Source organism: Haplochromis burtoni, unplaced genomic scaffold (genome assembly GCF_018398535.1).
Source record: "Haplochromis burtoni strain Fernald_Lab_line unplaced genomic scaffold, NCSU_Asbu1 Contig_18, whole genome shotgun sequence".
NCBI classification, from domain to species: Eukaryota; Metazoa; Chordata; class Actinopteri; order Cichliformes; family Cichlidae; genus Haplochromis; species Haplochromis burtoni.
The window spans coordinates 103,626-175,342 of NW_024582379.1; the positions used below are offsets into that span (position 1 = coordinate 103,626).

Here is a 71,717-nt window from a genome sequence, read left to right on the forward strand (position 1 = left end):
TGACCTGTTGTAGTGTATATAATGTACAAGACAGATTGTTAAAAAAGTGCAGCTTTCTCTAAAAAACCGTCATGGCAGAGGGAATACTGTTGGAATTTGAAGAACATCTTGGTATGAATCATGATTACAGCCCAAACTGATTGAAACCATGTGATAACAAAACAATGGTGAGTACTGAATGGGAGCGAAGCAGCCTGGGGTAATGCTGCTGAATTCAAATTCTGATGCAGTGTCTGCTTCTTCTCTCTCTATTTACAACCTTAAGCAGCAGCTAAAATTTCGAGCGCCTATAACACACACGCACACAGAAATATTTCCATTAGAGCACATGAATGAAATATGACATCATCCCTGCTCACCACATAATCTTCAAGGTTAATTAATATTCATTTTTCACTTCAGCACTGATCGCTGAATGGGAAAGCAGGTGCTCTCTGTTCCTCATCTGGTGCATTTCCCCCATTTTCATACAGACAGTTTGCAACGTGTTTGCAGGCATAAGTGCTTTTTTTTTGTGATGATGATTCTCTGGCTCCCATGACATTTTATGCCCTATTACCAAAAGCAGTCTTTCATTTTTAATCTGGACGGTTGTGATTTGATTTAACCACCTTTCGTTTCTGTTTTCTGGTCTTTGTCTCTGTTGCATCCTCTTCTTGCTCCTGTAGCGATCAGCGCCCCCCACCACAAAGGTTACATTGCACACGTTATGCAACCACAAAGAAACACTATAAATGAATAGAGATCTTTGCCAGGGTCCATTAGAAGCTCTGAAATTCATCTTAGAAGCGGTCCTGTTGAATTATTCATCATTAATGAAGGCTGACAACATTATCGAACGCCAAAAAATTTGATAAATGAATTAAAAAATTTTTTTGTATTTTTGTTCGGACACAGCTGAAATACCAATATCAAAATATGCTAAAGGGCATGTCGGCATTATTAGACAGAGTGTCCCTGGATCAAGGCACAGAGAGCTTCCATCCCTATCCACAAAGCAATTCTCCTGTTAGACGTGTTAAAATTATTTGCTTGGTGAAAGTGCTAAAAACTGCTGTTCATCATATTGCTAGTCATAGCCCCAGAGACTCATATACCCAATCTTACTATGCAGTTTTCAGTATAACTATTTTCATGCAAATTGTACAGGGTACAATTTTAGACTCATTTGTTCCAGTTTTGTTAAACTTGGCCTGTGGCTGCTTTGAGTGACAGACCCAAACCAGATGCTAGCTGTTTACTAGGTGTTAGCTCAAGTCCCTGAACTGGCCCTCTTGACTCTGTTAGTGGGTTAAAATAATAATAATAATAATAATATGCTCATGCAGATAATTGTCCTGACATACTGTCCAAGGAGTATGTGCTCTGGCATAGAGAGGCACCTTGGAGGGGGGTTGACATAGTTAATATAAGTGTTAGCTTAGCAAAACATGCAAAATATACTCAATGTTGATGTGAAAAACCAAGACGATCAATTCAAGAGTTTCCACAAAGTAAGGGGGTTACGTCACAGTGATTACATATCCATCTATGTACTGTTTATCTTTCTATCTCGGTTAGGAACTCAGGCTACTGCATGTTCCTTTGTGTTCATTTGCAAGTTTTGCTAGTCAGTCATTATAAAGCTAACTTCAATCAGTCATATATTTGCACAGTGGTTAGCACTGTTGCCGCACAGCAAGAAGGTCCTGAGTTCAATTCCACCATCAGGCCGGGGTCTTTCTGTGTGGAGTTTGCATGTTCTCCCCGTGTTTGCGTGGGTTCTCTCCAGGTACTCCGGCTTCCTCCCACCGTCCAAAGACATGCAACTTGTGGGGATAGGTTAATTGGATAATCCAAATTGCCACTAGGTGTGAATGGTTGTCTGTCCCTATGTGTTAGCCCTGCGACAGACTGGCGACCTGTCCAGGTAGTGTACCCGGCCTCTCACCCTATGACAGCTGGGATAGGCTCCAGCGCCCCCCGCGACCCTGAAAAGGATAAGCGGAAATGAATGGATGGATATTTGTAATTGTTCCATGAGAAATGAATAGACTAACTTTTAAAGCCCTTTACAACTTGATTATAATGTTCAATAGAATTTAATGTGCCATCGTTATTATGGCTTCTTATGACCACAAAAGAAATGCCAACCTTCACCAAAGTTGAGAGCTTTAAATAACAATAAAATCAGGCATAGCTTTAGAGCTCCCAAAGCTTAAAACATGCCTTGAAAGCATTTTATGCAATATACTCATTGCACACAATGGTATTGCTGTCTTTTCTTTTTCTATCTCAAATGTTGGTCTAGAGAAACTGTTAAATAGTTGCACTTGTAATATCTTGCCATGACATCATATCCTTCCCTTGTTAACAAAGCACCATTTATACTGGCAGAATAAAACAATCTGCTCTTTTACTGTGTGCAGTGACTGAATTATTACTGTTCATTAAACTCAATTACACGCAGAAATTTGGGCAATGTAGAAATGTCATCATTCCTGAAAAATCTTGTCTCACTTAGAACAGCTGGCACATTCATAGCATTATTGGACTGAAAATTAAAACTACCAAACAAGGCCATTCAGTTGCCAGGACGCATCACGTTGGTTTTAGATCATCATAGCTCAAGTTTGGCCTGGTTCCCGTTGTAGTATCCATGGTGATACACAGATAATGTGTCAAGGAGACGTTTATTCTTAAGGTCATCCCCATCAACTACGATCCCTTTCCTTGCTCGGATGAGTCACTGCTAGTGTTAACATTGCAGCAGTTCACCTAAAATAATATAACTATAGTAATCAAATAAAATTATTTAATATTTTATTGTAACAATCTAAACCGGATATATCTGCATGTATATCTCATAGCAAGTTATTGGGGTTCCAAAACCAAATATATGTAGCAAAATGTACATAACATCGTCTGATAGGACATAACACAAATAGGAAGTTAGAATGATGATTATTCACTACTAAATCGTGGAGAAAATAACATAAATAAAAACAATAATATATAAAAATATTTGCTTGGTAAGAATGATACAAACATCTACTAACACAGACAACTAAATTATTTATAATGCAGAAGGAATTGCGGAGATAATGAAGATTAGTATTTATTAGGTGTCTTATTTATTGGGTTTGACAAATACTTACGTGTCAAAAGTGCTAATAATGTGACGTGACTAATTTGAAGCAATATTGTAACAATGCTGTGTAAATACTGCACTGCGATAACAATAATGAGCCTGATGATGTGTTTTTGTATATTGACATTAAATTAAAAATAGTAACAATATGATGAAAAAGAATAACTACTTTTGTTAAAATTGACAAATGTTATTTTTGTGCCTTTGAGCAGGTGTTAACCCACACGTGTTTCTGCTGATATCGTCCGTGTCGATGCTGCTGAGAAAGAGAAGATTTTCTTTTGAAAGTCATTTTCAGTCTCTTCATGTCTGTGCAAAGCCTCTGTTAATGCTGGGGGGTGAAGTTCAGACAAAGAAGCTTGGAGTTACTGTCAGCTCCACTGGAGCCTTGGTCCCTGCAGCCACACACAAACACATTCATGTAGAAAAACAACCACACAGACACTTTGTCAAGAATCATCATGTCCAACCAACCACCAAACAACACTAGCCACCCTTACCCCATGTGGCCATTATTTAACACTTTTGGGTAACATACATACACACAAGCACAGACACACAGTAGCGCTCACACGCACAGATGCATCCTGTCACGCATTTACAGAACGTCCTGCCCTTCCTTCTTTCTTTTGCACTAAATAACTTGCATATGTAGCACATAAAGTACTGACATTACTCCACATTTACATTTAATACGCTTAGTCCAAGGCAATTGACTTGTAGAAAAAAAAACACACCCAAAAAATAAGAAAAATAAATTGGCTCAATGTATGAAATCGTATTAATTTTGTGTGCAAGAAACATGGTCTACACAAATCAAAACAAGCAGGTTAATGCGCCAATTTAACATTTTGAAAAGGAGTATTGCAGAATAAACACTTGAACATTTAGGGCTTAGTTGAAGTACATTTTGCTGCCAAATTTAATTATAGACTAGAGTAGTTTTGCACACAGTGCCAATCACTCCGACTCACTTGCCCTAGCTGACTGCTCTGTCCTCTCATCTAGATGGACTAACATGTAATTACAATGAGTTAAGCACCCAGAATCCTCTCTGGCTCTTCAGAGAGCTGGAAAAGATTGTGCTGCTCTTTCCAAACTACAGACTGTCTACTAAAGGTCACACACTGTCTCCTCTTCCTTTCTCTGTGTTCTTCTATAGCATGCTTTCTGCATGGTAACGGCATATAAGACAGTTTGAAGACTGACCTTTACTACACACAAAATCAGATGTTTTTTTCCTCAATAAAACATCTAAGTGGGTGTTTTTTTCTTTTTCTTTTTTTCCCCCATCGACTTGAATACCATTGCCATGTGGCTGTGAAAGGGAAAACTTCTTACAATGGGTACAGCATGTACTGCTGTTAGCACTGTGGTATGACTGACAGGTCAATGGTGTTTAACTCGCAGCTTTCAAATGTGATGAACTTCCATACTAACCAGAGTTCAGGGCAACAACTGCCCCCGCGTTGTCCAAGCAGCTGCACTCCACTTTTTAATGAGGACCCAGATGATGGGTTGAGGGTATATAGAGGAGGCTCTCTTGCTCGAGTGCATAGGTAAACAGGATGGGAAACAGCACGGGAGAGGGGCTACGTCAGGCATAGTGAGACAAATATTTATGAACTCAAGCTGACCTTCTGTCCAAGAAATGTCACATTTATACTGCTCTCCATGGTTTGTTGTGGGGACATCTAACAAATAAATGAATGTAATTTCAGCACCACTCTGTTTTAACCATGAGGCATTATGTCAGCAAATGATTCTGGGTTGCTGCAATCAGTGAGTGCTGGACTGAATACGGAGATGAGAGACCGCTCCACAGATGATGCAACACATGTCCGATTTTTGCAATTATTTTTCAGAAACCTGCATGCAAGAGTATCTTGATGCATCAAGATTTATATATGTCTTCTCTCTAGCTACAACATGTATTTTAGCCTCTCGTACTGGCTCCCCACTCATTACAAAGGTGATGCAATGTTTCATCCAGGGGGCTGGAATAATTAAATTTTGCATGCTGCGACCAAAATGAAATCAATCTGTGGTTAAAAAAACAACAACAACAAAAATAGCAATTGCAGCTCATGAATAAGAATGATAGACTACAGAGAGTAGAACAATAACTGACAAAATAAAAATAACCACACGTCAATGTTGGATGCCAAGAACATTGCATACCACCCCTCTCGTTCACTTATTTTCAGTCTTTCTGATGACTCAGAGGACACTGGAAGCTTAGAGCGGTGTTAACTGATAATAACAAGAATGATGGACATTAATTAAGCTTTACTTCAGCTGATTTTCATTGAAATATAGCACATGTAATTGGGGATGTTTATATTCAGAATTATTTTGTGTTTTTGTTGTAATCTTCAAAAGTCAGGTTGTGATAGCAGCAGACTAAGCAGGGTATTCCTGGGGTTCTTAGTCCCAGTCACACTTTCCTGTTCCTCTTGAGGGTATCCCAAGGCATTCCTAGACTAGATGACATATATAATCTCTGCTCCCAGTTGGGCTGGATAACCTTTAAAGCAGGTGCCCAGAAGGCATCCTAACCATCCTAACTAGGTTGTACCTAAACCGACTGCTTTAGACAGTCTGCCTGACAGTTTATTTATAATTCATGCAATAAAACGTCCATGTTTGTCTAACTGAAGTCAGCAGCCTCAGTACCTCTGTAAGGCTGCACTTACAGGCACAGCAGTGTTTTGAGGTAAGTGCTAACATAGTAATCTGGGAATCTAACATCAAAGTTAAATGTTAGAATATGAACACATGTTACTGGCTCCAAGCTGATTTGAACCACCACAGCTCTCCTCGCCTACAGAAGGGGTGGAAATTGGCACTATTTTAAACTAGTGTATTTTTAACCAACACAATTATGCCTAAGTCTAACCGAGTAGTGCCAGTGCCTAAACCTAACCAAACAACATTTGAAAGCTGGGTGTGTTTTTGCTACTACTGCCCAACCCAACTCCTTAAGGGGACTTTCTGGTTCCTTTAATGTTGGTTCATTGTGACTGTTTAGTTTGGGGATTTATTAGAAAAATGTCAAAATGTATCCAGAGACAGAAAAGGTCTCAATATAACTTTATGGTAAGTCATTTAATTAATAACGGGATCACTGTAAACATCATACCGCATCCTCTTAGGATCAATATTGTCTGTGTAATGGTAATTTAGACTCACTGGTCACTTTGTGATCAGTGCTAGTACCTAGTATCTTTACAAGACCTTAATTCCAAATGGCATAGATTCAACAACGTACTGAACATATTCTAAGATTTTGGTCCATCTTGACATGATAGAATCACACAGCTCCTGCAGATTTGTTTGCTGATAAAGTGAATCTCCTGTTCCACCACAACCCAAAGGTGCTCTCTTTAACTGTGAACTGGTGACTGTGGAGGCCATTTGAGTCCAGTGAACTCTCAGTTTAAGTTTGAGATGATTTGTGCTTGGTGACCTCATGTGTTATCCTGCTGAAACCATGTGCAAGGCACATGATCAGGTAGGTAGTGGTGTTTAAACAATACTCAGATTGACATTGACGTTACTTTCCTCAGAGACATGCTTCTAGCAAGCACACTAAAAATGTACAGCTTTCTTAGCTTAGCAATAAAAATGGACACTGGACCATCTGGTTGCCTGTGCTTTCTCACCGAAACTGACTTTGATGTTAATTATTTCTGATGTCATGACAGCTTCAAGTGATGGTAGTGCCTTAATCACAGGCTGTCATATTATCCTCCAGGTACCAGAGGGGCTTTCCTGAGGGAGAGGTCATATTTATTCCTTTCACTGTTTGTTTCGCATTATTGTTTCGCTCCTGCAGCTGCACACATCGAGAGACAAGGCCTACAAGGTCCTCCCCTTCCTCTCCTGCCTCCCCACTTACAATGCCCAGCCCCTATCCTGTGTGTTCAAAACATCCCTAGAAGACTTTTTGCCAGCAGAAATTACCTCATCCATTATTTCCGGGCTTAGTAATTTAGCTCTAAACACTGACACAGATGACATCGACCTTAGACTGTATTTTGTAAACAGCTAGGGGGGGGGGGGGGGTACAGTGTTTGTTGATAGAAAACACTGTGCCTGAATCAGATTAGGTTCAGAGCCGAGGAATCGCTACCACTTAATCACTTAAGACTTTGACATATTCAGTGTGAAACTGTAAAGCTAATGATGATAATGTTCCAGAGTGTTATATGTTTAGAGCAAAGATTTGGATTTTGATTAGCTCTTTACATTTTGATATTCAGAAATATCGCTCATGAGAGAAAAACATCCAGTGAGGATGCTCTTTCCACATCCCGCCTTGATCTACGCCTTTTCGATTGTAGAAGTTAAGTTCAAGATAAGTAAGTTTCACACTATAATTCATAATTTTGCAGTAGTAGCATTGCTTAGGAGTTGACCAAAACAATAGTTAACATAACTACAAACAGTGTTGTAAGATTGATAATATTCACTTTGCAGATAGGCTTTAGTGCAGGACTTTCAAGCGCTCTCTGTGTCAAAGAAAATTTGCAAAGTCGGAATTTCCTAAAGGGGTAAATGTCAGTGTGGTTGATATTTGGGATTATTATATAAAGGACTGTCTCCCATGCACCTCAAATGCCATGTGCAGCCACTGGGCTTTTGGGAGATTTGAAATACAGTAAAACTCATAATTATTTTATATGCAATATATATATATATATATAATATATATATATATATATATATATATATATATATATATATAATATATTACATATATAATATATATATATATATATATATATATATATATATTATTATATATGCATATAAAATAATGATTTACTGAGTTTATTAATTATAAATATATTATATATATATATATTATATATTAATATATATACTATATATCATATATACTATATATATATAATACTATATATATGTATAAATATATATTTAATATATAGTATAATATTATATATATATATATATTATTAAAACTCAGAGTTTATATTATATTATATATATATATAAACTCTGAGTTTATATAACATATTATAATATATATATAATAAATATATTAAATATATATTATATTAATATATATATATTATATATATATAGTGTGTGGTGTTTGTTGTGTGGGTGCAAATTATAGCACTGTGTGTGTGTGTGTGTGTGCATTTGCATCTTTGACAGCCTGTTTCTTTGATCAATCAGCAGTCCAAAATGAAGCTGATATCTTATCTTACTGTTTTAGATGGCTGAAATAGGACATTTCCTTTAGCCACAAAAAATATCCCTAATTGAGCAGTACCCCACCTAGCTAAGTGTTGTCACATAAGCTCTCACTGGGAATGGTAACATAGCTAACAGAGGAAGTACAAAAATAACAGCAAATCACAACAAACATTTAGTAAACAATTTCTGTTATTATCTTTTTTTTTTCTTTTTTTTTTTTTTGTGTCCCGTTTGGATCTTTAGCCATCAGAATTGTTGTCTTAAGGCCAAGAAAGATGCCAAGCAGATTTATTTTACCAAGTGGATCATCATGGCCTTGCCATATTGGTCCATTTGATTGACCTTTATTATAATTATGAATTTATTTTATTTTCAGTTGCTACAAACGGGACAGACATGACTGGGGGATAGGACAGGGAGAAAGAATGAAAGAAAGAGAGGGAGAGAAAGAAAACCAAAGGGGAGAAGAGACGGTGAGAAGGGGGGGAAGAAAGAAAAAAACAAACAAACAAAAAAAAACACCTGGGTCACCTGTATGGAGAAAAAAAACAGAAGAGAAAGCAAACAACAAAGAGCAACATAATAAAAAAAACGGCACCATCACAATAAACTAGCTAGCAGTAGATATCAGTAGATACTAAATAATAAACGATATTGTGCAGCACGCAAGATAGACAGCGCACAATGTGCTTTGAGGCAGCAGCCAAGAAAGCTGTAGTCCGCGTCTGTGAATACCCGTGTGTACACCTGTGTGCATACCTGTGTGGATCAGCATGCTTGCATTCAAAGGTTTTCCATGTAACGATCTGCTAGGGAGTGTGGGGAGCCACAGCCCCGTCCTCCAGGGTATGAAGCAGGTATGGAGGAGATCAAAACTCCAGACATCCAGAGGCCCCCAGAACACAAGAGACCAAGGAAGACCAACAGACATACTTTTCATGCCATGCTAAGGCATGCCTCAGCTACTGAAATTCATTCAACGGACACAAAGGTTATTTAACCAGAGTAGAATTTAACTCTGCCACATTTTAGAGATATTTTCATGTATTTCATATGACATGCATCACAGGATTTACTTTTCTGTTGCTGTGCTCGGATGGATGTTCGCATTAAAAATTCTGTTTGCAAGTTGAGATTGCTGAAAGTGCCAATGACATGAATTCCGACTTACTACATAACCACGCACAGGTGGGTGAAAACTACGTATTCACACATGTGGGGGTTGTGCAAGCCAGGCCACATTCACAGGGACATTCCTACACACGTGTGAAAAATCAGCATAAGCCTTTCAGAGGCTATGAAGTAACATTTTAAATATGCCAGAAATGTAGACAAGTAGCCTTTGACAAATTGGGGAAATGTGGGCATGCATTAATTTTCTTGAATGCCTTTTAAGTGAGCTGAAAGCACCCAGCATTAATCTTTAATGACTCTGATCAGGAAGTGGGCTGGCAGTGAGCTTCAGGTGTTTTACAGCATCCAGGGATTCTGATACTTCTTGAGCTGAGTGATCCCAACTTTATTCACACCTTTTCATCTTCAGATGACCGAACTTTGAAGTTGAGGTGAGTGCTCCCCTGCAGGAGGAAGCTCTCTAGTTCTTGCATATTTGCCCTTTGGGAGATTCTTCCTCTGAAAGTGATATGAGGGAGGCTTCACCAACCACTCATGGAATCCCTGTGATGACTCACTAACCTTCCTTGGTCTCGAGCATATTATCCTCTCCTCTCTTTGCCTGTTCCGACTTTTCACTCCTCCTCTTTCCCTTTAGTCAGAAAGCCTTTCCTTCTTTTTATTTTCAGTGAGTCACAAGTAAATCCACGGATATAGATGCCCTGTGTGGGCAGATTGTGCCCCATGTGCTCGACTGCTGTTATTGCAACTGCAAGCCTCATCCAGCCATCTTTAGAGACTATGAAAAAGAAAGTTCCCCCACATTGTCCTCATTTCCACTGAAATATGCTTCGCATGAATTGTCTGCAATATGAAGTTATGTTGTTCTTCTGGTGTGTCAATAAACCAGTTATTGCTTTCCAAGTTGAATCACATACCAATGCAGAGATTTAATTCCTTAAACAACATATCCTGATCCCTGGAGTGCTACGGCTTAGTGTTACATTATAAAATCCGGGCTATGTTGCATAAGCTTACAGAAGAACTTCATATAAAATGTCTCAAATTGGATTTTCTTTTGATTTTTCTTGAACTACTTATGACTTTCCCAGACTGTTTAAACAGCCCCTTGCACACAAAGCACATATATTTCCCATTCACTCAAAAAAATGCACAGGCACACACCCATAATTAACACAGATGTGATCGGGATTTAATGTATGAAACAATGCATTACTTAATACTTCACACCCAATCCAGGATCACTGGGTCAAGGGTTTTAAGTGAGGAAAGGGTGGAACCCTCCGAGTGGAAGAGGTGTGAGTGGCATCCTCCTATAAAGGAAACACATGGAAGAGGTCCTGAAGAGGAAGCAAGTTTCCCCAGAGGGTAAACCAAAGGATATGGAGAGGAAGCCCAATTAATTATTGGAATGTGAGAGATCCATTTTCTTTTTTCTTGAAGTCAGCAAGTATTTTAAACACAGCAGCTTTCTTTTATGAAGGATGTGCTTGAAGAGTACCTTGCAGTACACCCTTACTTAGATGCAAAAGATAAATATGAATAACACTTGAAGAGTAATTTGATTTCATTAGTCACCATTGTTGCTCATCACCTAATACTGCCAGTGATGGCTGGTTAATTGTGTACTTGTACTCAAATGTACTCAGCCATTGTGTTCTTTGCAAAGGAAGAACCACAAATGAAATATTTGTCTGCATTCTTGTTTTTTTTAGTCCTGAGTGCTCGTCTCGAATGGCCCTGTTGTAATTTCTCACCTTTTGAAAACACTGATGTGGACAGATGAGAATCAGGAAGTGAAATAAACGTTATAATAAAAATTTCCACTGATGAACTTTTACATATAGTAATTTTTATTCTTTAAATATGCAATACATCATATGTCATATTGCAACCATAGAGAAAAAAAATGTTAATTCAGTTTCAAATGTCTTTTATGCAGCGTTTTTCTTATACCGTGAGTAATCATGCATACTACTCAAGGACAGAATAATGTCAGTGTTAATTAACATCAAACCTCCTACTTACATTTTGCAATGGGACCTTTAAAATTATGTAAAGTTTCATGCATCTATTTTTTTTAATGGGTTCCCTCCAAACCTTTATTTCTCCTCTCACACTCCAACTCAAACGGACTGCAGCCTAAATTTTCCCTCAGGTATGGGAGAGGATGTAAAGCCTGATGGATTAACAAGATGTCCAGAGTATTTTCCTGCCACCCCACCCTATAAATGTGCTGATAAGCTAAAATCCCCTGTGACCATGGGAAAAGTGGGCCAAATGAGGACCAATATCAGTGCAAATACTAACTGTAATGGGATCTGATGCAACTAGGCAATGGATAAATAAAGAATTTAAGTGTTTGTCATTTTTGTGTTGGAGAGCTGTTTACTCCAATTTAACTACAAGGGAGGTTTTTCTTTAAAAGCTGGTGTTGATACACAGAGTGCAATGTCGTACTATGTGAAAAACAAAATACAGTGCTGATTTCACAGGATCTCATTAGTGTTACTTTGAGCATTCTTTCAGACAATGTGTCTCTGGACCAGTATGTAATGAGGCTATTCTACAGCACTATAGTTGTGTAGTACATTTGTGTTACTGGTCTTCCCACCTCTACAGAGTTCCTCATAGCTTACAGTTGCTGTCCATCAAGAATTTATTTTGTACCATGAGTGAAGGGGGATTAATGATATAAAAGCAGTAAGCTACTTTCACAGCACAGTGTGTGTTTCCAGGGTGTACCCAGTTTTTCATCCAATGACACTTGATAGGCTCCACCCCACCTGCAACCATAAATTTGATGTGTGGTTGAGAAACTGGATGGATGGACATCTGTTTAATATAATTTTGCTTGAAGTACAAACTTTTTTGCAGTAATATTCTACTGTGCGTGGTAGTTGACCTTATAGTATTTGAAATGTCAATCAGTGCTACAAGACTTAAAAATAAGACTTCAATAAGTCACATTTGCAACTCCTTAATTTTAATATGACAGTCGTGATTAGCGTTAAAAATAAATATGACGGTGTTAATGTTTGCTAAAACACGCTCATCTTGCATAACGTCAATCCTGACCCGTGTTGACAAGTGTTACATTTCAGTTATTAAGGGAGTCTCTGCAGCTCTCATGGTGTAAAGTATCTGACACATTTTTAGATGTGTAGTTTTAACTCTCTGTGGTGTGGACCAAACTTTCAAAGTGATGAATTTAACTCTACTGGTGCTGAATGAACAATGCTGCAAATTTCCAGCTGATTTTTGCTCTTATCTTACAATAAACAACAGATTGACACCCGGGTGCAGAATCAAGAATTCTGTGTCTGCATTTGGTACTTTTGCCTTTAAAGCCAAAAACGTGCATTTATGCTTGTGAAGGCTGCTCATTAGCATCAAATAGCCTATGTGATCTTTATGTGCTGAAAGAATGTGAGTGATTGCAAACCGTATGGTTAAAGGACTGGAAGACAAAAAGGGTTATCTAGAGTCAGTGCAAATGAGGTGTCTGAACAATTGTGTGATGTAGTTGTTGATGCCAAGCTAATATCAACATTCATTCTCCAGGAACTTTTTCAGCATGGAGACTTGAGGGCATCAGCTTCTCAGTAAGAACAAGGTCATTAGGTGTTTTCCCACGGTTGTAAAATTGCCCAGATTCTGTGCTATTGAGAAGAATCATGGTTTCATTTACATTTTTACGCTGCGAGAAATACTAAATACAAAAGTAATGATTCTGAGAACACATTCCCGGATAAATGAGAGATTTCTGGAAAGATCCTACAACATAATGCATTTTGTTTTATACTCACTGTTACATTACTCTAACTGCTAATATTCCTAGCGTTGGAGCTAGTTCAGAAGTACCTGTATTTTGCAATATTTTTGCAAGCTTTTTGCACACGTAGCGCTTACGTACAAGAAGCGATGCTGTCCTCAAAAGAAAAGCATACATGCGTTTGGCCTCATCCCATCATTCCTGGGGGTCATCTTCACATCTGAAAAGGGCATCCTGAGCACAGGCTGAGGGGAAGCACAAAGGAAGGGGATGTGTGTTTACTGTTGTGTTTTAGTGTGTGTGTGTTTTTGCCTGCAAAGCTCTTTAGTTCGCAATGCTGGGAACAGCTGCAAGCAGGACTTCCTGACCTGCACAGGAAACAAAATGGCGGAGAATGGGAGGCTTGGAACAATGCTGTGAAAGTCAGCCACCACCCAGGTTAGGGGGTGAGGTGCTTGTGAATCAGAAAGCAGAGAGGTGAACGGAGCACGTCCCTTCGCTGCTGCATAACCACGTGTTGGAACACCTGTCTAATAACCTAATAAGAGAATTCAAAGATGTCTGTTTCCATAGTTTGTACAACATAAACACACAGACTGGAACCATTTTCCACCTCAGCCTTGACAAATCTTCAGTTAGAGATATTTTTAGGGGGAAAAAATAAAAACACCACAAATGTTTAAAACATAAAATTAAGTGTAAATGTAATTTTATTATATTACTAAGGTATCATTAAAACACAGATAGTTAAAACCTTCATGCTTTTAAATTATTTTATGTTCAACATTACAACACATTACAGTAAAGCTGCTCAGCAGTCAAACTAAGACCAAAATAATGAAACTGGTCCCACACACTTGCTAAAAATTTCCATTTACTGCCGCCGAGTGTCCGAGAATCCAGGCTATCTGCCAAAAAGACTTTTGTCATGAGCATTCTCACGTTTCAAAACTGATCAGAATAGCAAGGAAGGTGGAAGTTTACAGCCACGTACGTCTTTGTTTGCAGGATGTTTCACAGGCACTATATTTAGTGTCGTTGGGATATAACGATCTCCTTTGTGCCTGTTTTGTGTCTTTTGTGGATGACAAACCGGCTTTGACACTCTTCTGTGACTGTTCTCAAAAGACTGATATTAATAGCAACAGCAAACAAGTTGATGCACTTGAAAGCTGAATTCGGAGCATCATTAGATATCTTTAGTTCCAGCGGTGCATTACTAGGGCAGTACAGAGGAAGAGATGGAGGCAATACACGGTACAAGCTGGTGTACAGCTTGTACCGTAATACTGAACTATTATGTAATGTAACACTAAATGCTACTCCACCAGGGAGTTCCATCCTTTATTCCTTTTCCAATTTAACCACCTACAGTCTCCCGATAAAGCCACGGAAAATAGAGGTGTGATAAAAGCAGGATTCACACATTTCGAACACGTACGTGTAACTTCAAAGACTCCATTCTTCAGAGGTATCAATGAGCTAACGCTCGCCAGTTATAAAAAAAGAATTGTACAGCAAAATATATTCTTTGATAAGCACTTTGATTGAATTTCTCAGTTGTTAAAGTTTGGGGAGACTCTAAACTCGTGCATTTAGAGCTACTCTCCTGGGAGCCAGTGTTTCAATAAAGAAATCCCTTATCATTTCTTCTCACTAAGTTCCTTTTTTAACCATTTTTTTTGTGGCTCTTTTCTTCCTCTTTTACCAAATTTAGAACAGTGTCAAAAGTCTGACAAGTGAATAGAGATATTTAACAATCAGATATCTGCACTGCTTTTTCGTCACCCATCAGATTTCTTTGTGAAGCAGCACAAAAGGCAGCGACACTGTCTGCCTTGGCTGAGAACCCATGGGATGAAAAATTTCAGGTGAGGAAATAGTTATAGATATATATATTATCCTCTTATCACACTTTGCAGATGGCTTTTATATAAAGACACACAACTCTGGATACAGTTGAGCGCTCTTTAAATGACGGGTTTTCTGTTTGAAGATAGCATCAATTATTTCTACTTCCTTCAAAGTCAAATTCATTAATTTTTCAATTTAATTAGGCACCACAACTGATTCCTATCAGTATAACTGACAACATCAGAAGACGTTCTTACTTTTAGTGTGTGATAATGACAATCTTCTAAGTTTATTTTTAAGAAAAAGTCCTCCCACAGATTGGCTTTCATCCTTTAATCACAACTTAATAGAGAACCATGGCCAGATGGCTGGACATCAAAAGATATAGTCACTCAGAACTAATTGTTGACCTAAATTTAGGTCATAATGTTCTCTTCCAACTTCAACTTGCATATAGTACTGTGCAAAAGTATTGAACCGCCACTAATATTTTTAGATTTTGTAGGAAAATGGGAAATAGGTACAGCAATTTACTGACGTGTATTAAAATACATAGAAACACAGAATACACATGACCACTTTTATTCTTTAACACAACCTGAACTCTTTTAGGTAAGCATTAAGTTTTTAGAAATAGTTCCCCAGGCTTCTCAAAGGACATCTAAAACTCTACTATGATCATTGTCATCTTAAGAAATGAAGCAACTGGAAATCAGATGGTATTGCATGGTGGATCAGAATCTGATGGTGCTTTTCTACAGCAATTTTGACAAGATCCCCCATACCACTGGCTAGATTATGACCCCAAACCATGACAGAGCTCCTGCTGGTTTTAACAGGTTGCTGTAGACTCTCACTATTGTACCTCTCTCCTGACGTCCTCCATACATATTGACAATGATTTGAACCAACAATTTCAAATGTTGATCATCAAAAAAAAATTCTAATTTGTACTCAACACTCCTGTTGCCGCAGATTTTTACTCCAGTTCTTGTGTAATTTGGCATACCTCAGTATTTTCTCCCTGTTTTGTTTTCCTTCCTTGAGAATGCCTTTTTGACAGCAATGACAGCTGAGGCCATTTCTAATGAGGTTTTCGTGAACAGCAGATAGATCAGCTGTGCCAGATGTCTCAGTTCCTATGTCAGGTCTATATAGATAGCTCTGCCACTTCTTCTTCACTTGTCCAGTTCCCTCACATTTTTTAAGGACACAGTGCACACCATAGGGCGATCGTGGCTCAAAGAGTTGACAGTTTGTCTTGTAACCGGAAGGTTGCCGGTTCGAGCCCTGGCTTGGACAGTCTTGGTTGATGTGTCCTTGGGCAAGACACTTTGCCTACTGGCCAGAGGGGCCGATGGTGCGATATGGCAGCCTAGATTCTGTCAGTCTGTACATACTCTGTACAACCAAAACTGAAAGATTCAGAAAAAGCCCCAATAGTTCATTGTCAGTGCACAGCTTCTTTGTGGAGTTATCAGAAGAAACCTTTTTCCCATTCACACAGTAATTTTCTCCTTTGTTGTTACAAAAGAAGTGATTAATATGACTTTGAGAATTAAAGTAATCTAAAGCAGTAGCTCTCAAATTTCTAAAGGCTCGTTCCCCCTTCAAAAGTATTTGCTATTTTCAGGGTTGTATATGGCTTTCATAGATGTGAAAATTAGTCAAAGAGTAGTAGTTCAAACCATTTCACTTGTTCCCCTAATCGAAAAGCCAGCTGTGTCCTTAAGGCAAAAGACACAATTGTCTAATTAGTCTCTTTTTCTACAAGCATTTGGGAACGATCGAGTAGGTGGCTAAACGCGACAGCAGACCATTGTAATAAAGAAACTGTAAAAATGTCTCTGTTAGGAGTGGGAGTTGTATGTGTGATATCTGAATGAAATTATACTCAAAGAAAGGAAAAGAAAAAAAAGTTCAAAAACGTCCCAAGTTTTCAGCCTCAGCATCTTCTGTTCTCCTCCTTTCACAAACTGTTCTAGTGGTTGAATCTTGGGTTGCCATGGAGACAGAATCACCCACATGTCTCATCATGAGGATGCTCTTATCGATGACAACACAGCTGTTTCCTCTATCCTTCACATTTGGTACGTTGCTCATCACTTTGCATATTCTGCACAATACTCAAATTAAAGGATCGTTTAGAGCACGACATCCTGCTCACACTAAAAACCTTACCCACTGGTGAGAACTGGTGCTTAGTAATGTTCACGGCTACAGCTGAATCAATACTCGTATAGGGAGCATAAATATAAGAAAATAAACATTACACGAGCCTACTGCTGGATCCAGTACCTCGTTTTCTCTTCTCCACTTTGTGTTTTTTGAGATTGGAAATTCTCTCAAGCGTTTAATGCCCATCATTCTTACAAATATGGGCATTTCCATAACTGCTATTTAAAACAAGACTTTGAAAGAAGTGATCTCATATTAAAGCATGTGAGTACACAGTATGACGCAGGTTATGGATATATACAAACACCTCCACAACTGCGTCTGACTACAGAAAGAGAGGAAATTGCAGTGCCCACTCACTGTTACTCCGCCTTGAAGTGAGCTCTCACTACTCAGTGTTCCAGCATTTGCAAAAATGAAGAGAGCACACGCTGAACTGCCAAGCTTTTACTACTGGATTTATTCAACATTTGCAACCTCTAACACTGACTGTGCACTGATAAACAGTGTAGTAGGACGGATTTAAAGCACTGTTAAATTAGACTGCATTCATACATGATGTTTTAAGTTAAATCAAATCAGACAGTTAAAGATGAGCTCTGTGGTGTTCTGCTGTGGAGCTCAGCATGGGTGCAGAGATGGAGCTCTGCTAATACTCTCAGTTAATGCATGCCTCGAATTCCCAACCAAAGCATCACCTGAAAATATATAACAGATACCCAACAAACTGGAGAAGTCCGTGTACCAGCCCATGATGGCTGCATTAAAGTAGTGTCAGTGGGTACTTTAAGGGCTGATTTAATGAAAAATCTCTCAGTCTGTCAGTCTCAGTTGCTACCATCTGGTACAGTCCACTTAAGTGTGAATGAAATGCCAATTTTCACAAATTGTTTGATGCTGACTGAACTAATATAAGCAATAATGATAAGGTAAGGACAGCCATTAGCAAAGTCTGTGATCGTAATCATGCTATTTCTGACCACTTAAGGTTATTTTCAACTATGCTTTACATTTTTAATAATCTGAGCTGGTGTCGCATCTCAGGCGCAGACAGCGATGTAAACGTACTACAGAGTATTCTTTCATTTTCAAAGACCCCTCTGTACCTATATGTACCAACTGCTGCTAATGTCCCCTTAATATAATCAAAATCCTCCTCAGAGACTGAAAGGGTTCATTTAAATTTAGACAAATGAATATTTCCAGAAGCATTTTCCTTTTTGCACATAAACCCATTTTGCATTTGTGGTTTGTGCAGACAAATTTAAGGTAGAGAAAAACGAGCCAAAATCAAAATTTCAGTAAGACGAATTTGTTAATACATCTTTTAAAAAGAAAAAAAGTCCTGGATTTAGAAGGCTGAGTGTTGAGAGCTATGATACAGAGCAATATTTAGTAATAAACATGCTCAAATCTTGGGTGACCAAACACGTGTTGTTATGTTACAGCACCACTGACTCAGTTTTGTGCCTAAAAATAAAACATCTAACGCTTCAGTACCAAAAAACAGAACTACTTGAGCCTAATAGGCCTTTGAATGTCCCAGTAAAAAAACTGTTTTTTTAAAAACATACTTTTCCATGTTGCATGTAATGTGCAATAACATCCCTGAACAAATGACTCATTAAGTGGGACATAATAGATGTGCTAAAGGATTACAGTATGTTTATGGCATTTATAAAACATAATAATCTCCCAGTGAGTATGTTAAGATTTCCTTCATATCTTCCTAAAAGAGCATCTGACGGCACTAAAATAATGGTTGCACCAGTCTTGCAACAACAGTTACATTTGGACTATTCTAGCAAGCAAAAGCTGTTGATAGAGTTAAATTTAGTGCCCTGTAAACTGTTTGCTTGCATTTGTAGCCACTTCATGTCATACTATTTTACAATTCTTAATGTGCGCAATCAGTATTACAGGATTTCATGGAAATTGCAAAATACTACAGGAAAGAAAGCAGCTTGTTTGTGTTACTGGTGAATAATATAAACGTTTGAAATGGCCGAGTACTACAGAAAATTTATTGATGCTATAGAACTTGCTCTGCAGCTGCTGACTGTTTAGTGAGCAGCATGTGGGAATAAATACTGCACTTCCAAACAAAGCTGTGTCATTGCACATGCTGGAGTTTTACATGATTCATGTTAAAATATCAACACAACACATAGTCAGTGCTCACACTCACTGTTGAAGCCTGAAGGATGGTGTTTGGGGCACAGAGGAAATGGAAAAGGCTAAAGCTGAGTCATGAGGAACACAAATCTGTCACATATTGCCACCTGGTGGTGCATAAATGTATTGCCTCACTTAAGTAAACAATGAATTACTACAGCGTTTTCTATAAAAGAACAGCTCATATATGATGTATGTATTTTTATAATTCTGAAAATACATGATTATGAACACATTTAATTTAACAAGTGTGCAGCCACTTTGAATTTAGATTTAAAAGACCATAATGTACAAACCCCACTTCCAAATAAATAGGTGTGTACAAATGTAAAGAAAAAGAAAAAGCAAGGATTTGCAAACTTCATAACCTCCAGTTGTCCTCAGTTCATTTTAAATGAGTTTTGGCCCAAAGAAGACAGTTACTTTTTGCATCAGTGTTCATAGCTGGACTGGCCATCGGGCATACCGGGCATTTGCCCGCTGGGCCGATGATTTTTTTTTTTTAATTTATTTATTTTTATAACAGTATAAACAATGAAAGGTGATGGATTGGCCAGATGCTGGCAAATGTGTAAAAATAACTCAGTTGTTTGGTGGTGGCTATGGCGGAGCTGCCACAAGAGGCCAGGGATGAGGGAAAGGTGAGGCAGGAGGAGGAGAGACCCGAGGCGGCCGCCGGTCCGAGTGTCAGGTGAACTGAACTTCAGGTAAGAAGTTATGACCTGCAGTCTATCTGGGTCAGATATAAACCAAGTTTAGGTGCAGTTTATTTTCATTGTGCTGACTTTTTACCGTCACTTACAATAACTTGTACTGCGTACTAGCTAGCATGACGGAGTTTCTACAGCTGGGTGGGTGCTATGTTACTCATAGTGAACTTTATTTTATTCATAAGGTTAGTTAGTAGAGTTGCCAACCATCCCCTAAAAAACGGAATTGTCCCGTATTCCGAGAAAATATTACGCGTTTCGTATTGAGGTGAAAAGGAACACAGTTTGTCCCGGACTTCAGCTACAATGGAAAAAGACACAAAGCTGGAGTTTTTCTCTGTCTTTATGCTGTCAGCTGTCTCTTCTTCTCTCATTCAATCGTGAAACTGATCAATTGCTTGTTTATTGCCCACTTTGCACCACAGGAAACCAGCGGTTGTTGTGGTAAACAACAGCAGCATGTTTAAGCTTGATCAGCTGTTGTTAGAATTTATTTAATATTACTTTCTAGTATCAGCTGATGTTTGCTGGAGCCACAGCTGTAAAAGCTGCTGGTCATGATATCGGTTTGGATATGTGGTGAGAGGGAAACATGAAGATGAAACCAGGAGATGTCCTTACTGAATCATCAGAGCTGAACAGGTGATGGAGAAACGGGTTTACCTTTAGGTGACATGAATGAGTTGAAGGGAAGTTATGAACTGTTTCTAAGAGACAAATAACACCAGGATCCTTTTCTAAGTAGCTGACAGCTGGTAACTGTGCAGGGGCGGATCTAGCAAAGTTTTGCCAGGGGGCCAGGTAGGGCATTAACAGGGAAAGGGGGGCACAAAGAAATACTTTCTTATTCTCATTTATAATGTCTAGCTTTTATTAAATAATTATCTGAATCTTACAACCAAAGTTTTTATCTGATGTACAACATATAGAAATCATACATACAAGGCTGTACATCACTGTCACAACAGCGTTTGTTTTCATTCAAAGACTTTATGGTTTTTCCTATAATACCTGGTGGGCCGGTCTCTAGTCAAAATGCCCGGGCCGATTTTTTGTCCCAGTCCAGCCCTGTCAGTGTTCATGTATGGCTTCTTCAGTTTTTACCGGCATTTGTGAAAGGCACAGGGAACTGTGTCCAAAGAGTGTGATTTCATGCAGTGGTTTCCATGGCCAAATCATGCCTGTTTTCCATGCAGTGCTGTTAGAACAACCATCCAGTATTAATTTTCTGTCTTGTCTCTTGTCTCCACATTCACTGAAATTTTTGATATTATGTACTTTATGATGAGCTATCCAAAGCCTGTGCAATTTTATGCTGAGGATGATATTTCTGTCCCAGTTTGCAGATTGTTTTGTTTTGCTTCATTTGCAAGAAGGTGAACCAATGCTCATCTTTGCTTCTGAGAAAAACTTTTTTTTGGTACCCAGTAATGTTTCTGACTTGTTATGAATAAAATATGTGTTTCATAAATTTGCAAATTACTGTATTCGTTTTTTAATTGTAGGGTCTTTACCTTATAATATAAAGTACCTCGATGGTGATTTGTCTCCCTATACGGTAATTAAAATTGAATTGAACTGAATTTGCATTTTACACAGCATCCCATTTGGGATTGTAATCTGTGTACAATTAAAGGTATTGCATGCGCTGCATTTTCTACCTTTCATTAGTTTCAGTATGCAAAAAGAATATTGTTATTCTCATACAGTACGTTGCAAAAGTCTCGAGCTGAATAATTCAATAACAAAAGTTAAAAACAACACCTAACACAGTAGATGAACCAGTTTTGTGCCCACAAATAACACACACACATTTTATCTTTAGGTACTTCAGGGCCTGAAAACACATAATTAGTTCCTATTTTCTTTGTTTAATCTATGAAAAATACCAAAGATAACTGTATTTTATACTGTGTTTTTGGATCAATAATTATGAACATAGAAAAGTACCATCTAGGAAGTGTGTAATTGGCAACAGCTTCATTTCTCAACATGACATTAACCCCAAACACACTCCCAATGTGGTAAAAGCATACCTAGATAGAAAAACACACAATTGAGCACTGTCAGTCATGGATTGTCCTCCTCTCATAGCTCAGGCAACAAAATTATTGAACCATTGTTGCATCATCAAAACATCAACAAGCCAACATCCAAAGAAGAGCTTTTGATGTCCTTCAAGAAGGCTAGAAAACTATTCCTGAAGACTTTATAAAGAAATGCCCAAATAAAATGTTTGGGCTTTGTGAAAGAATAAAGGTGGTCAAACCAAATATTGACTGTAAAGCTTTTTAGAATTGTACAAATTTAAAGTTATATGCATGCATGTTTGCACGTATTTTCAATTTTCCTAGCAATATATAAATAAATGAGAGGTGGCTTGACACTTTTGCACAGTAGTGATTTAATGGTCTTCTTGACAAAATTGAGGAGTCTGTTCCTGTCCTGCTACATTTGCAAAGAAGCATGGTTATCTAACACATCATACTGCGTTAGATAACCATGCAAATTAGATTACAATTTTTTTTTAGTGCTTTAGGGTACAGAATCAAAAAATAATAATACTAAAATTTTTCAAGACTAACAGTTCATTCAGTGCAACATCCTCCAGTGACGTCTAAATCACAGAATATGTGGTTGATGTTTGATGATGGCCTGAAATATAATAGATAATTATGCGTTATTACAGTTACAATGTATTGAATAGCACATCAGTAGAGTGGGCATTTGCCGGGAAGCTGAAAAAACAGTGTAGGTTAGCGTCTGTGTTAATTAGCCACATCCGTTTTTACTCTGTAACAATGTACTGTGACCCTTTATCACCGCCTCCCCATAACCTACGTCAGAGGATAACTTGTTGACCTGACAGCTTCACTCATTGGGTAAGGGCCCACATCTTCCTGGCTACATTGTTGTTGTTTTAAAACTGGGCTTTCAAATAATTATGGCAATCATAAATTATCTACAGAGTAGAGAAGGAAGAAAGACATTTCACTCTGCTTTAATTATTTACTCTATTTAGTATGCACATCCAAACATGACCACCTGTGCAAAGAGAAACACAAAAAAGAAGAATCATCTGCCGGATACGATGACCTAAACCTTTTGGGGAGGTTATTCATTCATTTAAGATGTCAACTCAGTGCAGTGTATGCATCAGTGGTTGTTTAACTTTTAGTGGTCTAAAGTAGCTTAGATAATTAGCAAATGTGGTGGCCTACAGAGAGATGGGTTTCTGAACTCTCCGAAAAAACAGTGACTCATCTGTTTGTAAAGTCCTCCAAACGAAGCCCACGCTGCCCTCTTCCTACGCCTTACTGGGGATTCTGTTTTGCAGACACAGAGGTGTTTACTTGCTACAATAAGTTTAAAACGCCCAACACTTGAAACTCACAAATCAGTGTTTATTAGTTAGATATTACGTCTGGTTTGCATCACAAGGTTAAGATGTGTTTATCTGAGTGTAGTCTTTGTATATATACTAACCACCTCCAATGAATACAAGGTTTTTGGTCAAACACAGCAACACCATTGCAATTCTGTGTCATCTAATTCAGTGCTGGCTACCATTACGAGCACAATCAAGCAGTTCGACCCTCTTCTACGTGTAATGTGGATTTTAATGTCACATCACTCCTGTGGAAACTCCACTTTTTTGTTTGAATGGCCGAACGGGACAAGCGGAAACTGGAATATTACCTTTTTTAAATCCTTTTTGTGTTCTTGTTCTTTAAATCATACAGACACAAAACCCCTTCCCGAGCTTTTGACACAAAAAAATGTATTCACGTCCCCAGTCTAAGACAAATGTAGTGGTTGACATGGCAAAAGCGCACAGATAACTTTGTTATACTGCAGGAAGGCCCCTCACCTCTGCTCTGAATCTGACCCGACCAGGAAATAAGCTCCTTTATCTTTGACGTGCTGTGTACAAACATTTGAAGGCTTTAATAGCAAAAACTCAAGTTACAACTTTAAGAAACCTTGCTTACTGCCTGTGAACCCAGTTCAAGAGCTTGAAATCCCTAAATAAATACAGAACCAACGACAACAATTGCCTGTTACCTTATAGATTGAAATCTGGATTCTCCAACATACACCACTCCTTGCCAAAACTGTCAGTTTGTTTTTATATGTGACTGCATGAACAAATAGGATAAGAGCTTTCATGACTCTTATCCCATTTCCCTCTTTTCCAAAACAGGAAAAGAGGGAAGATTGTGTGGGGAGCTCAGTTTTGTGAACAAACTCCTATATATTGTATGATCAGGCTACCCCCTGTTGGCCTGTACAGTACATTTTATATTGTTTTAGTATTTCCTAAAAGTAATTCTCTGGTATGCAGAACTCTTGCCTTAAAGAGGTAGTTCACATTTTATGTCATACAGAAATAATTACAACAGCAATTCAAACAAAATTCACCTTAGGCGAGCAGACACGCCCAATACAACCTGCCGAAGTGAATTGAAATTTTGAGGTGAAATTGTTTGAACTTGGGAAAGGTTGTTAAGGCCAGATGGACTGGTCTGAGTATTTCAGTATCTGAACCCCAACAACTCTAGGGTTTACAGAGAAGAGTCTGAAAAATAAAATACCCAGTGAGTGGGTGAAAATGCCTTGTTGATACCAGAAATGTGGAGAAAATGGCTTGTCTACTTACAGCCGATAGGAAGGCAACCGTCAATCGAATAATCACACCTCAATCACTGGCATAGATGAATTGCAGCAGAAAGCCACAACAGCAGTCCGTCCTGAACAGGAAACTGAGGCTACAGTTCAAACAGACTCACCAAATTTGGACAACAGAAGGCTTAAAAAACATTGTCTGGTCTGATGAGTCTTGATTTCTGATCCAGCCTTGCTGATCATGTCCCTCTCTTTATGACCACAGCCTAATGTTCAGATGACTGTTTTCAGCAAGATAATCTACCATGTCACAAAGATCAAATAATCTTAAAGTTGTTTCTTGAACCTGTCACAGAGTTCATCTTAGTCAGATTGTCTCCACAGTCACTTGATCTCAAACCTATAGAGCACATTTGGCATGTAGCAGTGCAGAAGATCCATATCACGGTATGCAGCTAATAAATCTGCAGCGACTATTTGGCCAAAAATCTCAAGAGAAATGATTCCAGCACCTTCTTGAATCTGTAGTACTAAGGCAGCTTTAAAAGAAAAGGTGGGCACAACACAGTGTTAGCAAAGTGTTGTTAATAAAGTGTCTTGTAAGTGTAACCAGTGTCAGTACTGGGCATTGTACAGCCTGGAGGCCACATCCAGCCCATTGGTAGTCTCTTACCAGCCCACGTGATGTAAAAGGGAAATTAGCATTTAACCTCCTAAGACCCGAAATCTTCGTCATGCATTTGGATATTTGGGCTGATTGGGCCCAATGAATGTAAAAACAAATAATTACCAAATAATTACCAGAATGTTTTTTACCTTATTTTTGTTTTTAAGCCACATATGAGGATATTTGTTTAAAGTTTTGATAGAACGGTAGCAGTATAATGTCCTCGTAAGTGGATATCAGGCCCTTGTAGAGCAAAATTGAGTATTTTGGTCTAAATAACCCAAAATGTGATGTTCACATATGGTTTAAAAATGGAATACATCATGCAGTTTGTCCCATTTTAGCCCCCAAACACTCCATAATGATCCCCATAAGAAAATGATTTACTGGTTTTTGTGATTTTGTGGGAAATCATTATACAAATGTATTGCTTTTGTTTTAAACTTGCCGGCTATTATTTTTTAAATTTACATACAAGCAAATGCAGCGTCATGTTTGAGAGATTTGAGTTTGCCAGCGCCGAAAGATGCCAGCTCACACTAAACAAAGAAAGACCGATGCAGAATGTGGACTTTTTAACAAGACTTGGACTTGTAAGAATGCGTTTAATCAAATCAGAGGCAAAACCGCATGCTTAGTTTGTGGAGAGCTGATTGTGTGTGTGTAACGATTACAATCACATTCTCCATTATGAAAGTAAGCACACACCAACAAGCTCTTGACTGATGCAGAGTGCAGACAGACACCTGAACCTTTGCTAGCAAAGCTGCAAAAGCAGCAAGGACTTTTTACCAAGCTTTAAACATCCAGGCATGGAACTTTCAAGACCAGTTTTGTGATTTCCCACAAAATTGTAAGTTTATCAAAGAATGTTTGGTGGCACTTAACTTTAAAAAAAAAAGCAGACAGTTTAGTCTGTTTTCTCCTTGGCTCCAGATGAGAGCTCTGATGTTCACCACACACCTCAGTTACTCATCTTTGTACATGTGGTAACGAAAGAGTCTGAGATTACAGAGGAGCTGGCAGCAATGGACTCAGTGAAACAGACTCCGATAGTAAGTGAATTGTTCATGGAGGTTGAAAATGGACAAACTGGTATTGCAGCCAATGGCTGTCCAAATCCGACAGGGAAAAATTTCAGACTTTTGAAGTGGATGCAAGATAAAGAGACATGAAATGACAGCAGGACTGAAACTGGAGGTGTTGTGTGAGTCAGTGCTAAATATTAACCATGTTGTTGATGTGGTAACAAAAATAGTTACCTTTACCACAAGCACTTTTGATTCACTTCTGGCAGATCACTCTCAAATAGAAGAACTTTCCACACATGGTCAGAGACATGCTCAGAAGATGTTGGTTCTCTTTGGATCTATCTTCATATGAGAACAAACAATACAGATCCTCTCTCAGCGGTGAGCATGTGTACACTGTCTTTAAAATTCCCGTCCAAGCAAAACAGAAATAGCACTTTGGATAAAGTTAAAAGTCTCTGAAATTTTGCAAAAGTATGCACATTTCATTCACAATTGTTTTGGGGGATGTTGATTAAATAACAATAAAATGCTGGGAGACTTCAACGCTCATGTGGGCAACAGCAATGAGACCTGGAGGGGTGTAATTGAGAGGAACGGCCTCCCGGATCTGAACCCAAGCGGTGTTTTTTGGTTGGACTTATGTGCAAACTGCAGTTTGTCCATAACAAACAGCCTTATGTTGAACATAAGGTTGTCCATAAGTGCACGTGACACCAGGACACCCTAGGCTGCAGGTCAATGATCGACTGGGAATGCCTTGGTGTTCCCTCGGACAAGCTGAAGGAGAGGGAGGTCTGGGCTTCACTGCTTAGGCTGCTGCTCCCGTGACCTGGTCCCAGATAAGCGGAAGAAGATGGATGGATGGATAAAATGCTGCTACTATTTATTTCACATTTTCATTGCCTAATTGTAACGTCTAATTTACTCTTACCAGTAGGTATTTATAAAGAAAGAAAAAGAGCTTTAACAGAGATAAAATAATTATTGAGCAGAATTAAGTTGAGCTTCTCATGAGAAAGTTCAATGCCCACCCCTGTTATATACCAACAGTACAATATATCAACATATAAAAACAATGATTAAAAACATACTTAAACTGTAATTATTGCTATGTTTATCTCTAAAATATTTAGTATGGTGCTTTATAAGAGTATTATTTTTCAAATAGAAATACAACAAATTGCTCTTTGAAGAGTTTGAGGAATGTGCAGACCAAAGAGTTTGATTGGTAAGGGATCAAAATTCAAGTAAAATCATTTTATGATAAATAAACGGTCAACTTAATAAAAAATGTTTATCTATAGCTAAATTGTGCATTATTTTTATTTAAGAAGACAGGTGTGTTAGCAGCAATATTACAGTAGCATACAAATTACTGTCCTAATATCCAGTGTTACAGCTGGAAAACCTTAACTGATTTCTATTTGAATTCCGCATTGGACTGTTCTTTCAGAAATACAGCGAAAAACAAGACGGTGTTGAAAACACAGTAGTTTAGATGCCATATCTTCGATAAATACGGTAAGGAGAACAGGAAATCAGCTGGGATGTGCCGGGAATGTTCCAGTAAACCGTCTTTGTGTAAGGCACCGGCCAACGCCATGACACCGATATGTTGTAGGTAGAATGTGTATCGGCAATTTGACTTGTAATCTCAGTTTTTCAAATTTTTATACCGTAAATTACCCGTTTATTAGTAATTACCGTTAGTCGGACCAGTAGATGGTTTGAACGGCGTCACGACTCAAGCAGTCACCTGGATCTCTGATTGGCTCAGAGCGCTGATCCGGGTACTGCGCTAGAAGGAGCCCATTAGCTAAAGGTACCAATATGGCGGAGGTAAGAGGGAAAACAGGGGAGAAGCAATCGATGTTAAATCGACATTTTTAAAATTTGTGTGCTGTATTTTTCATTTTTACGCAATCGATTGAAGAAACAATGCTTTTTGCCTTGTGTGTAGCGTGTTTCGTCTCATAATTGTTGTTTTTATTTCTCTTAAATATGCTTAAATGTCTGGACTGATCCTTCACTACGAGGCCTCTGCGCCTTCGCTCTCAGCTGCTTCGGTGAAGCGGCTGTGTAAATTCATACGTAAATTTAACGTTAGCTTGCTGGTTCAAGTAAATTGCAGACCATATAATCTTTATGGTGAATGGAAAAATATTTTTTGATGTTCAGGCTGGAGTAGCGGCACCTACGTTTAAAAGGTTGCTCGACTTTATCGATTGCAGTACCGCGCAAACGAAATTAGTGTTTACATTTTTCGGTGGACAGCGTTAACATTTGGATTTGGAAATAGCTTTCCGGCTAGCTAAGCAGTACTGGATCTGCAATGACATATACAACCGATTATACAAGGTTTTTTTTATTCAGTCCTCTGGGGAAATTTTTTATTCCAGCGTTTAAAAAAACGTATCTTTCCCTGAGTGTGCAGCTCGGCTAGCGTTGTATTAGCCACCTATATCGGGTAACATTAGCGACAATTGCAGTTTTCCTGCCCGGCTATTTCCTTGGGTCATGTTACACACAACGTAAAAATATTTTATTGGTCATCCTGTTTTAATATTTGAGGTTAAAGCCCCCGAGTAATTTATTTTAATTCAAATTTTCTGTCTTGCTCCAATTTATGGTATTTTTTTCCCTTCTTTTCCAGGCTTCCCTAGGGAGTTCAAGTCCAGGTAATACGATTTACTGTGTAATCTATATTAAGGTGTGCTTTCAAAACTCTATTTTTACTTTTCACAAATAATAGTAAACAGAAATATCGAGATGAATTTCTGAAAATGTTATGAGTTTGTAATGAAGTAAGGTTTTGCTTATTGCACGATAACAATTTGGTATTTATAATTCTTTTATTTTTCTTTCCATTTTTCTCATTCAGTTGGCTCTTTATCATCAGAGGACCATGACTTTGATCCAACAGCAGAAATGTTAGTTCATGAGTATGATGATGAGAGGACTCTGGAGGAGGAAGAGTCTCTGGAAGGCGGAACAAATTTCAGATCTGAAATTGCAGATCTGGAAAAGGTATTATAATAAATCAGTAAATCCATATGCCATTCCAAATGTCATATGATAGGTGCAGTGTATAAATTTGTCCAACTTGACCATCTTGTACTTCGTACATGAAAACGGTATAACCCTGTGAAATGGAATTGATACATTTTTCCATTCATTTTTCTTTTAACAGGAAGGGAACATGCCTTTAGAGGAACTATTGGCCATTTATCGCTATGAGGCCTCAGCAGGCTCCAGTATAGACAGCTCCTCTGGAGACCTGACTGATGAGCTCCCCGACATGACTTTGGATAAGGTAAGGAGTTGCTGTTATTTGGTAGTTATACAGTTGCTAAGTAGATTTGTGAGAAGCAATTGGCAATAAATATAGCGTTAATTTGTAAAACAATGCTATATTTGTAACTTATGGTTTTTGTATGGTGTACAATTTATATTCCTTTTACTCACTAGGAGGAAATAGCTAAAGACCTTCTGTCTGGAGATTATGAGGAGGAGACCCAGTCCTCAGCTGATGATCTGACTCCTTCAGTTACCTCCCATGAGGCCACTGATTTCTTCCCAAGAACACTTAGATGTAAGTGATAGATTACTACTTTTAGATTAAAAGTATTTTATGTTTGCAACTGTCCGAATTAAATCTTTTTAAGTGTGGGCAATACAGTGATTAATGTGCTCATTATTTTTTTATATTAATATTATGAGAATACTGAGAATACTAAGATGTGTAGTTTGCTAACTTTCAAATTTAGATTTTGGTTGTGAATGCTAAATGTAGTAGCAGTTCCCTTCTTTTTGTCACAGATATTTGGTGCAGCTGACTAGTTTTTAATTATTTTAAAACCTAGTGTGTAATATGTCACACAATAAAACGGTAATTTGACTGTGGATCTTGGTGTTATAAAGGAGGGTCACTTACTGTTGTGCACTGTGAAATATTCACTTCTCCCACTTAGCTGTTGATGAAAAAGTTACTGTTAAGGTTATAAAATTTGACAAGGCTCGTTGTCTAACAAAACATTTAGATAAAGATGTGTTAAGTCTGCAGCTAATGCAGTTATTTGTGTAAGTTAAGCTTAGCTTATCTGTCTCTGACTGCTGTTCTCAAGTCCATTTAAGACTAAATTTAATTTTTAGCATGTCCAAATAGAGCCAGAATAAAAAAAAAAGTACAAATAGGTTGGATTAGAAAAGTAACTCAAATAAAACCATAATTATAACACTGTAAAATAAAGACAAACAGCTGGGATTTGTTATGCAGTTTGCATAACAAAAATGAATCATTAGCTCAGTCATTTTACTGGAAAAATATTTTTGTCATAAATTTGTTTTTGCAGCTGTGTTACTTACTCAGCCAACTTACCGTGGGTTTGTGGTTTGAAACAGTGTTGGTTCTTTACACATAACTTTACCTAAATTCTTTGGAAAGCTTCAAGTATGTTTGAGGAGATCTTACAACCTTTAGCAGAAAAACTGGAAAAAAAATTTTTGGGTAAAACATCCGGCTTTGGCATTAAGCAGCTGCCATTTAAATTCAGGGTGTGCTAAAGTATTTAAGATTTACTAATTGTTAAACATTTTTTTCTTTCTTTTAAAAAAAACCCCCCAGCAAACGCTATTTCTGACGGTGATAAAGAGTCAGAGTGTGATGAAGACGGCCCATGCCCAGAGGACTCGAGAAAGGTAAATGATTTGTTTCATTTGGAAACATGGATATAGGATATAGTTTACTCGCTGTTTCATGTTTGTTTCATGTTAAGTCAGGTTGCTTTTGAATTCAGACATGCCCTCTTATGCTTTGTAATAGGAAATAATGGTGGGATTGGAATACCAAGCAGAAGTTCCTTCTTGCCTCTGTCACTACAAAGATGAGGAGAAAGGTGAGTACTACTTCTTTTTTTTTTCTTTTTTTTGCTTTCATCACACGTTCCTAATCTATTCTTTAATATGGCTGCTTACAGTGTTGTTAACCATTCAATTAAGAATAGGTGATGTACACCTGGTGATTAATTTTAACATCATGTATTTGGTTGTATAGCATATGAAGATGAAGATGAGTTACTGTGGAGTCCAGGTGTATTATCAGAAAACAAGGTTAGAAGTTTCCTGTGTGAAGTATTGTCACGGACGACAGATGAAAAGACGGGGTGTGACAAACCAGGAATGCATGTGCGAGACAATGAGCAGGTCAGTCATGTCTTACTCAGTCCTTTACGTGGTTTGATAAAATGATGAATGTGTTATTAGCAGTGCACCTCAAGAAAGGTATTTTCTCTGACATTCATATCTGTTTAATTGTTTCTGATCAATTTTGGCAAATGCTATAATTTTTACTCTTTCATTCTTTCAATGTAGGCTTTACGTGAGCTTGTAAAATGCAACTACAACACCCGCGAAGCACTAGAAAGATATTGCAACCATGTAAAGTCCTCAAAAGGTAAGCAAGTGATTTCTCATAGGAAATGTCATTGTGATTCGTTTGCACCTCAAGACACTCAAAATGCTTCACATGTAGATTTCACTTTCATTCAAAGTCATTATTGTACATGGGCCCCCCCTTTTCAGTAATTAGACAAATGAGAATTGATGAACAGTTTCTTGATCATGTGAGGTCGAGCTGATTGCAAGTATTGGACTTGATGGCTGTTCACTGACATCAAAATATGAGAGATGTTAATGCAAATGTAGGACGCCATCATTAGGCTGAAAAACCAAAATAAACCTTTGGGACTAGACAAATTAGATGTCTTTGAAAAAGGAAAACATTGCCGCTCAGCAACACCAAAAGACTACATAAGACAACTAAAGCTTGGATTATAATCTGTTGCGGAATGCGGACACTGACAGCTGGAGGCCTGATGCCTGAGTTCTCGTTCCTGTTATACTTCTTTAAAATCAACTTGAAGTCCGCTGCTTGAGCGCATGCATGGTTGTATTGTCTCAGCAGACAAGTCTGCGCGGTCACAAAAAACAGGTAGGCATGCAAACTCTCACGTTTACTGTCTGATGACGACATTTACAAACCACTAGTTTCACTGAATAACAAGAACGCCTGATTAGGCCTGCCAAGGAATCCTCTAAAGGAGCAGTTTCTTCTGCCTAAAACATTTAGACAGATGAAACCAAGATGAACTTGTACCATAATGATTGGAAGTGAAAAGTATGGGGAAGGAGAGAAACGACTACCAAATCATGTGTTAAACATGAGGCAATGTTATGGCATGTGTTTATTGATTATGGAGACTGCAACAAGATTTTCTCAAGGCAAAGAAATGGGATATTCTTCACTTGCCAAGCCAGTGACCTGATCTTAAACCAGCGGAGCATCCCTTAAGGACCCATTGTGGTCACTACATTGTGTATTTTTGCCTTCAGTCTGGCCAAGCCACCCGTTTGGGGTTACAAAAACTGAGAGCTGAAGAACGAGTCGAAATAATGTCAATGTGTGACGCAGGACTGAGGATGTAACTGGAGATGGAACAACCCGATATACAGTATTGGTACCGGTCCAATCTTGACCTAAATTACTGGATCGGATATCAGGGAGAAATAAAAAAAAAAATGAATTAAACATCACAAAAGCACCTCACAAAACTTTTGACATGGCATACACCAGCTCGCGACCATAGCACGTCGGAGCAGTATGTGTCACCTGATAGAGCGGCTGTTGTGTGCGAGACCTGTCGGCGGTCTGGAGTGACTTCACACTAAAAAGCATCGGGAGCCTCGCTACATGCTGCCAAACCGGCATTTCATCTCTGAGTAGGCTATCCCAGTGTATTTTTATTTATTTTTTTGTTATTGTTATCATGCGATCTCTAGTCTAGTGTGTGTTACAATTCGCAAGGTAGCCGCTGTGAGTGTTACGGGCCCTTAACATTTGCTGAAGACGGAGCTGAAGGCAGAAGATCCACAAACAAATAGAAATTGAACACTGCTCCAATGAAAGCATCGCGACAGAAATCAATACCTTTGGTATTGTCCACAGGTGCTAGATCTGAGGCAAATTTAAACATTTGTAAAAAATTATTAGTTTGTCCAATTACTTTTGAACCTTTGGAATATGGGAGACTATATAAAAATGCCTGTTATTCCTAAATGGTTGATACTAAGTTTGGAATAATGGACCATTCAGTTGGGATGAATTTTATTGGTGGGACATGTCTTGGTTTCGACATGGCCTGTGGTTACCTTTGCACACCCATTGTTAAAATGGATTCATGGTTTCATTGCAGAAAAATCACCTCCATGGTCTGAAGAGGAATGCAAGAACTTTGAACATGCTCTTCAGATGTATGACAAGAACTTTCACCTCATTCAGAAACACAAAGTGAGTGTGAATTTATGGTTCCCTTTACAAGTGTATGCAAATAAAAATGTATACAAAGTTTTGTAAACTCTGTCCCCCTCCTCTCCTCTCAGGTCACAACAAGAACAGTAGCAGAATGTGTGGCATTTTATTACATGTGGAAAAAGTCAGAGCGCTTTGACTTCTTTGTGCAGCAGAATCGGTTCGGGAAGAAAAAGTTCAGCAACTATCCTGGAGTAACGTAAGTGAAATGAAACGGAGTGTCTGTCTTTATTGCTTTGCTTCAATAAAATGGAAAAAAGTTCACATAATATGGAAGAAACAAACCCAGTGACATTTCTTTGTTTCTAGTGACCTGATGGACAGGCTGGTGGATGAAGCGGAGGGGTTAGCTGTGGACAGTTCCTCCTCCGTGTGTTCAGGTGCTGGTGGTGGTGGAAGGCTGGAAACAACCACAGAACAGCAGCTTAGCCTGCTCAACTCCATCACTGCCAGCGACCTCACGGGTTAGTTACAGACCTTAGTTGTGCAGCGATGGTTTAAAAAAATAAAAATAAATGACTACTTCTTGTTGTTAACTGTTTTGTGTCTTTGCAGCTTTGAGCAACACTGTAGCCACAGTATGCAGTCCTGCAGAGGTTAGCTGCCTGGACTCCTACAGCTTTCCTCCACTGGACAGTCTCCATCGAGGTTCTCTGAACCACGAGGAATCCCTTGGGTTCCCTGCAAATGGTGCAGAACCTGACTGCCTCAATATGCTTGAGGCTGGCTTCTACCACTCAGATCTGGGCCAGCTGGGAGGCGTGTGCGTCAACAAGGACTGTGAGCGGCCCTCCAAGAGACTCAAGATGGCGCTGCCTGACTCCTTTATCAATGACGTATCCGTGGGTAACCTCGGAGTGGACTTTGATGCACGACGGACGACGACGCATCACCACCGAATCACCGGCACCAAAATGGCAGTATCTGTCACAGACTTTGGGAGCTTGGCTGGGAGCGGTGAGCCCAACGGGTTTCTGGGAGCACATGCACGGCACCACACACAGCACACTGCAGCACTTCAGTCAGAGTGATCTTCCTCATCTTCTTCCCTGTTCTTCCCTTTTAAGATCCCTTTTTTTCCTGCTTGTACATAAGACTGACCTCACTGGAAAATTCAATTTGTTTAAATTCTATTATATATATATATATCTATATATATGTATATGACTATACTTTGTTTTCATTTTTTGTGTAATATGACATCAGTGATGTCTATCATATAGAACTAAAATCTTGATTTCTCTCAAGAGTTTATATAGCCATTTATTTTATTTTTGTTTTGCGGTCTTGAGATGTGTAACGTCCATGTACAGCAGGGCCCAGGGGCTGCAGTAGGAGAGATGTGTCTCTTCCTCCTTCACATCTACACCCACCATCTTCAGAGCTTCAGTACCTTATCCTGCCATTCTTCTAGCTGCCAAAAACTTAGTTTCCCCAGCTCTGGTGTTAGCATTTAGTTGCCTGTATTTGTTGTTTAAGGTGGTACTATTTTTTTTTTTTGTTTACAGGTACTTTCCAGTAACCCAACTTGTGCAAATGGTTTTTATATGATTTGAATCTACCTGGGTACATAACTGTACGAAGAGCAACACTAGCATGGAGATTAGCTTGGAAACCAGGAAGTGTCGTGGCTTAAGCTGCTAAGGCCATCTTGTTTGGGTTTCTCTCTTTATGTTCTCTTGTGCTTTGTAGTCTGTCTGCTTATTTACCTTTGTTCAAAGTGGCCAATACTGGAGGGTTTTTTTTTTTTTTTTTTCCTTTTCTTTTAATAATGCCCATGTAGTCAAACCCAAATGAATGGCCTTGTTTTTTGGGGGGTTTTTTGTTGTTGTTTGTTTTGTTTTTTCTTTACATTTTAAAATAGGTGATTGAAAAATACCGGAGCAAGTTAATATACTGGGAGTCACCTTGTTTTACTGTTGAGTATATAAATATATTTTTAAAATCCTGCTACTTGCTAGAATATCAACGAACCATAACAGCAATATTGCAATGCAAAGATTTCTGGTTGGGTTAATAGCCATTTAAACCTCGACACAGTAAAGTATGTATTTATTGCATATACTTTTCTCTTTCTAAAGTTTTATTTCACCCTTTCAGTTCATGCTTTCACTCACGCTACGCTTAGGCAAGTTAAGCTGTGTGTGTGTCCTAATTAAGTGGATATGTTCCTAAATCAAGTAGCGCCTTTTTTTTTTTTTTTCCCCCAACCTGCTAGCAGTATTATTATTATTATTATTATTTTTTTTTTTTTTAAAGCTTCTCTGAGTTTGTATTGAACCTCTGCCTAGCCTGTACTGCCTAGTTATGCCTTTTTGAAATCCGGTTGACAATATTTTGGAGCCTAGTAGCAGAAATGGAGCTGTTTTTCGCTTGACTGAAGTTCATAATTGTGAGTTGTAAAACGTTTAGCAGGTCAGTGTCAGTTGATTGGATGCAGTAGTAGTGTTTACTTAATTTATCTATGCATTGTGCTATGACTATTTAGTTTGTTTCAGGGGTACATCATGTTTGTTGTGTCCATTCATGCCTAATAATCCTTAAGTTTAATCAAGCAGTTCAGTTTCAACGGCCAGCGTCAGAGAGGATAATCACATCTGTGTTTCATGTAAATAATTAGCAAATAGCCTTTAAAAAGTCTATTAACTGACCTCTTACACTTGTGAATCTGTGTTGATAAAAAGGTTTTACTTTGATTCCTTGTCAGAAAGGCAATAATTTGTAGATATGTACAGATATTTTGGGTTTTGCATTTTACTGGTTGACTTGGTGTTTTCATTTCTTTTCTCTCCTTGGAAAGTCACCCAGACACCAGGACACAGCTGAAACCACGCATGCCAGCTGTGCCCTGTTTCAAGTGTACCACTGAAAACGGCTTTACCCGAAGACGTATTGATATTACTCAATGTTGCAATTTTTGCATTCAAAACATGCAGCCATGTGTAAAAGACACTCATGTTTCTTTCCTTAAAAGAGTTTTTACATGTTGTCGTCGTCTATATTTGTCTCGATGGTAACGGGATGGCTGCTGCTGTAAGTGTGTGGAGAGCTAGTTTCTCTTTTAATGCAATGTGCATAATGCAGTAGGTCCTCCAAGCTCTTCTAGCTTTAGCAGTGCAGTGATATTTATTTCACCTGTGGTTTGTACAAAGACTCAGAAAAACTGTCAGAATGTAAAGGCCATTAAGTAGTAGAAGTAGGTTTTTCACCACCCTGTGAACTCTCGAAAATGTGATATTTTATTGATATCTCTGGTATGAGACTTGTGTGTGCAAGCAAGCACTAAACAAATTTATTTTATATTTTGTATTGTGTTTTGAAGTTTAAAAAAGAAAAAAATATAGCAGTTGTGGTTTTGAAGAAGGAAACAAAGTCCTTTGATGAAAATAAAAACACCTTTGTGAATAAAAACCTACAAAACTTAAAAATGTATATCCAGAAATATAGACAATCAAAAACTTCACTATGAGAAATGTTCAAGAAGCTATCTTTATTGTTTATAAAAATTGTACATAAACATTGAGTTTTTTTTTTTTTTTTCTTTTGTTAAACATTATTTTGTATTTTATGTTGTACTTTAATACCTTGTGTACAGATCCAGAAATAAAGCTCTGGAAAAGGTTCGAAGATTATTGCTGCATCTTTATCATTACGTTTATTCTTTACATGAGAGCGGCAGTTTAACAAAACTTGAGGCTTAAATTCCTCGTGATATTAAAAAAAAATAAAAATTGTTTTAGTCATTAGTTTTTGGACCAAGTATTATTTACAGCCCCCCCAAAACCATTCTTTAAACTAACAAAATCTCAGCTCAAGTTCTGCTTACCTGCCTGTTCCATCTGAACCAGCCTTAAATCCTTACAACCACAGGTTGGTAGGGAAAATGTATTGCCTGATTGGTTAGCAAGTGGTTGCTGATTGTTGCTGGGTGTCACAATTAGTCACAAACCACGTGTTATACCAAAATAAAACCTTGCACTTACTTTGGTCTCCATCAGATTGCTTCAGGTGCCCACAGTTTGCATGGAAGACAGCAACATGTCTGCAAACACTTGTCAACTATTAAGTAGTAAATGAAAACATTTGTCTACAAAATAAAAGCTGTCCAATCAACACAAAGGTGCAACCTTTACTTTGTAGGCAAAGCACTAAAAAGTACTATTCCTAGTCACACTAGGGAAAACTGGCTAGAGATTGAATAATGAACAACATTATTGGGACTGCGTGCAATAAACTTGCTGTCTTTTTCTTTTAAAATTGTTCCTTCCTTGATATAAGATCAGGTTTGCAACCACTCACTGCCTGATTGTAATTCATTGATTAATTAACTGTTAAAAATCTGCAAAATAGCTACAGAAATTCTCAACAACTACTTATATTCAGCCAGAACCTTACAGAGACATTCCTCCACAACCAGTGATAGGTTGGAGGACAGTGATTTAACTGCAATGTGACATTGGCACTCAGCAATTTTGCTTTTAGGAACCAGAATATAAGACTTGAATAAAGCAAATTAATCAAGCCTGAGATGAAGCATATTGGCCACTGCAAAAACTGCCATTGCCAAGCTCAGGTTCAGAGCCAACATGTATTACAGGTAATAAAATTCCCTAAAATAGAAAAATAGTTAATGATAATATAGATTATCAACGTAGATTGCAAACAAGAGGACCTTGAGCTTGACTTTTTTGTCAGTTCACTAATTTGTCTTTTAATAAAATAAAAACAAGTTAGACAAAGAGCAGACAATTTCACCTTACATCATAAAATATACAGACAATTCCTCTGCTTTTAGCCAAAACCACTACCAGCTTTATACTCACTAAACCAGCTGCTTATTATCTTGATCTTCTGAGAGAGATCTGTAGAGTGAGAAAGTCCTCTGCCAGAATCACATCTACCCCAGTGTCCTGCAAAGCCTCTTCAGCCTGTCTTTTTAACTCTGAAACATGGTCTTCATCTCCTTCCTTCACCATGGCGCTGGGTTTGTACCGCTGACTGAAGTGATTTAGCACCAGCCTCCGTGCACAGCAAGCCCGTGCTACTGCCGCTGCCATCTCAGGTGTGCTGTGCCCATGGTCCACTGCTTTCTCTCGGTGCTCGTTCCCAAGGGTGGCCTCATGAACCAGAATGTCCGCTCCGCTGCACAACCTCTGCGGCCCTTCCCCAAGCACCGAGCTACAGTCCCCTAAAATGCAGACTTTCCTCCCAGGAATAGCTTCTTCTAGCACCTCACTAGGCTGCACCACACGCCCGCTTTCAAGAGTTACTGACTCCCCAGCTTTGAGGCGCCCATAGAGAGGGCCTGGTTTCAGGCCTGTAGGATACAAAATGAGACCAGCTGCAAGGGTTGCTTTTCTGAAATTGTTTCTTGCATTAATAAATAATTGGTGACGACAGTTATTTCCATCTACTTTATATGCAGGGAATTTATATTTTTAATATTACACAAATAATGAAGAGATATTAAAAGAACAGAAAATACCTCTCACCTAGTTCCTTCAGCAGTTCTGTTTTCAACCTTCCAGGTCGATCTCGCTCCTGAATGCAAAAACCAAAGGAAGGGATGCGGTGAAACAACCTGAAGGCTTTGACCACAAACTTCTGGTCTTCAAAGAGAAGATAAGTGTCACTGGAGACATCCAAGGAGATTGTTCTGCCTGGTTGCTCCTGAGGATGGAGAGGACCGCACTCTGCTGCCATCTGGGGAGACAGAGAGGTGCTAGTATTCATCAGAAAAAAACAGCATACAAGTGGACAAAATACAAAATGTAAATGCTCAGGTGAAAACTGCCATAACTGGTGAGCTGAGGAGATATGCTCAAACATGTACCAGCGCAAGTCAAAGGAGGCATATCAGCAACAATTTGCACACTGATGTCTTTTAAATAAACAACTAAACTATCATGCACAGTAATAAAAAAAAAAACCCAGAAAAAAGCTACAATTTAAAGATGACCCTAAACACATCACACAGGGAAGTGATCATGTAAAGAGGAAAGCTGTGAAGATGCACTTTCTCTGGAGGAAGAGTATGACTGTCCTGCATGACAGGAAATCATATATATTTTTATAAAAACATAAATGAAATGATGAACCCACAAAAAGAGAATTTTTTAAAATCTTTTTGGCAAACATAGACTTTTTCATACCTCTTCAAAGTCTTTTTTTAGGGCTAAGATCAACTTTTAAAGTAAAAGTTGGAATTAGGTTTAGATTGAGGGTTTAGCACACAGTTAAACCTAGGGGTAAGAATCTTAAGAAGGTATTACTGTCAGTGAATGTCCTCACAAATATAACCTGCGCCCCCTAAACCTAAACCAAAATTAGTAGCAACAACTGCAATCAAGCATTTGCAATAACTGGCAATGAGTCTTTTACAGCGCTGTGGTGGAATTTTGGCCCAGTCATCTTTGCAGGATTGTTGTAATTTAGCCACACCGGAGAGCTACGTGTTCCTTTTTGGTCAGCAGTGGTTTTCTCTTTGAACTGTCCCATGGATGCCATTGTATACAGAGTTTTTTAATAACACCTAAGTGATGCATGTATTATGTGAAAGGTATCGGTCCCAGCACAGAACCCTGTGGAACTCCATGACTACCTTTGATGGGTCACTGTTTACACTTACACTCTGTCAGATCAACACGATTGGTGTAGCTAGTGGTGTATTTAAGTCTGTATTAAAATGTTGTGATGAGCAGTACTGAAAGCTGCACTGAGGTCTAGCAGGACAAGGACAAAGACAAGACCACTGATAGAGGCCATAAGATCACTAGGAACTTTCACTACATCTTTATCATTTTCTAAATAGAAAATATGAATTCCAGATTTCATCATTTAGTAAAAACAGGGACTGACAGCAGGAAGAGGTGATATTCTACAACACAGGAACATCAAAACAACAAAATCAACGACTTACCTCTGGGTTAAGTTTTCCTTCTTCTGGGCTCTGGTCAGGTGTGGGCTCCAATTCATGCACTAAAAACCAAGAGAAAAGATGTGAACTATTATATCTTTAACCAGGATATAACTTGGGTATAACTTGAATTATTTGATCAGTGTTCATCAAGCAGCATATCTGAGCCATCTACTAGGTTTCTTAAAGATTCTTTTTTAAAATGATGCAGCTGCATTAAAAAAAACAACAGCAGCAAATTATAAATAGCCCAGGGAACAAGATTTAGACTCAGAGAAACTGTAGTAAACAGAGCATCCACAACAAGCTACACCGTCTGCTTGTTCTTAAACCCCTGTATTGAATGCTTTCAATCTTGTATCAATACACCAATCAGGCATAACATTATGACCATGTGCAAGGGAAGTCAATAACACTGACTAACCCATCATGCCACATGGTAATCAGCGGGATATATTAAGGAACAGCTGAACATTTTGTCTTCAAAGTTGATGTGTTAATCGCAGGAGAAATGGGCAAGTGTAAGGATTTGAGTGAGTTTGGGAGCCAAACTGTGATGGCTAGATGACTAGGTCAGACCATCTCCAAAACTGTAGCTCCAGTGGAGCGTTCCTGGTCTGCATTTATCAGTTTCTATTAAAAGTGCTCCAAGTAAGGAACAGTGGTGAACCAGCATATGGGTCATGGGTGGTCAAGGCTCACTGATGCACATGGGGAGCAAAGGCTGTGTATAGGGCTGCATAGCTGCGGACCAGTCAGGGTGCCCATGCTGACCCCAGTCCACTGCCAAAAGCGCCAACAATAGGAATCTGAGCATCAGAACTGGACTCCAGAAGTTGGCCTGGTGTGATGAATCACATGTTCTTTGACATCATGTGGATGGCTGGGGGTGTATGAAAAAACCTGGGAAACACCCATATAGCTTCTGTATTGAGCTTCCAGTTCATGGAAATGGTATTCCCTGCTGGCTGTGGCCTCTTTTAGCAGGATAATATGCACTGCACACTTGATGTGTTGACTTGGTTTCCAAATTCTTCAGATCTCAATCCAATTGAATCTGATCCATGGATGCCCACTTCGCAAGTTACAGACTTAAACAATCTGTTACTAACACCTTGACGCCACCACAGCACACCTTCAGTGGTCTAGGGGAGTCTGTGCCACGATGGGTCAGGGCTGTTTTGGCAGCAGAACGGGGGCAAACGTCAGGCAGGTGGTCATAATGTTGTGCCTGATCAATTTATCAGGCCTTGGACCTGCCTGCGTAAGGGAAGAGCAGCTGTGATCCAGTGATGCCAAGAGTGACTCTGAGAAAGTGTCTGAGACCCCGTGGCCCATAGATGTCCACACAGTTCAGGTCCTGCTGAGATTCAGGGCTGGTGTTGAGACTCACAGTGCAGAGGAGACCAGGTAAACCGAACAGGTGATCTCCATGCAAGTGGGAGATGAAAACCTTGGTGATTCGCCCTGTGTGAAAAGCACATCACATTTTTACACCTTCATATCAAGTCGGGCATTTTGCTGTAAACTGAATTAAACTATATGCACTTAAAACAGGTTCATGTCAAGACAGAGATGAGGATTTTTTTTTCTTTTCATAAACAACACTGTGCACTGTTTTGTCTGTTTCATATTTATGAGCACTTATAAAAGGAAGTCTTAATTAGCCTACAAACAAATGATTTGGGGTATGGAAAGGCATGAACAGATTTGTTTCAATGACAGGAAGTTTATTCAGGGGAAAACTTTTTTTTATTTTTCCAGAAATATTTAAAGGACAGACAGACTGTGTGTGTGAGGATCTGAAGTGGCACACCGGCTCTGAGCTGGCTCTTCATTAGCTGGGTCTGGGTTCCCTCTCCGCAGTCAAACAGCCAGCACTCCCCGTCCGTCCGCAGCACCAGAGCCGAGGCACCGCGGTGAGGGGACGGGTACGCCGAGCCCGTCCCGAGGAAAGTCAAATCCATGGTCATCCTCCCGGAGTTACAGAAAACTGTTTTTTACTATCTGCCACACAGGAGCAAGCATGCCATGTCAATGAAAATACTGTCGCCCGCTGATGACGTAGGATGCGTGACGTGTCCGGTTAGGTACGATTGGTCGTAATTTTAAGATCACATATCAAAGACGATGTTATATTCCCTCTGTATCCTATTGGGGAAACTGCGGGGAGAAATTGAACTGGGTAAAAATATGACCTCTTCCACAAAATTTCTTAATTCTTATTAAGTTAAAAAAGTTTCTTTTATCCAACCAAACACTTCCTTCTGAAATATAAAGCTTATGTAGATATCTCCTACTCTTTCTGTAAGCTTATCCGTGGACATGTATTCATTTTTTTTATTTTTTGAAAATGTACCCATTCACAGAACCTTCGGAAAGACATTGCTGCTCTGATCTATTAATGTCCAACCTGATTTTCTGCTGTTTGTTTGTTTTTGTTTTGATTTTGGTTGGAATCACAGAGCTCAATGTGAAAGACTCATCTGTTGTATTTTTTATCAGTCTGATTTTGTTTCATGCAAAATTGCTATATCTATAAAAGCAAAACAATGAATGGGAAACCGCTTTTTGACCTCTTTGTAAAGGATCTGTCCGGTAAATGGTGCAGAGAGTGTTCAGTGTCCTCCTTTCCACCACAGCTTCAGAAGTGTCCATTTTGCAGTGAATCACAGAGCCACCCTTCCTGATCACTGTATTTAGTCTATTGTTTACCGTGTTACCAGCGCCAACCCACCTCCAGCAGACCACAGCAGTGTGCTGGGCCCACCACAACTGAGTGATAAGAGTATCACCATCATTTCTGCAGCTTACTTCTCACCCCCTTTTGGTATACAGCCTCTGTATTGGTTTTCCAGTTCAGCTTGTTGTCAGTATGGATGCCCATGTACCTGTACTTCTTCAAAACAAAGGACGTCACAGCCTCGGGCCTGATGCTGTCAGGGCCAGCAGCCTTGCTTTGGTTCTCAGGCTGTCTCCTAATCTGGCCAGAAGTCACACTCAAACAGAAGGTGTTTAACCGATGTGGGGGTGTTATCTACAGAATTCACTTGAAGAAGTGCAGCGTGGAGGCCAGTGTGTGGTAGAGAAGGCAGTAGAAAGCTGTGAACTAAAGAATCTGTGTAGCTCTTTGCTCTCTCCATAGAGTGCTCACTGGCTGGCTGTCACCTTAAACCCAGAGATCTTCTTTCCACACCACACATCACTTATGTTGTTCGGCTTGAGCTCAGCCTCCAGCTTCCTCCTGTAGGAGTCCTTGCAGTTCCTCAGCTTCCCCCTTAGGTCGGGCTGCACTCTCCTCAGTTCTCCTCTTTCAGCTTTCTTCTTTTTATTAAGCAGTTAAGATCAGTAGTGATCCAAGTCTTATTGTTCTCAAAACAGCATGCAGTCCTGGGCTGGTAAGTTGGCATGTTTACAATTTGATGCATTCGGTAATGCAGCCATGAAAACTGTTAGTGTCCTCTTTAAGTGGTCCACAAAATACATTCCAGTTGTTGACTCAAAGCGGACTCATGCATCGTCCTCCTAACAACTGGACACAGCTAGCTGTTTAGACGAACGTACTTTGGTATCAGCAGGATTAAATTATAGTGAGAATATAGAGAGAATTCAGTAAGGGTTCAAAAAGGAGGTCACTGTAGTAAACTGCCTGTTAAAAGCAGTTTAAAAGATGAATCGGTTAAGAAAGAAAAGGAAGAAAAATAAATGGGATTAAAAAAAAATAATAATAAATTGAAAGACAAGGGAGCCGATGTAAAAATAGGTTTTATTCTGGAGTTTTCACACCTCAAGTATAATAAAACAAACATACTGCACTCTGGTATACAAACATGACTGCACCAAAAATCAGTGTCAGACTGCATGGGAATACTTATGAATACTGAAACCACTAAGAGTCACATGAACTAACCACTCATCGAACAAAACAGCAAAAACTCAAACTGGACAATTACAGTCAACATCTTAACAAACACGTGAGCAACACACCGATGACATCACAGTGTTTACATATCATTAAACCACTGAAAAGTTTGCATTAAATCTAACATTTATTAGAGAAAGCACTGTATGCTCAATGCTACAGTTACACCATTTCATAACAAAACAATAATGTCAATAATTATAGTGTGGCTATCTGCATGGTTAACTTAATGAGGCATGGGAGTGACTATGAAGGGACACTGTAATTTGTGCAGGCACTTCAATGTATGCGGTTGGAAGGTCCTTGAGTTAAAGTTTTACAGTGTAAATCGATGGATGACAATTTAAAGGAAAAAGAAGGCGGCTTTTTGCTAGCATGGTTACAGGGAGCATTCACTGCATATGAACCATGAAGCACTTCTATCCTGATGTAGGTGCCCTCTCCTTGTTAAAATACTCATTTTCTTTCTTTAACCTGTCAACCATCTCCATTTTACACACATCTCTGAAGACCAATGTGCAACGCTGCCAATGCCCCTGTCATAAAGCAGTTTAAAGTCTTAGAAATATGATCAGAGATTGAATCCTGCATTTTACATGAAACACTGTGGTATACCTTTAGTTTATTTGCTATTACAATGCAGCAATCTGTCACAGAACTGAGCAAAAACAAAGCGCTAACAGAACCTCAGCAGGTTAACGGTCAGCAGTGTGTCCTACTGGTATTAGGTCAGTACATCAAACTGACACGTGGATTTGTACACTGTATAGCCGACTTGCACTTTATCACAAAGATATTTTGCCAGTCTATACAGTGCTTAGGCACCATTGCTATTCAGTACGAAGGACTTAATCAACCAGGGCTTTTCAGTCAATATTTTCTAATCCCAATAATATTTTCAAACAGTTCACAGTTTACATCACTTGGCTGAGTCAAAACAGACTTATTACATGAGGAGCACTTGTGCTAAAATACATAACCTGTGTTTTAACCTCGTGGTGGATCATAACACTGAAGAGAAGCTTGGCCTGTGAGTTTGTACAGTCTGCTCAGACGAAACAATAGTAGTAAAACCAACATACCTCAATGCCACACACTGCGCATCAGACCAAAAAAAAAGTACATTTAACAACATAAATGAGTATCTAATGATTATATACTGCACATATTTTCTTAAGTATTCATATAACACTTAAGCAAAATTGATCATTTTATGGGATACATTCTTCATAAGACCATTCCTTAGGGAGTGTTGAAGAAAGGCTTTTCAAAACAGTTGAATACAAAATAACATGAATTCAAAGAAATAAATATTAGGTGACACAATTAATCAAACAAACAAAAGGCTGGAGTGGATGTTAAAAGGTTGTCTGCCTACATTTTTTTTAAATATATAACTTTCATGTATTTTCCCTTCAGAAAATCTCAATTTTAGTGAATCGGTCTTTGTTTGTCTCTAACAGAAAGGCTCTCCTCTTCAGTCCTCTGCTCTGCTAGATGTCTTATACTGGGTATTAATGAGAAGAGGAAAACTGACCAGAGCCTTATTTAAGGTGGACAAAGGCAATACACAAATACATACTGGATATTACTAAATGTTATGAAATTGAGGTCATTTCTTGCAAGCTTGCAAGAATACTAGAAGACGGAGTACAAGTAAAGAATGGAGTTTGTGCGTGCTAACTGAAGACAGCAAATATCAGAAATGTACACAACAAAATGACAGATTAGTCATTATTAGATTACAGATACAGTGAAACAATAACATCTTAAAAATTAATGGGAAAAAAAATTCATGAAATTTATGCAAATTTAGTGCCGAGTTTTTGATGGAGCAGCATGGAAAATAGATGTAGCCACTGCCCATTTCCACCACCAGGTGGCCATCTGGCTTTGTGCAGGTTTCTACATTATGCACATAATGGAGAAGTGTAATTTAAAATGAGAATGGCTGATCTCATTTGAATGCCCTTCTCTTCACTTTCCACTTTGACTGTTCACAGATCCAATAAGACTGGTTTGGTGAAAATGTAGCAGCATGGATACTGTGGTCTATTTTTAAGCATATGTTTAAAGTAAGGCAATCTTACAAAATCTGTGATTAGGTATAAAGCAGAAAAAAAGAAAAGAAGAGAAGGCCATTATGACATGAGCCACAGTGAGTGTGCCCTATTTCTAGATGGACTTGGGGCTAAAGTTGACACCTGGCCAATCATAGGTGTCCGGCAGGAAAGATTCATAGTCGGTCTTCCAGACAGTAGCCCGCACAAAGGCGTCCTTGTCCACTGGCTCAGGGTAGTGGAACGCCATGCCTTTAGCATAGAGATACTCCACTACCTTTAGTGGGAAAGAGAAAATTTATCACTGACCAAACGTAAGGGGTGACACAGGAACAACAACATGACTTTGACCAAAAGGAGAACAGTGTTTGACAGGTTATGTTACGGTTTGTCTGGCTGCAGGGCATGAATTTCTTTTTTTCAAAAAATCCACTGAACATGTAAACTGACCTTGACAATAACCAAAATTTAAACTGGAGGAGGCTTACCTTGACAGCCATCTGGATAGAGACCTCCCTGATGTTGGACAGAGGAGGGTAGAGTCTGCCTTCTGCAAGCTCTTTATCTGTCAGCTGCTCTGCAAGTGTCTGAAAGGAACATAAGATTGCATTTACAATAAAGAATAATTTCTAGGTCACAAAAAACAGACAAAACTACTACTACTGTTTGTCTACCCACACTAGTCATGTGATTTTGGCCAGTTGTAATTACAAAAGTAATCAAACCCCTTCTAGTACTATTAACACCATGCAAATCACAGTGTTTCTGACACTGAACAGTAACAAAAACACTGGCAACAAAGCACAGTGATCATCTGTTCCACTGATTAGTGTTAATGTATCAAATGCAGCCCAGCAAAGAGAAGCTCTTCATCTGTTATGCCAGTCTAGAAAGAGAGGGAACAGGAGAGACATCGAAGGGTTAAACAGGGCTGAGATGAGCATATAGTGAATATAGAATAGAAGAACAGAATGCCTTTATTGTCACTATACAATTGTACAATGAGATACAGAGCATCTCCTACTCAGTGCAAACATGCTGGGGGGGGGGCAGTTTTGCAGCACTATATACATATGAACAGTATTAACAGAGAAAAAAATATATAAAATGTACGAATATACAAACCAGTGTAAAAAAGTAAATATGTAATAAATAGTGTTATGTATATATGGATGGATATAAGGGTGGTTATGGGCTTTGGGAAGAAACTGTATGAAGAATATGCATACATGAAAGAGTCAGCAAGACAATACAGGATGGAGTGAGGGAAAAGTTAAAGATGAACTTAAAGAACAGGTAGAAAAATATTTAGTAGTGTCTTCAGACCTTGGCAGCCTCTAAGAAAACCATGTCACTGATGTGTCTCACTCCACTCAGGATCACAGCCAGGCCCACGCCTGAAATGCATGAAGACCAATTACAACATACTGCATTCAAATTTGCATGATGTACGGTAATGCAATTCATACCATCTTAAGAGTGCTGCATTTAATGTAAATAATGAATAATCAATTTTTTTCCCCCTCTCACCTGGAAAAATGTAAGCGTTGTTCCCTTGTCCTGGTGTAAGGATGCGACCATCGCTCAGAGTGACTGGACCGAAAGGGCTGCCGCTCGCAAAAAGACATCTTCCCTGTGAGACACAGAAACAAAGCTTGAGAGGTGATGAGGTAGGAAAAACACAATCTGAATGCATAACTTAAGAGTTTGTCAAAAAAGACAAAAAACAGGAAAAAAAGTTAAGCCTAGAAAAAAAAAAAGTGTACATCTGTCAGAGTGTAGGCCTCCTCTGCTGTGCACTCTGCTTTATTGGTTGGGTTGCTCAGGGCAAAGATGATTGGCCGTTCATTCAGGGTTCCCATGGCCTTGATGACATCATGGGTAAACAGACGTCCAGCTCCTGCCACACCTGGAAAAAAGGAGAGACTGATTTATTATTACTGTTCAAAGAAGGTCTGAAATAAGACTACAACCTTTTTGTAACTGACTGAGTTTATTGTTTATTATTAACAAACAATATTTTAATAAAATAGATATTTGTATAATTCTTTCTGGTTGGCAAGCAGTGCTACAAGGCTACAATTATATGAATACAAAAAATAAATAAATAAATAAATTAATTAATTAATTAATAAATTAAAGGTCCACACCAATGATAGCTGTAGGTTTGATGGCATTGACAGCATCTAGGAAGCTCTGTACATCCCCTGGACTCTCATGGGTAAATGCTTCCTGGTTAGAGTCCGTTCCCTGCTGTCTGCCCTGGAGTCACATGTGACACATTAGACACGATTACTAATAAACACTTGTTCAGTGAAAATGCCGTTGACTGTTTAGACCGTGGACCAGCCAGGAAAGTAGACAAAATTGTATCATTTTCTTCTTATAAAATTCCTGTGTCACACACTTACCTTTACAAGTAAGCCATCTTTATCATACATCCAGATTTTCTTCCTGGCCTCAGCTTGGGTCATTCCCGTCTCCATCATGGCCATCACAATCAGATTGGCAATTCCAAGGGCAGCCTACCAAATAATAAATAAAAGAATGAATAAACAAAATAAAAACACAAAAAAATGTACACAAAGAAAACATGAACGATTATTCTCTAAATAGACAATGGAGCAACTCAGGTTTTTTGTTCTGTCTGTGGTCAGTCGGGAACAGTACGCTTCTTCCAATTGTGCCTTTTTTGCCATTTTCAAATACGTAACTTTCATATAGCAAAGTCAAGAGAACAAAAAAACAAAGAAAATCTTGAGAAGTTCAATTGATTAAAAGGATGAATATCAGCTTACCTCTCCTGCTCCCAGGAACAGCACCCGGTGTTCAGTGATGGGTTTGCCAACTGCTCTCTGAGCTGCTAACAGACCGGCAAGAGCTACAGACGCAGTGCCTGGAAACATGTAGACAAACAGAAGAGTAAACAATCGAGTCTCTGCCTCAAAGACATCCAAACACTCATGATAATTTGTCTAAAATCAGAAAGATTTTCAAGGAAAACAGCTCATGAATGCATCTTATTTCACCATCACTCACAACAGATGATTTCTGAAATGCTCCACAGTAATTTAATCCAACAATAAAAATTTACATTGAGTTTCAGGTGGACTCTAATAAAGCAGCGATCCTTTTAGAAACAGCTCCAGTAACTTAACAGTTAAGGCCGTAAGTCATTTGTATGGATGGGCCTAAACTTGCAAATCTTATAGAACTGTTCTTAGGAAATACTCCGATCTGTAAATATTGCTCAACTTTGAGCCTTTGAATCAGCTGGAAAAATACATAAACATAAAACTGCAAGTTAAGCACTTTGTGTGGTGTAACCTGAATGTGAATTAGGACGACAGAGTCATACAACAAGGTAGACATTATCTGCACCTATTTAACTACAGTAGTCTCAAAGTGCTGTGTCAGGGGTTATGTGTGAACCTTGGATGTCATCGTTGAAGGTGCAGTACTTCTCCCTATACTTTCTAAGGAAGCGGAACGCGTTGTGGTTCCCAAAGTCTTCAAACTGGATCAGCGTGTCCTGCCCATATTTGTCCACGACAGCTTCCATGAACTCATCAATGAGATCGTCATATGCTTGGGAGCGGTCTCGCTTCTGGTACAGCCCCATGTAAAGCGGATCCTTAAGGAGAGTCTAATGGGAGGACAAGGGCAACCATGAGAAGCCAAAGTAAACACAGTTATTATATTTCTCTTCTCTCACACATGCAATAAACAGAAAGAAAAAAAACAAAACAAAAAACCAACACCTAGCCTTCCTACCTCGTTATCCGTCCCAACATCGATCACCACAGGGAGACATTTCTCAGGTCTGATGCCAGCACAGGCAGTGTACAGGCAAAGTTTCCCAACAGGTATTCCCATTCCATAAACACCCAGGTCCCCTAATCCCAAGATACGCTCTCCATCAGTTACTACTACTACCTACACAAAGAAGAGATGGAGGAAGCACATTAGTTGGAAAACTGAAGATTAAAATTTGACATATTTATAAGCAACTGTCATATCTTTATGACATATTTTTAGACTTTTTTCCAATGTAATATCTGAAAAGGTTTTACTATAGTGAGGATTTTGAGACTTACTGCAACATTAGTGTCTGGCCAGTTGTCAAGGATGGAGCGGATATGTCCTCTGTCCAGAATGGAGATAAACAGGCCTCTAGAGAGATAAACAGGATGACAGTTTAGCTATTGCAGCAATCGTGATTAAATCCTAACTTTAACTAAGCAGAAAAAGAAAATGCATCTTCAGCATAAAACCACTTTTTAACATTATGTGCATAAGATTCAATACGCCTGCCATCAAAAATAAAACACGTAAGAGCTTTTCCTGACTAAAGCAGGTCTCCCTTCACTCGGTAAGGTCTCAAAGGTCTCGCCTGAAAGGAGCTTCTGTCCTAATTTTAGAAGAATCAATAGGATCTTGCATACATAACATTCCTGCTCCTTTAGACTGAAGATAAGAGCTGTGTTAGTCATATTTGGATAGACAATCTCAGACATGAACACAGTATTATTTGTCCTTGTAAGGATATAGCCTTCAGAACTGGCTGTCAATATGCTGTGTCAAGACATATAGCAATCTCTCTTCTCTTCCATATCAAGCTTTTCTGCACACCTCTGGACGATTTCCTCCCAGCGACAAAATACCTGGCTGTGTAGGAGTGGAGCAACAAAACCTACATTAAAAACTCAAATTATCTGCTAAGGCCTTACTTTGGTCTTCTAAAGATATGTCCATACTGCGTACAGGCAAGCCCTACAGTGGGAGTGTAAACAATCGGCATCAGCTCCTCTATGTCTTCCATCAACACCCTATAGAAAAGCTTCTCATTCCTTTCCTGGATGCCCATCAGGTAGATGTACCTGTATGGAAAAAGAAAAGTTAAGCTGTGTACAGGAAGACAAATGCTCGGTTTTTATTTAAAAACATGTTTACGCTTTCCAGTACAACAAGAAAAATGCATCCTTACTTCTCCAGGGGATCGTGCAGCTTTTTGAGATTTTTCTGAAAGCGCAGGGCCTGAATTTCCTGAGTCTCCACTTTGGGAGGCAGCAGACCATGTATCCCCAAAATCTGACGCTCCTGAAGGGAAAAGGCCATACCCTGTGGAGGAACACAAAAACATGACATTTTAGCTTCTTCAGCTCTGCCTTTCTTTTCCTGACTGCCACCGTCTCCAAACCACACACAGCAGGTCTCACCACCATCTTTTTCCACTCTTACTGCTATCCTTCTGTCACAAATCACCTCTGACACTTGCCTCCATCCGCTCCACCCTGCCTGCACTCTCATGAATAATATGAGGGGTATTTTTAATGTGTGTGGTCAGGCTTGTTTTCATTCTTCAGACTACTTAAAGAAATTGAAAGAAAACTTGTCTGAGAGTTCAGCCTGTATTATAGAATAAAAGGTGGCCTTGTGTTTATAAGACATGTTCATATAAATCTGCACTTGCTTCAATAAATTGCTCCACCTAGTTCCCATTTTTCTGGCAAAATATTAAGAAATAATGGGTGAGTCAAGATTTTTGCACACTACTGTATATTGCGTCTATTATCAACCTCTACTTGGGACGCTAAAAGTACTAACGCAACACCTCCTGTAACCGTCTGACATCAAAGTCTGCTGTAGCCATTTCTTAACAGGACCGTTTTTGTGAAATTTACTGGCAAACCATAAAAAAAACAGGACTCCTCCTGCGACCTGTAGTTGGGGGCAGGGCTTTATTTGTTTATGTCAACCATCCCCCTACTCATGGCTAAGGCATACCACATTTCTGTCCTGTTCTTTATAAAATATAGCAGTTTCTGGACTAACTGTTCATGTACTGTAATGGAGTTTGTTTAGACGGTGCACTGCCTCATTATGGGACCTTTAACTGAGTTTACCTTTTCAGCATTTACAGAAATAAATTCAGGCTGATGGAATGAACAAAAACAAAACGAAAGCAATTTTGCAGCAGGACAAAGACGGACGGAGAGTGGGGGTAGTAGTGGAGGAGGAGGAGTAGCCTCAAAGAAACCAATGAAGACCACTGTGGGCTGAAACACCCCAATTTTTAAATGAGAGGATGGGGGAGGTGAGAGGTGGATGCAATGTGTTTGCATGTCCCTGCAGTATACAAGAGCATGTGTTCATGCATTTACAAGCTCCTATCCGACTGAAATATGGGCGTAACAAAGAGGCTGCCATGCCTGGGGCTGCAGAAGGGGGCGGATTATTTTGTCAGAATGATGAATGCTGGGGCTCCCCTCGAAAAATGCTGAGTCATGCTGATAGAGCATTTCACTTCACACAGCTCTACCAATCAGTTCCTTTCAGCGCAATGCCACATGCTGCAAACACCTTAATCTAGCATTTGTCCTTTTGCATAAAATTGAAAGTAACATTTTTGTAAGATTTCAGCAGCTGAGCACTTCCCTATGAAAGACCATCTTGAGCAAGCCCATGATTAGCACTTTAGAAATGCAATTTCAACACTTCCAAGACAGGAATATACTGGATAAAGGTATTAATACATTCTGTACAGTGAACACTTGCCCTGCACAGCTCATACCTACATTTAGGGTGAAGGAATTTGAGATCCTAGCCCTTTTAACAAAGTCATACCAGACTACATTTCAAACACAGTGACCTTTACTGCTACAGTACACTGCTGATGCAAGTCACATCAAGTACTGCGCTTATATTTGTAATCTAGAACTAGCTGGCATGTTCTCGTTTAGAAACTGAGACTTTTAATGCAAGAAGAATTTCAAGTTGACCTTAAAAAAAAAAAAAAAAAAAAAAAAAGCCGAACCAAACCATGGAATTAGGTTTGTGCCTCTTTCTTGAGTGTAAGTGCATAAACTCAATTTGTAGAGAATTTACTATAATGCAATAATTTTAATTTGAGCAAATAAATAAATGGATTTTAAAGTTTTATCTAATGCTGTTTACTTATTATCTCAGTTATGTATGTGGGTGTCCTTTTCCTGGATGCCTGCAAACTCTCGGACTCCCACTCAGGATTTTTAATAGGTGCCAATTACAGTCATTTTGCCCATGCCTTTAACTTTAGAATACAGCATGCCATATAATGTCTGGCAGTGCTTGGTTGCTAGTTGTACTGTGAGGTAGTCAGGGAGGAGGGGAGTACTGACAGACCTGAAAGCAGCTCTATAGGCCTTTTATATCAGCGTTTTTCTATATACAGTCTTCATTGCAAGCCTGCTTTTACAAACCATTATTAAATCAAGTATGGAGCTATGCAGGAGCTCAAAAACTGGCTGAAAAAACAAACCCCAGTTTGTGGGACCACTGGTCAGCTGGTCTGTGTCCAGTTTGCATGTAGGTTGGAATTTCTATATTTATCTGGTATGGGCTAAGTTTAGCAAAAGGTCAAATCATCTCAAGCAGCAAAATGTACATGTTATAAATATCATTTGTAACTCTCAGTAGTTGGCAAACCTCCTGAAAAATCAAACCCTCCAAGCCAAATGCTTCACAGCATCATTTCAATTTAGCAAATACACGACACTGTAATTGTCTCACTTGTATGCGCACTGTTAGATACCCTGCTGTGAGCATTTTAAAACCGACAGCGAAAATCACAAACACCTTAAAGAAAAATTCAGAAAGCAGCCAAATAACAATGTGCTAGACAGGCATTGACAGACAGGCACCGTTCATCATAAATAGTCAATAGCTACAGATATGGGAATACAAATAACTGAAGCATAAACTTCTTTTACAACTTTTGTATTTTGGTTGCAGACTACTAAAAATGGTTATGCCAGTTTATATCAGTCACACACAAGCTTAGCTCCCCACTATTCTTTGTCTGAGATATAAACAGATATTGGCATCTGCAGTGGGATAGACTATGGCATTTAAACGTGTGGAAAATATACAGGCCTAAAATTTAAAAGCTTACATTATAACCACTGTTATGACATCTTGCAGTAAATTTCTACCCATTTCTGGACACTGTAACCAAACAATAACATTTCAACAATTCATTATAGTTATTTTCTGTCCAGGCACACAGAGAAAAATAATCCTTCTTCACATAATGACATAATTAACATTGATCAAGACAAAAACGGGCTGTCGTCACAGTGTCTTAAATACCCCAACACAAGGTAGGTCCACCTACTTTGTTGGTGCGAGGGCTGAGCATGAGGGGCTTGCCCTTTTCTTTGGTGTGGACCCATCTGCAAAGAGAGATGCATGGCCTCAGAGACCAGGTTGTCCTTAATCTGGACAACATGGTAGACAGTCACCGGTGTGGGTCCACTGGTGCTTTCTAGAAGATCCACTGGTTTCTGAGGAAGACAAGACAGGGAAAGATGAAAAAATACTGACCATGTGCAAATGATTTGCACAACCTGGCTGTAGAAATGATTATAGCTTTACTGACAAAAGTATTGATGTGCAGCACAGTGATTACATCACCATGGTGACACATTTCAGATTTTAAGTTGTTAAGTCTTAACTGTCTACATGGTGCATTACCATTTGGGCTTTTTGGCAGGTTAGAGTCAAAGACTTACTATTAATTATTCTTGTTTCTGACAGTCAAACCGTGCAGTGCACCGTTACCAAAGCCTTTTAATATGACAGTATCAGATTATCACATCTTAATACGTTATAAAGCTAACCGCAGTCAGTGCTGTCAGCTTACAGACACACACACCTATTCACAGTAGCCAATGAATCCTCTTTGTGTGCATGGACAGCACTTGAGGATTACAAATGCTGGAAGCAGTGGCCAACATTAATCTGGACGTGGCCTGAAGCGATTTAGTGTGCGCTCTAAGAAACAAAGCTTTGACAGATTGTCATAATCCCTTTCGTGATGAGCTCTGCATGAAGACACAGAGCAAGATAAATCGCTATGGCATCATCCAGCAATGGACCGATGGGAAAGACAGGCAAACAACAGGGATCACATGACAGAAAGCAAGACTCCAACTAATAACTGCAGAAATGACCTGGCATGTGGACTGCAAACAAGAAGGAATGCAAAGATTTTCACTACTTTTAGACTAAAGCAAAAAAAACCCAGTAAAGAACTTGGAAAGAAAGCAATTGGACTTCTTTAAATTTTGTGAAGATGTTAAAAGAGATGTAAACCACTTCTTACAATTTTTTTGTATCTAGCAAAATTCCTGTTAGCCTTCCTTAATGTCACAGGAAATGCAATTTGACAACATTGCAGTTTCTATAGCAGTTCCTTTTAAATAAGCAGCCAAGGCTTGCATTTCTGCAAAAAACATACTAAACTGAAATGCAAGACACACAAGGAAACCATAGCAGATTATTAGAAATAAGAATTAACAAAGTGTATTTTTCCATTGCAATTTAATCCCAGTGAGGCTTGAAATAGAATTTGTATTCATTTCTTGGCCTGGAACAACATGCAGCTGAGCTCAGCTGGCAAAAAAACAAAGTTGGTGTCAGTTAATGTGACAAAAGGCACTCATGTGTGCGGTCAGTATTATCCTGCCCCCTTCCTTTCCTTGTTCATCCACATTTTATCATAATTAAAAATTACCAACACAAAATGAAGTTGTATTAAGCTAAACAAATATTAAAAATACAATATGCTATGCTGATGAGCAGCTATATCAAAACAAGAAAACAACTGAAAAGCAAATTAGCCTATCCTTTTCTGATCAACAAATTCAAGCACTTCACACTGAATTATGTATCCCTCTATTTGACCATAATGTCTGGATGAAGGAAACAACAAGTGGAGCCAGCTGGACGAGATGCTGCTTAGAAAGCAGCATTAAAGCGGCAGACTGCATAAGCAGCTCCAACAACCAGCAGACATTTTAATGATGTGTTGATTTGATATCAAAGAGGAAGCTGTCTCGATGCAGCGTCTGTGAAATGTCAGTCTTTATGACTCAAACTGTACAAAGATCTTTTCTTGTTAGGTTAGGTTTGCGACCTCTTTCAGAAGCAAAAAAAGGCCACGGCTAATGGGAAGGATAATATTTGATGTGGTGTTGATACCAAATTATTTTTCCATTTGTAGCAAACAAGGTAATCTTTGTACATGTGCCAGCTTCGCATCATTATTGTAACACAGAGCATGAATGCACACCATTACAGCCAGAAAGTGCTTGGGACTTTTTGTAGGAGTAATTGTCTGCAAACAGAGTATGAATGGAGACAAGAAACCTGCCTATAATTATGCACCTGGACTGCTCTAAATGGGAATCAAAATGATAGCAAAATTGTGCTGAGATGAGAAAATGTACAGCATGAGCTCACCAGTACTGCAGCTAGATACAGATGCTCTGTAAGTTTAGAAACCATAACTTAGAAACGTTTAATTAAATGCCATTCAAAAATCAGGCATCTCACTTGCCATCTGTCTTCCTGTGGAGTACTGGTAATTTAATTTCTTTGTAAACAGGTGAGACAAATAAGGCAGTACAATTTAAACTGCTAATAAATCTTTTCTTATTGGTTCTGGAATAATAACTGGTGCAAACAACAACTGTGTTAACTAAACCAGTCATAATGTAATAACATGCATTCTATCCACCCTCTTGTGCACACTGGGCACCTTTTTTTCAAGCTCCGAATCTCACCCACATGCATGATTTTAAGTGTAAATCTTTTATGGTCTCACATGATCAGGGTAAAGTGGTTTGAAGACAGATGATACTTTAGGTTATTAGTTTCCTCAACTGACCAGACAGACTTAACACAGCTGTTAGGTGTGGCCTTACTAACAGGTTATTGTTCTCAGTCTTTCTCACTCACCCTGTCAGTGTGTCTGATCACTGAACGTAAAAAACCCACCGGTGGAGGTTAAATATTAGCAGAACCTGCAATAAAAGGCAAGGAAATACTCAACTGTCCCAAGCTTTAACACTCAAGGGAATGAGAAGATAGTTGGGGGCAAATGCCAAATGTGACCTTATAACATGTTGGAGATCTTTCAAAAACAAAACCCCCCAAAAACTGATATCCACCACAACTGCAAGCCATTAGCCTCACAACCACAGGAGCTAAAAGCTAACCTTTTGCTAACTTTAAGTTAAAATAAAGCAGAGGGTGTCGTCATTTGAACACCTCTGTCACCTAAGTCTTAATGTCTGAAGCTACTAAACTGATTAAGCACACCGACACTAGGCACTTTTATTCGGATGACTTAGCTAAATGCAGTCACTTACTCATCACAGCCCTGCTCGTTGCCATCTCTCTTGGCTCACTAAGCAGGAAGTTCTCAAATGACACACACTTTCTACAATTTAGAGAACAACGACTCCGCTTACCTGCTCTTGAGTAATATAATACTGCCGTTCAATGTCTGTTAGGCACAACTCTTATGATATTCGCTGTGCCTAACTTCTGTGGACTGACCCTGGGATTAGCCTGCCTGCCAGCACACATACACCAGATTGAGTCGCGAGGAGAGGACACGCTGTAGAAGAACCCGGCCGCTCGACCAATCAGATGCTAGGGTTTCCCCTCTCGATTACCGTAAATACTCCAACACGCGCATTTTATTTTGCGCATATTATGTCATATTACTAGTTTATCCTAAGCTGTGGTACTGTATTGAGTAGAAAATTTGTTTTTGGCTATGTGGTGCGTGTGTGGTTTACATATTTATCTAAGAAGCAAAACATCCCTGTTCAGTCTTAGGAGAAGACATCTCTCTGGGATGTGTCAGGAAGTGCATCCAGGGTAAAGATTCTGCCAAATCAGACATGCGGAGCTACCAACTGTGCTCACCCCTTGTGAATAAGGAAGTATCTACCATATATTTATTTGAAGGCTACACAGAAACTGGTAGATAATGATGAACTGAGTTTAATAGTGCCTATGCTCTGAGTAAACACTCATTGCTCCCCTAAACTAACCTACAATAATATTGACAGATTAACAGATGTTAGGATATTGCTAGAGGTCTTAACAGAAGAATGCAAAAAGATCACGAAAGGAATATTTATATATTTATCTGAAAGCAACAAAAATGGAATGTATATTTACTGACATGATTTAATGAATGCTAAATGTAGATTGTACATAAAAACTGACAGTGTCTTTCAGTCGATATGTATGCTGATATTTTTTAACACACTATTTTATACAAGAGAATGCATTTACATTTTAAATGCAATTTAAAATACAAATTTAGCGAAACAAGCCAATTTTCTAACAGTTTTTTCAACCCTCCCCCCAAGTGCATTATCATAAACTGAGTAACGAAATATACATCCTGTATTCTGATTAGTCATAACATTTCCCCCTCGTGTTGCCAAAACAACTCTAACATGTGGACATAGAAACTGTGGGGGCTTCCTGTGAAAGCTGGCAGATCATTTGGATTCTGTGGATTTTGGGCTGAGACTCCCATCTGTGCTTGACAGAGTTAGGATTGGAGTTGTGTTTCCTGCTAGGGAGTGTTGCTGCCTGAGTTTCCCCACCATTACATTATTATACCAGTGCAGTCAAATATGACATCAAAAAATAGTTTTAGTACTGTTTTATTAATTTTCCAGCAAGAACAGAAACTCCAAAAGAGATACTATCAATATAGAGAGAATTAAAAATGTCACAGATTCTCCCAAATGAAAAGCTGAGGCCTCCTTGAAGCATGGATACAACATAAATAGGTGCCCACAGAAACATGACTCTTATCACAAAGTGACACATGATGAAAACAACAACCGTTGAGCTTTTTGAAGAGCCATGCAGAAGGAAAAGGACACGTTACATTCAGCAAGCTGGAAGTATTGAGGTGTACCGAGGCACATTTTCTACATTGCTTTAAACACTTAAAATAATTAACTTCGGCTCAGTACCGACATGTGTTACAGATACTTTTCAGTGACGTTATTGCTGGCTTTGCTCTACCTGCAGCTCAGAAGAAATTTGCTAATGCAAAATATGATCCTTTGTGTTTGACTTAAAGCAAAATTCCTTTTGATTAGGTGGACCGCAGTTTACTGGCAAAAAATAGGGTGAACTCCTGTATTTCTGTATGTGCTAGTGACACTACCTGTGCTTCACTGTGATGTTTAAAAGAACCAACTCGGCTTTGCTGTCTCGTAGGTTGTACTTATGGCAAATCTCATGTATGGCTCAATTCTTTGGAAGTCATACTAAGTTGTGCAAGTGAAAATGTGCCTACAGCATCTGTATGTAGGCTACACCATGCATTACAGATGCAGACAGCATGAGAGTCAACAGTTTTAGAACAACTTACATCTGCACAGTTAACAGCTAAGACTCGAGACAACTTCGACCTGTGTGTGGCTTGTATGGATTTTAAGGAAGGATTCAACTTATTATTTGATAATACGAAAGGAATAAAACATTCTTATTCTGTTGTGTTGCTGGCAGTATGTTTCACGTACACTATATGGACAAAAGTGACAGGCCACACCCTTTAATCTTTGAATTCAGGTGTTTTCAGTCCTGTGGTATATAAAATCAAGCATCTATACAGTCTACCTGTACAAACATATGTGAAGGAAGTAATAAGATGCTAAACACACAGTTACACAGTAAGAATGCCACTGTTGCAATGCCAGTTTGTATTTATGTGTGTCTGTGGATGGATTTTGTCACTTTTTCAAATGTATTTTATCTTCCATTATCAACTTTAAGGGTTATTTTTTGCACTGCTGACTCAATAACTGCAGTGATCTAAACCTCCTCTGGCATTCACATCAGGACAAAAACTGTGCACTGGGAGCTTCATGGAATTGATTTCCATCCCAGCTCCTGTAGGGGTAATATTTAGGTGCCCCAGTACTTCTATCCATATAGTGTATTTCAGCATTACAACTCAACTCGTACATTCTTTGATCAGTTAACAGCAGAATATCACATTTCAAACAGTGACATTTGAGATGGAGGGATTGAGGCCACAGAATAAAAGGAATGTTAAATTAACTGGGTTACGTTTGGCACTAGCGTTGAAGAGTTTTGTAAAGCCAGTTTTAGCTCCACAGTTCAAGAGAATGTGAGAAGCTCTTGACTAACAGACTATGAGGCACAAGCCAGCAGCCTTCACCTACTGCTTAATGTTCACCTGCCATTTACCTGGGTCTATTTTTTTTTAATTCTTTTTATTTGAGTTTCATGTATTAATCTGGCTGCTGCAAACCACTAAAAAGTTTTGAGTATAAATAATTTCCTGCAAAGGTTGTAAAGTATCCATATACTACAAAATATAGTATACCGTTGTTTGCATGAAAGCTTTCTGTGTGGCTGTCTTGGAACGAGAGGATAGTATATGTTCAGTGTAAAACAGACCTTGCTTGGTGCATCAAGCAAACAAGAAACCATAGCTGTCTGATAGTCAAAAATTACTACCACAGGGCATTCCACATTCAACAAGAACACAATTCACTCCAAATAACATGAACATGGGTTGTAGCAATGAACAAAGAGCACAAGAATAATACAAACACAAAAATACTAGTCATTGAGAAATATAGTATGTAATTAAATCTGACTGTATTTTTTACAAGTTGACAGGCCGTTTGGAGCAGTGACAAAATGAAGTTGCTGTTAGAGTGTTAAACTCCTTATGGGTCATCGTGTAGCATAATATGATGGATTATTTTTCCAATAAATACATTCAGAGACACACCGGAAAAACACCTTCTGTGTCACTATTATTAGCTGGTGAAACTCACCGCTGGAAGACCACTTGAATTTTTGTTCCGAAAAGGATTACAAACAGTAAGAAGTAGAGAATAAGTACAGAATCTTGTAAGAAAAACAAATTGAAAGCAAGCCTAAAACAGGCTTAAGCTATCAGTTATTAATAGCGTGGGGAGGTGATGCCAGCAGCTGACTGTTCCTTCTTTTGTCATTTGCAAATGTTTGTGGCACAAAATGGAATTGTTGTCGGATCGATCAGAGCAAACCTCAGTTAATAAGGAATGTCAGCTGATTGCTTTAAAATATCCTCATGTAAATCAAATCTTTGCTGCTTGCATTGGCAAATGTGGTCCACATTTCTGACCTCTAACTGCCTGAGAACATCTCACGACGAAGCTGGAAGATTGCTTGCTTAAGTCAGGGGTTGTTTTATCACAGCATATAGTGCGTCGTTGCAATAGTACCAAAAAAGACAAAAGCTGCTAACACTATGGTCTAATGTTTAAGCAGCATATTAAACCACGGGCACCGCTCACAATGTAAAGCACTATGAGCATTTGGGAGTGCTACCCGGTATGATGCTGTGGTGTACCTGCAGTTGAAATTCAACATCAAGAGTTGGGAGTGTGTGGCGTCTGTGGTGATGGAGTCCTGTGCTCTGGGAAGCCGGGTACTTTTCGGTTAATGTTTGGCTGTTTGCTTTCTTCCATCCATCCTCCTTCTTTCGCTTTCTTCCCGCTTGCTTTCTCCTTTCTCTGCCTGCACAGTTTCAGTGCTCGGGATATAAACACATCTAGGTCAAACAGACGCTCTTTTTGTTTGACAGGAAGAGACTCCAGGGAGTCAGCGTTTACTGGCTGAGAAAGGGAAGAAGTGGAAGAAAGCGGCTGAGATTCTGTGGGCTGGAAAAATTGTGTGGTGGTGGTGGGGGAAGACACCGTTTGATATGAATGAGGAGGATGTAGGGAGGTGGGAGATGAAGGAAGAAGTAATGGGAGGGCATTAGAGGAAGACATGATAGGGCGAAATGGGCTTAGTCTGCCTTCATCGTACTCTGATGGTTGCCGCACAACCTCCGTGTAGTGGAAGACTGGAGTTGGGAGGTCAGTAGGGGACAGAGGGAGAGGTGGCGAGGAAGTGTAGCAGGAAGGTGACTGCTGCTCCAAAGAAGGACTGGGACTGGGTGAGTGCAGACGAGACTGGGTGCTCTCAACCCAGCGAGAGATTTCCTGGAACAAATCCCCCGTCTCCTTGTCTTCCTCTTCCTTCGCTGCCTCCTCCTCCTTCATCTCTCCCAGATCCTCCATGCTGCCACCAATAGGCTCAGGAGGCACAAGGAGGCTGTTAATGTTACGCTTCCAGTGTGACAGATCAAGGATGAGCTTAGGCTCTGAGTAGTGTTGAGGTTTTCCCTCTCGCCAGGCAATTTTATCCAGATATGAAGGAGAGCCCACTTTGTAATCACAGGAGCGGCCACAGTCAACCTCCCCGTATCCCAAACCGCAGGCACGTTCCAGAGAGGAGTGAGAGTTTTCCAGGAAGCGCTCCGCCGAGCTGCTGTGGGAATATTTGCGTGGATCAACCTATATGAGACAGTTGGTGAGGGAAAAGTAATTAATTTCAATAAGCAATTAATTCTAGTTGTGTTGACTCACATCTCATGTGTTCAATGAAACTTAAGCTCATGACAGAATAAATACTACAGAGAAAGGACAAAAGCATAGTCAAGTGTGACACAGTCAAAAGTTGCCAGAATAAGTTATCAGCAGGTCTGAAATATACTCATAAGCCTGGCCATGTAGGGCTTTATATGTAATTAATAACATTTTAAATGAATTCTGAATATCTGTGGAAGCCAGTGAGAGGAAGCAAGAAGAGGGGGGAATTATAGGAACTGAGACAATATGGTCATCTCACTGTGACAAGAGCCAACAGGGTTACAAGAACTGCTGACATTTGCAGTATCCCTGCTTTAAAATGTAGAAAAATCATTGACCAACATCCAACATCTTCACATATGTCTTTGCATAACAAAGACATTACAGTACTAGTAGTGCCAGTACAGCAGTCTCCTAGTATCTAGAAAAGGGAGGAAGCATATCCAACCTGAGCCTCCTCTACAAGTGAGCTGGAACTGGCCCGGGGGTCTCTCTGCACCTCCTCTTCCTCTGTAGTGTCTCCCAGGTCAGAGGTAATGTGACAAGGGGGCACGCAGCGACACCTCCCACCTGATTGTTGCCAGCACATAACTGTTGATAAACTGTTTTCGTACCTGCAGAAAGGCAGAAATTACAAGTCAGGAGTAAATAATTTGTGCTCAAACACATACATTTAAGTTGTAATCTGAAAATACACGAATGAACAGCTGAGATTGGTAGTTGATTTGATGAGAAAATGATCAACAGATCATTTTTAGTAGTATTTTTATTATTAAAACATACTAAGAATGACTAGGAAAACATGATCCAATTTTCCCCACTGGTGATTAAAAAAAATTCACACACCTGTCCCACTGGATGCTGGAGGCCTGACTATTGCTGTTGCTGAGGCTCTGCTCAGTGATGAGGCTGTCCTCCAGCTCATCCTCAATGCGGAAGGGATGCGATGAAGTGGGCTCGTCCTCTGGACAAGAGTACTGCTGAAGGAAGGGGTGAGACAACGCCGCTTCAGCTGTCAGGCGATCCATGGGGTTAAAGGTCAAGATACGCTCAAGGAAGTCCACAGCTGGGAGGGGAAAAGAAGGTGTGGGAGTAAAGCCTAAATTATATGTGTTAGACCTCCAAACATCTTCACACGACTCCAGCATCACTTCATCTGTCACAGGTCAGAAGAGCTGTGGTTTTCTATATCTTTTTTTCTCCCTTCTAACACTTCCATTATTTGTTCCCTTCATACTTTAAAGTCCTTGACCTTCCTCTTCTCCCCATCACTCACCCTGAGGATCCACTTCAGGCAGAAGTTCAGAAAAGGGTTTCTTCACCTTCCATTCATGACTGACATATGAAGGCATCACCTAGAAATGCATGGTTAAAATATTAGTTATGTTTCATTATTTTATTTATTTATTTTGTTTACATTTAAGGCATTCCACGCTGAAAAAAGACACATTTAACCTTGTACAAAATTAAGCCTTTCACAACATCAGACTTTAATAACTTGATTAATAAAAATGATAATATCTCACTATTTAAAGAAAATTTGGGGAAAAAGTAAAAGCAATAAAATGGTCGGGTGAATGAAACATATATTTTGTTTATCATGCAAGTTTACAGAGGTGAAGCGACATAGTCTTTAGTCTACATTCATAACAAAAACAGGGGGGAGTGCATGATTATTTCAGATATTATAATATGTGCAGTTCTTGACATAATCAATATTTCTCTTTTTTTTAAAAAAAAAATTGTTCTCCAAAGCCGGGAAAATGAATGTCAGGCTTAATAATCAGTCAGACATTATAATGCTAATATGACTTGCAGTAGCCTCTGATGTTTGACCTGTAGCAGATCCTGCCTGTCCTCCTCTCTCAGCACCGGCACTGTGTTGAGAATCAGCTGCATCTGCTCCAGCTCATGAGCTCCTGGGAGCAAGACACAACCAATCAGAAGCAAGTTCAGAAGAGACAGAGGATCAGTTACATAAGCTGGGGGGAAACGTCAACTTTAAGAGTCAAGCATGAATATCTGGGAGATGGAAGATGTCAATTTAAAGACACAGTAAGTTAACAGCTAGGTGGAAATTACTACTAAAGCATTCAAATTTCACACCACACCCTGTGGAATCAGTAAACTTGAAACTTTGGGCACACTGTTCTTTTGGCCACTCTCACATTAAGGAATAAACATCCTGCAACCCATTTACACTGGCAGACATTTACTCTAACTACCCTAGCTTGTTGCTGTGCCTGCATCAACTGGGAGGAATCAGTTGTCGTAAGTTTCCACTCAGTTATAGTTCACAAAGAGCATTTTACCTCTGACAGCTGGAGGGAAAATTCATATTTTGAAGTCACTGAATGCGGAGTAATCAGAAGTGTAGCATGCTTCTGTGGCATGCAAGTCTTCTTCTAACACAGAGCAGCAAAGCAGCATTTTCAGCTCATCTGACACATGGTGAAGTTCCCTTTAAATGTTTCATAAAGCCAATGGACACCAGCAGGTGGAGCTATATCAACAGAGTCGTAGCTGCAAGAAATATGCAAGCAGTGGTAGTTTGTTTGGAAGGGAGAGTGCGGTCTCCTCTCTGGTAAACAAATATATGCTGTTTCCACTCTAGTCTGCGGGTTAAGTAAAAGTCAAGGAAAACACCTCTAACATCTGATGTATGAAATTAAAAAAATGCAGGAACACTAAGGAACAAAGAACACCTATGTGTTTATGATGCCAGCCCTGTGGTGTAGAGGGCTGATGGAGGTCAAATCAGCCTGTGAGGAAGAACTACATCTACTCTGGAGAGTGAGAATTTCTCTGTCATCATTGTCATTCTAGTCAGGCAAAGAAGTAGTGTGCAGAAAGAGAGCAAAGTGTCTTTGGTGGAGGACACTGTCAAAGGAAAAGAAAAAAAACTCTCTTTGCTCTAACTGGATGGCGTCACTAGTGTGATGCAATTATTATAATTATGTTCAGTTCAGTTCAGTTCAGTTCAATGACAACAACAGTTGTCTCAAGGTGCTTTATATTTTAGAGTAAATGCAAAAACAAAAACAAAAAACCCCAAATAACAATCAGATGAGCAAGGACTTTGGTGACAGTGGGAAGGAAAAACTCCCTTTTAAGAGGAAGAAACCTCAGGCAAAGCCAGGCTCAGGGAGGGGCAGTTATCTGCGGTTTGGGGTGATATATTAGTAATAAGGTTGAAAATGACAGTACTTAAACGGTGAACGCATTAAAAACAGTAGACATACCTGCAAATAGCATGCGTCCAGTGAGCATCTCAACCAGTATGCAGCCCGCAGCCCACATGTCTATGGCCTTGGTATAATTGTTGGGTGACAGCAGCAGACGTGGGGAGCAATACCATTTAGTTACCAAACCTTCCGACAGATAGCCCTGGATAAGGAAAGCAGAGGGATAAAATTGTTGAAAGTGAGAAATACAGAAAATGAAAGCTCTGAGAATCTTAAGTTATTTTCATATACGACGGGCATGCATCAGATTGGACTGTTAGCAGGCTGCATGTACTTGAATACGTATAAAGTTTGCTGGTAGTTGTTTGTCTTTAAAATGGATTGCCCTTAATTTCCACCGAAGCAACAACATAAGTCCTCATTAGTGCTGCTCTGACAGGATTCAGAGGACTCTATCTAATTCTCTAAAAATTCCTCTTTGTGAATAATGATGTTATGCACAGAGATACGCCAGTCACCACAGAGATAGGTCCGCATATTCCCTGATGTAGAGATAATGAGATGTTTCTGCCTGTTGCTATCATTAACACTTTCCCCACCTCTTGTATATCACCCCACCTCTCACTCTCCAGCCTTGTAAAATCTCAAAATACCTTCACTTACTACATGATATTTCTATTCCCCTCGTAGTTCTCCTGAGCCAAATTTCGCTGCCCCGGGCTCTTAAACTTCTTCACAGCCCAGCTTGAAAAGAGAGCAGACTGCACAAGAAAATGCGGTTATATTTCCCCTCACACATTTTTAGATTTCTTGGCAGGAAAAGGCAGATGTAGTCTTCACTGCTTTTCCACTCAGCTGCTGTGAATTGTTTTATAATGACTGACATCACTCACATAAACTTTTCATTGTGCTGGGACGCTATTCTGTTGCCCATCTCTCAGGCTAATTTGAATTTGATGATTAACTGGCAAAGATCAGAAATAGATAGAAAATGAACCCTACAATGGCTCATGGCATACATGTCTAATCTGCCTCTTAGCACTATTCTCTTTATCCTTTCTGCCTCTCTAGCCCTCATTTTTTTTATCCTCGTTGTTCTTCTTCCCTTCTATCCTCCGCTCTCCTAAAGTAATTTTCTATTCTCCTTTTCACCAGTCTCCTATCTTCTTATCTATTTTTTGGGGGGAAAGAGTTACTCTATTTAAGCCAATAAAATACAGACAGCTTGAATTGTTTCCTCATTCAGATAAGCTATCACACTTGAAATGAATACCAGAGACTGCTCTTCATGTCAGTAAATCATCTGGGGGTACTATGCCAAAAAAGGGCTGGCCTGCTTTCTCACGCTTTTGATGCGTCCCAAAGCTGCTTCATATTTTCGACAGCTTGAAAATAAGTGCCTTCTCGATAGGAAAAAGAAAAAAGGGTAATTTTTCTTGATCAGCAGGTTATGAGTATGACTCAGAGTCTTCTTCACTGTGGGCCACCCACACCAAGATTCCCACTTAGACATCGCTGTGCGCGGTGTGCCTGGCCGAAGTAGGTTTTCTTTGCATGTCAAAACGACTGTACGACTCTTTTTTTAAAAGTTAGACTACTCCTACGTGCATTGAATGTAACTGCTAAGTCACTGCCTGTTCTCCTCTTTGTGGCAGGAGACAGTGCAAAAAATGATGCTGACTACTCAGTGACCTTATCTTCTATCTGTCTGGCCCTCTGTTGCCTTTTCATATCTGAGCTCTTGTTTACGCTCCCTGGTGAGAGTTTGATAGATGTTTCAAAAGTACCAAAGTACATTTCTTTCAGGGCCAACCCAAGCCTGGACACAGTTTTTAAGGGAAAAGCAAATTTAGGCCTCAGTTTTATAAAGCAATGCATAGATGTGGTCACATATGTCATTTATAGCTGTGTTTGCTTTGTTTCCAAAACTATCCCCACTTCTGTTTTAGTGTTTTTGCTACTCTTTAAGATTACGGGGTGATTTCCCCCATCTTTGCTTCCTCTTTGTCCCCATTGACCTTCTTCCTCCTGCTTTTTCCTCCCACTTTCTTTATGATTCGTTCATCCCAACCTCCCACCTCAGTATTTCTCTGCGTCATCATTAGCTGCGCCTGTTCCCCTTCCCTTCCTCTTTTCTTCACACTTATTCTCTTTCTTCTAGCCTTTAGTGCATCTCACCAAGCTTCCTTTACCTCCTTTCTCATCTGTTTCTTCCCTCCTTCTCTTCTCTCCAGGTACTTTTAAACACTCTGTCCTTATCCAACTGTCTTCCCCCTTCCTCTGCTCTGACCTTCATCCAGGTAATGAATAATTTCTGGGCAGATCCAGCACTGCCTCAGCAGGTGGCATTCACACATACACATTCACAGAAGCACCAAGATCTTACCGGTGTAGACTGTAAATAACATCACAAATAATGTTGTTTTCCCCCTCTGTTTTCTGCCTCTCTCCTCTCAGCCCTTCTGTCATCTCTCTCTGCCTGAGTAAATGTTTGCTCTGTGTAGTCAGAAACACACTTCCAGACAGCTCTTCAAACAACCTAATTTCAATGCCTGGACTGAGATACAGTACAAGTATTAAAAGGTATGGCTAATGCAGAGAAGAAGTCTGTCTGATCATTGAGTAGGAAGAATTACACATCACAACTTTCTTTCAAAAAAAACATGATATAAAATCTTCATAAGTTCTTCTGTGATACTAAAGCATTAACCAGTCTTATTTAAAGTTAACAGCATTTGTGAATTTCCGTCACAGCTGAGGTTAATGCGGCCTACGCCCATTAACAGAAAATGCCTGAAAAGGCACTTTTGGTTTGCATTATTGAATAAGAGCAACAGAGAGAGAATGCTATTGTATTCACTGAAAGCATCTGCTTCGGTATCAAAACTGCATCACAAATAGCCCAAATAGCATCAGACGTTATCCATCCATAATAATTTGAGAAATCCTTTGCAGCATTATCTAACTTATGAATGAGATTATTCTTCTTTTCTTGAATATTTTGCAAAAATCTTTAGACGTTTTTAATTTGTGTGAGCTGTCATGTGAAGATTGGTCCATGTTGTTGTCAAAACCATTTAAAGCATATTTATAGAGCTTAAGCGCAACGCAGATGCAGCACTTTGTGAACATACTGGATTCTGCCTAGATAAACATTCATGGGGGTAATAACCAACCACCTTGAAGATGAAGGATGTGATGTGGGTAGAATACAGAAGACATCCCCCTGTTGCAGTACAAGGAAGAGTATTAAGTGCTTGGTCATGTAGCCAAACAGAGGGACAGAATGTCCACTGGTTCCTAAGACTATTTTGCTACTATAATAAAGCCTATTTTTTTGGCATTGACAGTCTGCATGCCATTGTTCTGTTTTTATCTTTTTCCTTTTTCTTTTCTATTGCTGTATTTTACTTCATTTTCAATTATAGGATTCTTTTTCTACAACAAATACTAATCTTTTGCTTTATAAGGTAGAATTTAAAACCTTGAAAACAACATCCAAAGAGTATTAGCTTTGATTCGTATTAGCAGTCAGTTATTCTCAGCAAATCAATGGTCTGATACAATAATATCAGTCATGATACGCAGGACAAGAAACAGTCGTGTGAAAAAGAAGAGACACCCTGTTTCAGTGCTGAGGACAATAAACATAATTTAGAATATTGTCTGTAGTCTATATTATTAAAATACAAACTCAGATGTTAAACAACAAAACATATTGCACCATGTCATTATTTATTAAAAACTAAAGCCAAGCCAAATATAGAAGCAGTGTGTGAAAAACTAATTACACCCCATCATTCGGTGGTTTGAGGAAGCACCTTTGGCAGCAATAACTTGAAGTAAGCATTTTCTGTCTGACTTTATGAGTTTTTCACATTGTTGTGGAGGATTCCACTCAAATTTGAAATATTGCTTCAGTTTATTGAGGTTTGTGGGCATTTGCACAGTTCTCTTAAAGTCACACTGCAGCATTTCAGTCAGGTTGGGGCCTGTACTTTGACTGGGCCATTTGATTCTTGTCATTGTGACTCATTCTAATGTAGACTTGGTGGTTTGTCTGAGATCATAGCCTTGCTGCATGACCCAGTTTCAGCCAGGCTTTACATGACGAACAGATGACCTCGCATTTGACTCTAGAAAACTTTGGCAAACAGAGGATGTCACGACTGACTCGATAACTGTAAGGTGCCCACTTCCTGTGTCTGCAGAACAAGCCCAAATCATCATCCCTCCACCACCATGCTTGACAGTTGGTATGAAGTGTATGCGCTGATATGCTGTGTTTGGTTTTCTCCAAGAATCTGCTGTATATTATAGCCACGCATTTCCACCTTCGTCTCATCTGCCCAAAGGAAATTTTCCAGTAGTCTTGTAATGTGGTGAGATGCAGCTTTTTGAAATCTAAGCCATGCTGCCCTGGCCTTTTTTTTTTTTTTTTCCCTCCCACAGCCGAGCAAAAAAGGAAACCCTCGAAATAAACACTCTTACTCAATCCTTTTCTGCTTTAACTTTTTTAGAGAGAAGAGACTTTCTCTTGTCTCCTAGCAACCCTTCCAAACAAGCCATACTTGTTCAGCTTTTTTCTAATTGTATTTCCATGAACTTTAACATTTAACATGCTGACTGAACTCTGTAGAGTCTGAGATATAGCTGGTGGATTTCTTTTGCTTTTTTTTTGCAGGGTCTCTGAGCAATACACAGTTTGACCTTGGGGGGAATCTTCTGTGACGTGCATTCCTGGGAAGACTGGCAACAGACTTGAATGTTTTCCACTTGTGAATAATCTTTCTCGCTGTAAAATCACGAGCTTCAAATTGTTCAGAAATGGATTTCTAACAGCAGCAACAGTTACTTGTCTGAGATCATTGCTGATGTCTTTGCATTGTGTTAACAGGCAGTCGAATGCTGCAGACCAGCAAAATGACAAAACCTCTGCTTTATAAATGTGCTCAGTTAATCGGGTCGATTTGATTAGCAGCACCTGTCTGTTACTTACTCTCTTAATTCCTATGGAAGTTGGTGGGTGTTGGAAGAGAATGGTTGAATATGTGTTTTTCCACACACTGCTTCTGCATTTAGGCTTAATATTTGTTAAATAAATAATGAGATGTGACATGTAATATGTCTGAGGTTCCATTTATCTAATTGCAAGACCTGATAAGGACAAAAAAAAAATTAAAATTGTATCTTGATAATAAAAAAAATCTTAGAACCAAAAGCGAGTGTACTTCACATTCACATGACTGTGTGAGTGGTGTTGGAAAACACTTTTTCAGTACTGAAATAGTGTTTTGGAGAAATGTGTTTGAAAAACTGTAGCCTCTGACTTTTTCTCGCCCTTGTCTGACGTCTCCGCTTTGAGCTTTTCTCCACGTTCTTTCTTTTTCTCCCTGCCTCTGCTTTCATACTTTTTACAAAGCTTTTTAGCTTTTTCGCTCAGCCTTCCCCG

General features: G+C 39.2%; 4 protein-coding genes across 8 annotated transcripts in view; 1 reads left to right on the forward strand and 3 right to left on the reverse strand.

The window, feature by feature from the left end:
* Positions 1-28,077: 28,077 nt before the first annotated feature.
* On the forward strand, positions 28,078-35,378 carry mier3b (mesoderm induction early response 1, family member 3 b). Its single transcript, XM_005916122.3, has 13 exons — positions 28,078-28,351; positions 29,166-29,190; positions 29,394-29,539; positions 29,703-29,825; positions 29,981-30,104; positions 31,137-31,210; positions 31,335-31,407; positions 31,566-31,714; positions 31,883-31,964; positions 33,763-33,857; positions 33,950-34,077; positions 34,188-34,342; positions 34,434-35,378. The coding sequence occupies exons 1-13, from the start codon at positions 28,343-28,345 to the stop codon at positions 34,907-34,909; spliced, it is 1,659 nt and encodes a 552-aa protein (XP_005916184.1). The 5' UTR covers positions 28,078-28,342; the 3' UTR covers positions 34,910-35,378.
* A 238-nt stretch (positions 35,379-35,616) lies between these two features.
* On the reverse strand, positions 35,617-42,990 carry elac1 (elaC ribonuclease Z 1). Its single transcript, XM_005916120.3, has 5 exons — positions 42,611-42,990; positions 42,055-42,261; positions 40,798-40,856; positions 39,371-39,581; positions 35,617-39,195 (listed from the first exon to the last, which is right to left on the reverse strand). The coding sequence occupies exons 1-5, from the start codon at positions 42,765-42,767 to the stop codon at positions 38,717-38,719; spliced, it is 1,113 nt and encodes a 370-aa protein (XP_005916182.1). The 5' UTR covers positions 42,768-42,990; the 3' UTR covers positions 35,617-38,716.
* Positions 42,991-44,541: 1,551 nt separating this feature from the next.
* me2 (malic enzyme 2, NAD(+)-dependent, mitochondrial) lies at positions 44,542-55,067 on the reverse strand. Its single transcript, XM_005916128.3, has 14 exons — positions 54,932-55,067; positions 51,764-51,897; positions 51,507-51,656; positions 50,874-50,949; positions 50,551-50,712; positions 50,209-50,422; positions 49,575-49,672; positions 49,188-49,301; positions 48,927-49,038; positions 48,543-48,685; positions 48,307-48,409; positions 48,103-48,173; positions 47,265-47,363; positions 44,542-47,053 (listed from the first exon to the last, which is right to left on the reverse strand). The coding sequence occupies exons 1-14, from the start codon at positions 55,043-55,045 to the stop codon at positions 46,892-46,894; spliced, it is 1,752 nt and encodes a 583-aa protein (XP_005916190.1). The 5' UTR covers positions 55,046-55,067; the 3' UTR covers positions 44,542-46,891.
* A 4,208-nt stretch (positions 55,068-59,275) lies between these two features.
* Positions 59,276-71,717, reverse strand: part of mapk4 (mitogen-activated protein kinase 4) — a 19,957-nt gene continuing 7,515 nt past the window's right edge. For 2 of the 5 annotated variants that reach the window (XM_042218325.1, XM_005916130.3), the window contains 6 exons: positions 66,323-66,467; positions 64,917-64,999; positions 64,357-64,435; positions 63,927-64,146; positions 63,529-63,694; positions 59,276-63,005 (listed from right to left, as the gene is read on the reverse strand). In XM_042218325.1, the coding sequence (XP_042074259.1) occupies positions 62,034-63,005; positions 63,529-63,694; positions 63,927-64,146; positions 64,357-64,435; positions 64,917-64,999; positions 66,323-66,467 (1,665 nt within the window). In that variant the 3' untranslated portion in view covers positions 59,276-62,033. Of the gene's footprint in view, positions 63,006-63,528; positions 63,695-63,926; positions 64,147-64,356; positions 65,604-66,322; positions 66,468-71,717 lie in introns of those variants that run through there. The other 3 variants (XR_006054083.1, XM_042218326.1, XM_042218327.1) reach the window with 3 other exon arrangements.

What these genes read in the sequence shown, in the direction of transcription:
- mier3b (XM_005916122.3), top strand. An exon ending in CCTAGGGAGTTCAAGTCCAG is followed by an intron (nt 29,191 to 29,393) that starts GTAATACGATTT and finishes TTTCTCATTCAG; the next exon opens with TTGGCTCTTTATCATCAGAG. An exon ending in AAATTGCAGATCTGGAAAAG is followed by an intron (nt 29,540 to 29,702) that starts GTATTATAATAA and finishes TTCTTTTAACAG; the next exon opens with GAAGGGAACATGCCTTTAGA.
- elac1 (XM_005916120.3), bottom strand. Translation starts at nt 42,767, where the DNA reads ATGACCATGGATTTGACTTTCCTCGGGACGGGCTCGGCGTACCCGTCC. An exon ending in GAAGAGCCAGCTCAGAGCCG is followed by an intron (nt 42,262 to 42,610) that starts GTGTGCCACTTC and finishes CTTTTCACACAG; the next exon opens with GGCGAATCACCAAGGTTTTC. An exon ending in AGAACTGCTGAAGGAACTAG is followed by an intron (nt 39,196 to 39,370) that starts GTGAGAGGTATT and finishes TGTATCCTACAG; the next exon opens with GCCTGAAACCAGGCCCTCTC.
- me2 (XM_005916128.3), bottom strand. Translation starts at nt 55,045, where the DNA reads ATGTTGTCCAGATTAAGGACAACCTGGTCTCTGAGGCCATGCATCTCT. An exon ending in AAGATGGCTTACTTGTAAAG is followed by an intron (nt 49,039 to 49,187) that starts GTAAGTGTGTGA and finishes ATGTGACTCCAG; the next exon opens with GGCAGACAGCAGGGAACGGA. An exon ending in CAAACCTACAGCTATCATTG is followed by an intron (nt 48,686 to 48,926) that starts GTGTGGACCTTT and finishes CCTTTTTTCCAG; the next exon opens with GTGTGGCAGGAGCTGGACGT.